This window comes from Microchirus variegatus, assembly GCF_963457635.1.
Source record: "Microchirus variegatus genome assembly, chromosome: 2".
Taxonomy (NCBI): Eukaryota; Metazoa; Chordata; class Actinopteri; order Pleuronectiformes; family Soleidae; genus Microchirus; species Microchirus variegatus.
This window is the reverse complement of record NC_139803.1, coordinates 10369407-10431511: the sequence shown is the minus strand read 5'-3', so window position 1 is coordinate 10431511 and position 62105 is coordinate 10369407. Positions and strand designations below refer to the sequence as shown.

The 62105-nt window shown below is 40.8% G+C and overlaps 3 protein-coding genes across 8 annotated transcripts; all 3 read right to left on the bottom strand.

Moving 5' to 3' along the window:
- Nucleotides 1-9381: 9381 nt before the first annotated feature.
- LOC310944718 (synaptotagmin-like protein 2) lies at nt 9382-23825 on the bottom strand. Its single transcript, XM_083910526.1, has 19 exons — nt 23793-23825; nt 21357-21637; nt 20712-20869; nt 19819-19930; nt 18262-18328; nt 17919-17994; nt 15993-16553; nt 15089-15163; nt 12763-12861; nt 12587-12643; nt 12132-12211; nt 11939-12043; nt 11347-11516; nt 11163-11265; nt 10616-10777; nt 10420-10516; nt 10217-10322; nt 9945-10150; nt 9382-9827 (listed from the first exon to the last, which is right to left on the bottom strand). The coding sequence occupies exons 2-19, from the start codon at nt 21455-21457 to the stop codon at nt 9691-9693; spliced, it is 2472 nt and encodes an 823-aa protein (XP_083766652.1). The 5' UTR covers nt 21458-21637; nt 23793-23825; the 3' UTR covers nt 9382-9690.
- LOC310944532 (uncharacterized protein) lies at nt 13449-15383 on the bottom strand (the record flags this gene model as incomplete). Its single annotated transcript, XM_083910332.1, has 1 exon — nt 13449-15383. Exon 1 carries the CDS (start codon nt 14943-14945, stop codon nt 13449-13451), a length of 1497 nt encoding a protein of 498 aa, XP_083766458.1. The 5' UTR covers nt 14946-15383.
- Nucleotides 23826-26924: 3099 nt separating the features above from the next.
- Nucleotides 26925-53991, bottom strand: picalma (phosphatidylinositol binding clathrin assembly protein a). Of its 6 annotated transcripts, none has more exons than XM_083909783.1 (24): nt 53917-53991; nt 53450-53696; nt 44240-44382; nt 43416-43491; nt 43215-43317; nt 42515-42608; nt 42287-42398; nt 42085-42195; nt 41939-41976; nt 40720-40805; nt 40394-40517; nt 39825-39958; nt 39418-39503; nt 38118-38279; nt 37538-37621; nt 36989-37063; nt 35915-36031; nt 34381-34509; nt 34259-34289; nt 34076-34175; nt 31444-31503; nt 30378-30479; nt 30077-30180; nt 26925-28389 (listed from the first exon to the last, which is right to left on the bottom strand). In XM_083909783.1, the coding sequence occupies exons 2-23, from the start codon at nt 53577-53579 to the stop codon at nt 30088-30090; spliced, it is 2190 nt and encodes a 729-aa protein (XP_083765909.1). In that variant the 5' UTR covers nt 53580-53696; nt 53917-53991; the 3' UTR covers nt 26925-28389; nt 30077-30087. The 6 variants fall into 6 exon arrangements, with proteins under 6 accessions (XP_083765909.1, XP_083765911.1, XP_083765912.1 ...); XM_083909785.1 differs by having other exon boundaries at nt 34381-34500; XM_083909786.1 differs by having other exon boundaries at nt 34381-34479.
- Between the last annotated feature and the right edge of the window lie 8114 nt (nt 53992-62105).

Sequence of the window (62105 nt, the reverse complement as noted above, 5' to 3'; positions counted from 1 at the left end):
TTTGTGTCTGTGAATTTCTCCTACAAACACTTTACCGACTGATTATAGTGATTACTAATGGAAGATGATAATAATCGCCAATCACAGTACTTCAGGCCAATACTGAAAATCAGGGTTTCTGGCTGTAGACATGGTCTACTGCTACTTATTTTATACATTTGTGTTACTTAGGCAAATATCCATCACCTTCAATACTAACGTTTTGGCACAGAGGGTTGACGTCGCCCATAGAACTCAAGATCTGAAGTGTTGCCAACAGAACTTCACAGGCGTTACATGAAAACAGGCTACAATTGGATTATTTCAGCTGTCAATCACACTGGTGTCCACATGTGCAGTGCTTTATCATCCTTTTTTTTTTTTTTTTTTTTTTTTTTTAAATACACAGTCTAAGGTCCGGAGCCTCTTCCTCCAGATTAGCACTGACAGGAAACACTCACATGTGACAGATGATCTGAGGCAATCTGTCCATCTCGGAAACGTTCCGCTCATATCGGCATGTGTTTTTTCCTGTATTTATTTATTGATAGTGGCTGCTTTGCAGAGTCAGCAGTTGTTACCAATGCATGAAGAGCATCCTTTCCACCGAAAGGGGCCATGTGCACATAATATCTGCTTAGTAAAACAGCAAAGCAGTTCTGTTAGTCAATTTCTCCCATCATAGGCCAGATGTTGGTGGATCTGCTCAGGAGAAGACCATTGTCTACACTTACCCTGGTATTTTAGTCCTGGAAACAGAGACGTTCAAAATGCTGCGGTATCCCTTTTTGTTTGGAACTCTGGGGCTGCAAAAATTGAGACCGTTGGAAATGATGACTGTACTGTAGTTATCAACTTTCACCTTATGAACGGTTCCCATCAGTGGACAGCAAGGGAAGCCCAGCTTCCTCTAATTTCAATACTGAACGTGCGCTAGTTCATTCAGAATCAGCTGTTTATGCATTTTCACGTGGACAGGATTATCTTTAAAAACAGAGGAAGAAATCCTACAGAACAGCTTCAAAGACCATTTACAACAATATAAGTGGAGAAATAGGAAACAGCACAGTAATTTCTACTAAAATAAAAGTTCTACCCTCTAACAAAGACAAACTCCTCGTTGCCTTAGCCCTAAAAGCCAACACATTCAATCATTTTCTAATAAATATGACACAGCAGAAGTGTTAATCGCATAAACTGTGTTTTCATATTAATCTCACCACAGAGCAAACCTCAAGCGCGGCTTTGTGTTATCAAGCATACGCACAGATCTCAGCGTCTCAGTGACATCACTGAAGATTTTATTTGACTAGAAGGAGAGTTAAGTGACATCAAAATCGTCTCTCTTCTGATGAAGTTAGCAACTCCTTCCATTCCATTCCAATTTAGCTCTATCTTGAATTGAGACAACACTCCATCCCCATACAGACGTGAAACAAAAATTCTTAGTCCCACCCTCCTGGCTCCATATGTTTAACTAAGTAGGCTCTCAGTCCATCCACAACACAAGAGGGCTGCAATTATGGCCATGTTTGTTTCAGGTTCTCGTGAGACAATGGACAAAGGAAGTCCAGGAAGTACAGTTTAAAGCGATCGATCCACGACTTTAGACTGAGAAGTGCCTTTGGCACGGCAGCTGCCTCGAGATAATGCTGTCTGTAGAATGCCAGTGAGGTCAATTCAAGCACGCCGAGGAACACTCTGGTTTGTTTGAGTCGGTTCAACGGTCACTCCGGGATAACCAAAGTAAAGGATACGGGGACACATCTGCCTCAAGCATGAAAAGAGAACAATCGGTTCCCATGTCGAACAAACAGTGTTGAAATAAATTCAATTGAATATTGAAGAATATTTAAGGGAAATAAACATTGATAAATATTAGCCTCAGCTGTCATTTCCACATGAACAAGTACGTCTTTCAACTTTCAACAGTCCAGATGAGTGAGTGAGGAGTAGTGGGGATGATGAATGGGTTAATCCACACACATAGATCCACTCAGCAGTGATGGGGTTTAGCTTGGGCACCCATGCCACTGGACAGATTAGACAGCAGCACCTAATGCTTTGTAAGATGATTACATCTATTTCAGGGAGGCATTTGTAACCGTGTTTCGCCGCATTCTGCAAACCTACTGTCCCGCCATGTCACGGCCAAATGACACAGAGAGAAGTTTCTGGTCCATCTTTGTTGACGAGAAACAAAAGATGACAACACACTGAAGAAAAAGCCTGACAGTGATTCATCAAACGCGTCACCGCATTACGTCACTGATGGTGTCTGATCAATACGAGGTATTTTGTTAACGAAGTGGTCGACGATAAACGATGATCAATGCTCCTTTGAGATGACAGCTTGTGGTCAAGAGGGGGGTGGAAGTACATTTTTTATGCACAGCATCAGAGTGCAAGATACAAGAGTGAACATCTGCTACAGGAGGACGTTACGCAAGCATTCGAGCCGTACTGAAAGATTAGACATTACAATGTAATCCACACATTAAAAAAGAAAATCTAGACCTAATGGGAGTTTGTCCACATGATGGCACATGAGAAAATAGTGACTTTGAACTATTATGCTACTTTAAAATAACGAAACGGGGCAGGAAGAGGAAGCAACGCAGACAACATGCCATAAAAACTATTCCCGAGAATATGGGAAAATATCAGAAATAATAAGTGTTATATCCTCTTAAAGCCAACTACAACTTGTATACTTGGTTTGGACATCAGTGTCAAAACCCCTTTCAGAGGAAATGGTCAGGGCTTTTAAGCAGTGGGGAGATCATGAGGTCAACACAGCCTGACCACTGCACTTCCAGTACACTCTAAAGTCAGGCTTGTAACACAACAGCAGCACTAATGTGAAAACAGGGAAAGTTGTCATGGTCTAAAATGTGAGCGGGACTCCTGAAGACTGATCCAACAAAGTGAATTAACAGAAGTATGTCGACAAAGACACAAACAGAGAGGAGAAAAGAAGAAGAACGCCTGGCTGTAACTTTCATCGTCCAAATTGAGTGGTTCCTTTATGCATCACTCATCCACAAAATCTAATAAATATAATCTCAGTACTTTTCCAAGTAATCCTAACAACAGCAACAAGAAACAAGTTTTTACTTAAAGGTGCATAATGTAATAAATCTAGTGCAACTGGCCATAAAATCCTCCTAATTTGTCACAGAGACTCATGAATAATGTTCATATAACAAACTGAACTCATCAACAACAACAGTACAGCCAAAATATTTGCATTAAAAAAAATATTTTGCAAACTGTAAATCATGTTTATGTTTTGAAATCATGTATTGGCATGTGGCGCCACCTACCACCGTCTACCAATCATTGCACTCAGTAGAGTCTCAGCTGCTGAGCAACCACGGGTTGCAAGTTACGTCAAAAACTAAACCTAAAAGACCTCGGTACACATTCTTACACATGGCACCTTTAACCCTTTAACACCGACCGTGTCGCAGATGACACGTTGCATCATGTTGCATCACCGCAATTTCGCGACATTTTGTGCTATCCATAACTTCCTGCGGTTTCTGAAAGCAGAGAAGTTGCACGTCAAAGCCAACGTGTGGTTATTACGGTAATTTTCCTCGCACTGAAGCAGGGAGTGCGTGTGTTATACTGACCATATTTCAAATTGAACATGTAAAATCTGGTGTTTGTGTATAACTACAGTGTTTTTCTTCATTTTAAATCATTAATACACTATTTTAAGATGCAGTAAATTGTAAATAAGTGCCAGATATTCTGCAAAAAATGGGCAAAAGCACTTACTCACAGGACATTTTCTGGCCCTTTTATGGCTATTTTGAGGCTTAGGTGTGAAAGGTTAAGTAACACATCACTTAAAAAAACAACAACATGGTAGTTTTTCTTCTGCAAAGGATTGTGTATTTCCACCACAAGCAGAAATGTAGGTGTTTCTATGTGTTACTGAAAAATAAATAAACTCACTCCTTATAAACGGAAGTTTAACAATCAGAATCTGACGCCACTGTAACTTACTTTAACGTCGTAGTTCCACTACTGTGCGGTGATTACTTACACGACCGTTTGTGTATGTCTCACTGATCAGGATTAGTTTACAGCAGATATAGTGGAGGTTTAAAGTTTAGAGGTTAAGCACAGTATTAATTTAATGATATTTGAGGGGATTTCACTGATCCCTTAAAAAGAAAGCAGGGCCAGCCAAAGCTCGCACACGGACATCATGGCAGAGGGGAATGATTCCGACCATGCATGTGATGCAGGGGGGGGAAGGAAAAAAAAATAGGAAGGTGCTTTATTTAGAAATTATTCAACGTCAAGTCAGGTCACGTCAAAATTTATTTATGAAGCACATTTTATGCAAGCGAGTGCTGTGCGTCCATCATCGCATGAATAAAACAGCACAGACAAAAAAAAAACAATACAGTCGAGGCTCAACCGGCAATTCAGGTGTAATTCTGGTCTGTCTGTTCAGTTGATAATTAAAAATAGATTTCTGCTCCTTTCAATTGTGTTATTTTAACTTCTTTACGAGCAGAAAACCCCAGTTATTTCTGAAAATACAAAATATACAACTCTTATATCTATCTTTACATAGATTGATGTCATAGACTGCTCTGATAGCGCTTTTATTTTGATGAATGAGTCAGGGTAATCAGAGACGACTGACGTGGTGCAGGACTCTCTGTCTCCTCCCATTCATCACTACAGTTTTGTCTAAAAACAAAAAAAGGTGCACAGACTTACCCAGAAGAGCTTCAAACAGGTTGCTTTTGAAAACGCCCATCACTCTCTGAATGGCAGTTTTGAGCTGCTGCTCCTCTGGCTTCCTCAGTTTAGTGCAGTACTCCTCCAAAAGCCCCAAGGCTCGAGCAGTGTCTGTACACAAGGGGGCGTTATAACAGGCGTTAGTTGGTTTTCGTCATACAATAAGATTTATTCTTTCAAAACACCAATTTGCATGAGTTTGGACAGCAGGAGGTTGAACCCATTGTTGCAGTGAGGTTTATGTGAGATTCTGCAAACCTGGCTGCAGGGGTTTGCTCTGTGCAGACACAAAAGCATCAGTAAAGTTTACTCATGGAGCTGGAAGGGTTGAGGTCGGGGCTTTGTGCAGGTAAGGTAGAGTCAGGAAGTTGGGAGGAACACTGCCTTTTACAGGTCTATGGAATTAGATTTGTGTCAATATTTTCAAGCAACACTTTATGGAGCAAACAGAAATGAACATCAAAATCAAAATACGCATCCTAGGATGCTGCCTGCTGATTGTCTACTAAGGTTTGGAGCAGGCCCCACAGTGGGTATTAGCTGACCTGACCAGGATCTGAACCCCAGCCCTCCACACCAAGGTCTGTGGACTATACCACTGAGCTATACCAGTTCCTTGATACTGAGACACGTCATATTCTTACAGTTATTTAACCAAATTACCACTGACACAGTAAATCACAGCAAATCACAGTAGATCAACAAAAGACAAAACAAATTTAACAATAGATATCTGCGGTGGTCTAGCTCAGGGGTTGAGACTGGTACCCCCTGTGCAGTGAACTCGACCACTGGCACATTGTACTCTCAATTCCCTTGTATGTTGCTTTGGATGAAAGCGTCAGCTCAATGTTATGTATCTGGAGTAGAAAAATAGTATTTCACATTATAATTAGAGTTTAATAATGTCCAATTTTCACAAGGATTTTTTCATCCAGCAGGCCGTATTGGACTCTCTGGTGGGCAGATGGGCCTTACGTTTGACATCCCTTTATTAAAGGGTTAAAATAAATACTATAAGATATATGGATACAAATGTATGCATAAAAAGATGACGAAAGAGCTCTACATAAAACAATGGTGAATTATGAAACACACAGTTGAAATGTGCAGTGTGTGCAGCTTTATGAGGGCGCAGCGATTTGCATGTTAACTCAGTGTTTTCACAGGATCAGGTGACACCTGCAGGGGGTGAAAACAAACACCCCACGTGGCTCTGAACAGTGACTCACCTTTTTTTGAGATAGGCATGGCTGACTCAGCAAACATTTGACTCCCGCTAAGGCTTCCAGATGACTTCTCAGTCAGTGCATGGCCAAAAAAAAGTTATTTCTCAGCGAAAACAGAAAACAAACGGAGAGGGGGGGGGGGGGGTGGCAGGCTGTGAGTGTGTGTGTGTGGTTTGTCTGTGTCCCAGATTACCAACTGTAATCCAAGGGATTCTCAGGTGAGTTTAACCCAAAGTGCACATGAGGATGAGCGTGGTCCACTTCACAAACACGTCCACCGGCTGCAGAGATGATGCCAGACCACGGAAGTGCCTCGTCATGATTGACCCGGTGCTGGTCCAAACACAGCTGGACGGACGGACGGACGGACGCAGAGCCCCGTTTCCGGTCCTCACGAGTCCGAGTGTTGTGTGCGTTAATGCTCCGTGTTCCGTCCACAGTGACAAACGGCTGGTGTGGAAAGACTATCCTGGGCTGGTCCTCTGTCTGAGAAGCTCCACATCACCTCACACAAAGTTTCTAACGTTACATGACACAGTTTTTAAAAAGATAACTGTCCATTTTCCTCTTCACGATTTAATAAACGTTATCAAAACATGTCACAGACAGTCTCGTCAGAGTTTGAGTGGAAGTTGGAAGTGATGGAGGAATGTGTGTATAGCGGAAATTCAAAGGCCCCCTTTTATAACGCTGCGTGTTGATGTAAATATTTCACGCACACGTAGAAAAAGGGAATATAAACACGCGTGTAGCTGTCCAGACTTGTCCGCGCGACACCAGCAACACCGGTGCTGCCAAGTTTAACGATGCCTCCTCCTTCTTCCCCCCCACCCGCCCAGTGCGACGCCGCCTCCTACCTTGGCTGTAGGCTGACAAATACCTGCCTGCTGCTGCTGCCAACTGTGGGAGAAAACGCATGGCTCTCAAACGACTCCATGGATGTTCATGGTGTTCCGCGCGGAGGTGAGAGCGCTATCGCAGGAAACGTCACCCGACACCAGAGCTCTGTCCACGGGCTGCCACATCTTCTTTACCGTCTCGCCAGGTGCCGCTGCTGGATCCTCTTCTGCTGCCGCTGCTGCGCTGTAGCGTTAGCCATAAATGAACTGACGGCCTCACCAACAGTTTGAAGCGCCGCCAACAAGCTGGACACGACGAGCCCCGGCACTTCCGTTTACACCCGTCAAAATAAGACTCACTCCAACTTTATTTATAAAACACTTTAAGAACAACACCACATGTACGTGAGAAATGAACAAACAGAATGAGAATATTTTATTAATCCCAGAGAGAAAACGTAAGTCACCACAGCTGCAAAAGCAGATAAGAATACAGAAATCAGTTTAAGGATTCAAAATCAAAGAAACTAGAAATAAAGATAACCAATTGAATTGCAAAACTAATAAACCAAAATAATGTAGATATTACAAACACAAATAGGCCTAGTCATTAAATAAATACAAATTTGAATTATTTATTATTTTTAGTAAGTAAAAGGTCTCATACTGGTTTATGTAGTTGTCAGGTCTGAAACTCACATGTGGCACATCACATAATACCAAGATTAATTTCTGGATTTTTTTGTATTTATAGATTCATTTTGCATCAAATTTTATTGTGAACCATTTTATTTTGAAATTCTATGAAATCATTGTAAATAGGACATTTTCACCAAAAATTGGGCTTTTATTCACTTGACCGTCTCGCTACTGAACAAACTGGACACTCCGTAGGTCCCCAGGTTATTTGCATTTTGTCCGTTTTAAATAAATAACGTCATCTTGTTGGAAGCACAGGTTCAGAGTCCATGCTCTTATTTTGAAAGCTCGTTTCCCTTGGCCACCAAGTCAAATGTGGTGAAATTGACGCAGCTGTTAAACTTACCTTAGCAACGCAGAGGCTGCGAGCTGGTTAGCTGGATTCAGTCTCAACTGACGGGCCGTGTTAGCCAATCACAGAGCGGGATCGCATGTCGCATCCGGACACATCAGCCAATGAGGGAGGAGCAGACCTGTGCGAAGGTGAGAGGTGAGGAGGGATGCTGCTGCATTGAATGTAATGTGGGAAATATGAAAATGACTGTTTATGCTTAGTGTGTGTGGTGACAGACTGATGAATACAGTTTAAAATAATTAACATAAGCCTTAGAACTATATGCATCCAAAACACAGTGAGCTCAGTATAGTCTGACAGGAAGCCCTGTGACAAAACTTTAACAGCACTTTATCCAATCAGGAGCCAGAATTTCATTTATTTTTTTAAACTCTTCTGTGATTTACCAAAAGCATAACCTAATAAAATGTGTTAAACGGCCTTTTTCCATCAGAAAAGTTGAGTCTGTGTCACTTAGGGCTCTACTTTGAACCAAAAATCAATTAAATTTAAGTTTGTTTAACCAACTTAGTGATAAAAGGCAGCAGGGCACCAACAATTCCTGTTTGCTGAGATATAAAATGACTTATTTTCACAATGGGCTTTGGTATGGGAGAGTTACGGTGGCCTGGAAGTACAAAAAATATGACAAAATGTGAAACACTTTTACAAGGCTTTGAGACAAATTTACAAAAGCCAGAGTCCATATGTAAAGCGAACATACCAAATGTTTGTATGTTAAATATTATGTCAAAAAACACACAAACTGCCAATACTAAGCTTGTGGAATGACATTAAAAATGTTTGATAGAAGAAGTAGTAAAAAAAGACAAAGAGTACATTTGTTTTTTGTCTCAAGAGTTGTAATAATGGTTTGCCCTTCCAGGCCATCGTAGAGAGTAAGTGGTTTACAAATTGAACCGTGAAATAAAGTGCAAATAAATGAGGTTAGGGAACAAAGGACTCACCGTTTCCACACGCTTTCCGATGTTTGTGGCTAAAACTGGGTGTTTTTCATTTGCAGACGAAGCACAACTCGAACTAAACTTTCTCCTTTAGCGTCATTCTAACACGAGGGTTTGATTTGCAGCGGCTGAATCGCTCTAAAGTAAGAATAAACAGATATTTTTCACGAGCAGCATTTAAATGTAGTCCACATAAAGCCGACTCCTGGTCACATATCACAGTTTCCCTGCTCCAACACACCTGACTCTAATGAACAGCTCGTTAGAGCAGAGACTGATAACGAGCTGCTCATTTGAATCAGGTGTGTTGTCACACACACTGACTTACACTAAAGTGCTTTTAATTTTATATTTTATTTACCTTTATTTCTATCTTCTATTTAAATTAAAATTTGTAGCACAATAGGGGCGTGTCGCAATTTTAATTTCACAGAAATATATCTTGTATAATCTCACTGAGTTTTTTGGTCATGGGAAAACACTCATAATAAACTATATTAATCATACAGTTCATACATTTAAATGACAGCTTTAATATTCCATTTATTTGAGATATAAATGCTGGACGCAGTGATCACACAGAAGGACAGGACTATATACAAATCACAAGTGCTCATATACACTAAATTATCTTTAGATCAAAACAGCGTGTTCTATAACCTAAGATTGTGTGTCCTCTTCCCTATTGTGTGTAATTTCTTTAAAATGGAACAAATTTAACAAGTGGGTTTGCACTACAACAACTAAGGTGTCGTCATTATTTGTCATACAGTGAAATCAATAGTTGTACAGACGCATTACACAGTGCTCAGTATTAAGGCTGCTGCTTCCACTCACAGTGAAGCTCCTCACACACTCGCACACACGCACACACTCTCTCACTTGGCCATCAGAAACATTCTCAGAGGCAGAACATCCTCCACCCATTCACTGTCTGACTCTAACATCCTCTTCCATAAATGAGCCTCAGCTGTCGTCGAGTCCATCCAAAGAACTTCCACCCCATAACTCTTCCCTGTATGGGGGGGAAAAACACAGGAGTTTATTTTCAAACTCTCTGTGTCTCTGATTGTGTGTGAGGACATTCTGTCACCCCCTTAAAATGGCTTTTTTTAAGAGTTACGAGTCTCACCTGTGCCGAGACCGAGCCGCAGGCCGCCGATGAAGTGGCTGTTGAGTCGGTCGTGATCCCACACAGTGATTTCCACGCACGCCTCCCTGAGGTCCTCCACTCGGAAGCCGTCGTACACCATGGTGTGGTTGAACATGGGGTTCGCCGTCCTCTTCACCACCCGCGTCTTCTGTCGGCTTTTCCTGCTCGTGTCGGGCAGCACGGTGCTGGGGAGGATTTAACACTTTTAGCTTGTGGAGAGCTAAAGTCGGCTGACGACGTGCACGTCTTACCATTTCACAAACGGGTCGATAATCACTCCTCGGACTGAGGGGAGACTCTTGCAGTCCTTCACCCAAATCTGCACCTCGCCGGTCTCCATCCTCGATGTCCTGCTGCCTGTGGAGTCAGTCGACACAGCCCACAATAACTCATAATAATAATAATAATGATTTAAATTAAATAAGCGATAGAAAATGAAGCACGATGAGCTCACTGTGTGACGTCTGAGGCAGGAACCTGAGGGCCACTCTCATCTGTCCTCTGCCGTCCATGTGACGTGAAGGAGACACTGCTGGGGTTTGTGCCGACACCTGAGGTGAGCAAATGTCATGGTAAATACAGTAAAAATCACACACACACACACACACATACACATACACACACTCTAAGCACAGAAATTAAGCATTTACCCTGGCTTTTAACGTGTACTCATTGATCTGCGTGTTGCTGAAGTCCCACTCGGACAAATCCAGGTCCACCTCGCCCAGGAAATTATTCCGCCCAAAGACGTCGTTGTGCCAAACCGAGACGTTTAAATTGTGAGTCCTTAACAACTCCTTGAAGATTTTGAACTGTGAAGAGAGGAGAGGGGAAAAGGAGCAAAAAAAAGTGCCTCAGAGAGCAGTGAAAGTGTAAGTCAAGTTAAGTTTAACTGAAGCTGAAACTAAAGATGGGTTGTTTTAGCTTGTTAATTATAGGAAAAACAGGACCTGAACTATGGAGATATTATAGTATCTTGTACACATATTTACATATTTCTACATATTTATTACAGTTTTCTATGTTTCAAATCTACGTGTGTATAAATAAAGTATCTTTTACCTTGACCCCCATAATCACCCCTGATAGGAAACTGACCATCAAGGTCACAAAATCAGTTTTTTTATGAATAGTTCTTTTAACCAGGTTTTATTGTATTTATAATAAAGGTCAAGCCAAAAATAATATGTATCTTACCCGTAGAATTTCATTGTAGTTGGGGTTCAAAGTCTTCTTTTTTACCGTGGTTTTTCTCTTCCCCAACTTTGTTTTGTCAGGGAGGAGATAACATTTTACATAACTGTAAAAGAAAAGGTAAATAAAATCACAAATATTACACACAACATATAATTTATCCCGTGTCTTTCCAGCTGTTACGCACGGGTCAGAGCGTTGCTTCTTGGTGTCGGCCACAGCCAGGTCCCTGCAGTGCACCACAAAGATGTGAAACTCTCCCAGTTTCTGGATGTAGTTCATGGCAAACTGGATGTTTCCCTGGACCTCAACGTTACCGTAGTCTGCGTGGAAAATACTGCTTATGCTGCCGCTCACCTGCTCAGAGACAAAAAAAAAAACTCTCACCATTTAATCTCATTTGTATATATATATATATATGACATGTATAACATACAGGATACATACTGTACATGAGCCTTTAATTCTATTATCCCCTCATGTCTAAAGCTTGCTGCCAAAAGCTTTGTAAGTCCAGAGAAAGAGCAGGCGATAGGGCAAGATAAAAGTAAGTTTATGTAACACTGAAGGAAAAAGAGAAAGCACTCAGAGAGCATAAACTTCCACCAAGGCAACTCCAACTCCCCTGTCTCACAAAGTTAAAAATTCCAGATCCGAGTCAGGATCACCACCAAAATCTGGGGCCAATTCCCCAGAATTTCCCTAAAACTCCTCTGCATCCTACATATACATTGTATTTGCTTTATATCATAAGCATTCACTAAATGATGTTGACATACAGACGACATGGACGCCATTCCCGAGGACAGACTTATGTTAGACGTGGAGCTGCCTGTGTTTCTTCTCCGGGACAAGGTTGCGTCGAAGGTGCCGTCACTGTCCGTCTGATGAAAAAAGCAGAAAAGACTCTAAGATTAAGTTAAAAAAAAAAGACAAAAATCACTTAGGGTGTGGGGGTCAAAGGTGATTTACCTCATCCTGCTGGAGAATGGGCACCGACACGCTGGCTTTCAGCTGCTTCGAGTAGGAGGCGGACGGTGAAAGCGAGGACACTGGAAGAAAAATAGAACTTTGGCAACAGGCTGTTGTGGTTCCATGTTTGACCAGCAGGTGTCAGTATTTACACTGTACATGTGTAAAAGTGTAGGGTTTTGCCAAAGCTAACAAGTTTCATATTTACAGGAATCATTGATAGTGTATAGTTATTTTGATAAGAAGTAAGTGACTCAATAAACTTTAGATTTGGGTTGTGGGAATTGTGAGATACAAAACGGAAAGAGAATCTTCCTGGTTTTTCAACACGTTAAAATCACTCACCATTATTCTATTCTTCTATTATTCAAAATGGTCTACATGGCAAAATAACACAACTGAATTCACACATCCAATTATTCTGCATAGTGAATAAGAGCGGGCTACATATTTACCATCATCCACACTTCGATTCATTTGCTCTCCTGAGCCATATTTGGACCTCGCTTCACCTGAGAGACAACGAGACAGCGCTAATGACAAAATGACATTGTTTGTTTACATTTAAAAGTTACACACTACAGCTTTAACTGTATAAAAGTCACCCAGGTTCTGCAAAGAGTTGTGTTACTTGGTTGTGAAGTGAGGTCTTCCAGACTTCTGGACGCCCTCATCCTTGTGGATATTCTCTTCAGAGCGGCCATGATGGAGTTCGGACTGTCATCGTAACCTGCCACAAACGAAACACAGCTCAGCTCTGGGAAAGCAGACTCAACATAGACACCGAGTTGATTCACTAAGCAACCACCTACAGCTACCATGCAATATAGAAATCATGGTTAATTTTATAACTCATAATCAGCACTGCAGTCAGGATTCTGATTATGTGACGTATACGTCCTTGACTTCTCACCATCTCAGCTACTGTGACACGTTTAAAACCTGGATAAGATGTGACTTTGATGATTCTCATTCATCCAAGTCCTTGTTATCAAAAACAACTTAGAATTAATGGAATTGTAGATTTCTTAGAATATAGCATCTTCCACTGGAGTATTCCGGGTATCAAAATCTGAGATTACGATCTGATCCAGGTTTTAAACCCATAAAATCAATGTAAAACAAAACACGCTGAGAGAAATCAAGTTTAGAGGAGAATCAAATCACAGCAGATTGGTACGAACACACACACACATTTTGAATTTCAGGATTTCGTGGCAAGCGAAAGTCAAATCAGACTCACTGTGATGTTAATGTGTTAACCTCGTGTGATTTCTCTTAAAGAAAGAAACGTGACGGTCAGTTTCCATTGATCGATCAATCGTGATATTGAGGAGAGCAAGAGAGAGAATTCAAAAGCTCACTGCTTGAACTTGCCCGAGACAGGGACCGGGCCCTGGTTGTTGCTGTTTCTTGGCCGGAGTTCACATCTTTCTTTTGCACAGTCCAAGAACTGATTAAAGGACTCTGGTCCACATAGTCTCTAAGGTCATTTTCTGCACTTTTCTCTTGGTGAAAAGGAGGCACATACTCCTTCTCCTGTGGCCCGAGGTAGTGCTGATAATCCTGAGGGATGAAAGACCTGGCGAGGCGTGTCAAGCTCCCAACTCTCTTCTCTGAAGCTTGTTTGGATTTTGGTGAAGTCGAGGGTGTGTGCAAATGGTCACAGTCCTCTGGATGCTTTGCTCCACGTGAGGGACTCCTCATCTGTCTTGGCTTCTCTTGCTGCTCTTCGACCAAATTATGTTGAGGGTCGATGTTGATTGAAAAGGTTTTCAAGGGAGAACCATCCAGCCTGGATCTCTTAGGACTGGAAGACTCTGTAGGCAGGACCCTCGGGTGGCAGGTCTTAGACGGACTCATTCGGGCGTCATCGTCGTGGTTTTTTGATTTACTCGGGCTGAGGGGGCGTCGTTGAGGCTTTGCATCAGCCTCGACTTCACCAGCACCTCCAGAGTTCATCGTCCGTGTCCTCTCTGGACTCTGAATGACAAAACCTTTGTCTGTCACATTCAGTGATTTTAGAAACTTGTCAGAATTTTCTCTGTTGTCTGTGGATGTTCTACGGTCAGGCTGGGGCGAAACAACTCTGTTGTCTTCCTTGAATCTTGCAGGGATTACTCGAGGGCCAGTGGTTTCTTTTTCCCAGAAATGCCTAAGCTCACTGATCTTGGCTGGTGTTTCCTCTGAAGGACTGGAACGAGAGCCCTCCAGCTTCCTCTGGGCATCAAAGGCTTCAGACTCTAACACTGTTAAAGAGTCGTCTGTCTCTTCATATATAAGAACTGGATTAGCTCTGTATGTGCCATCTTCTTTTGAGACATCTACTAAAAGTTTAAATTCAGTTTGTGGTGACATCTCTTCGTTTAAGCTCTCCACAAACGTCTGAAGACCATGTGAGGCTCCTGAGATGTCTTCTTCATTTGTCTCCTTTCTGGAAAACATGATTCTGGGACTAGTGTTTGCCGTCTCCCAGAAAGCTCTCAGGTTGGATAGTTTCTCTGGAACCCAAACAGCTTTGTCTTCTGTTACATCCTGCCAAGTATCTGCATCTACTGTGGCCACTGTTTCTTTAAATGTGGTGTTCTGGAGTGCAGCTAGTGCTAGTGTTCTGACCTCTTTAGATTCATGTTTTACACTTCTGTGCCCTTCTGCAGCACCTGGGGAGAGAATCTGTGCATTTCTTGGTTTTTCCTCCTGTGTCTTCGCCTCTTCTCTCTGTGGACTCTGCACCTCAGCGCTTTTCTCTTTATGTCTTCTAAAAATTCCAAGCAGTCTTTGTCTAAGCCGTGGCGAAACCGCGGACTGCTTCATATCTGACCTAGCCTCTAGAGAAACGTCAGCGCTTTGTCCGGGAAGGTTTTGTCGATGACTGTCGTGTGGGGTCGGCCCCTCTTTGGCCTTAGCCTGAGAGTGACAGTCCTCTTCAGACTCTGTCTTCTGGTGAACAAGCTTACCTGGATCCTGCTCAGCAGCAACAAGGCTGGAACCTGCGGGGCTTCGGCGCTTCGAATGCCAGTGGTCAGAAACATCTGCAAAGACAGTGATTGTCCGTTGTAGGTTAAATCGAGCAAACACAGTGTAACAAAGTGAAAAAGCTTGATTTTATCTTGTTGTATTACTGTCAGATGAAGTGGGTTACAAATTTGTAGAATAAAAAACGCCAACCAAAATTAGATTTTTGAAGAAATAGTCCATAAAAATACTGCATTCACAACTTCAAAATGCTGCTAGACCCACCCATTGGTTGGATCATTCATTGCTCACGAATCAGAGAATATAAAAATGTCCCATCTGTTTGAAGGAGCCTTTAAAATCTTATCGTAAAACCTCCAAATTTTATGGCCACAGGGTCGCTGGAGCAAATCTCAGCTCAACATAACTCTTTTATTCACACCTACAGTCAATTTCGAGTGTCCAATTCACCTCTGCATGTTTTTTTGGACAGTGGAAGGAAACCAGAGGACCTTAAAAACATGCAAAATTCACACAGAAGTATCCCGAACCCTGAGTCTTTTTGCTACAAGGCAACAGCCCCACTTGTTCCACTTCATCCCACAGTAATGTATATATACTGTATATGAAGCAGTGAAAAACACCTGGCATTACAAAACATATCACACAGATGAATAATGTTGTGACATATTGCACATAGTGCAAAAGTAAGGTGCAGTAAAGCCCCAAAATGTGTTTTCTTGCCGTCTTACGCTCATGCAGTACATGCAGTAATGTATATATTTTACTTCATGATTGTACTGTACATGCAAAAGCAGGGTGAATAAGAATGTTAGTATTCACATGTAACCCTATTATATTTATAGATGCGTTGACTAATTGGTTGGTTTGTTTTGAAAGCCTTACCACCAACAACCCGGTGTCGTCCAGCTTTGTGTCCCCACAGCTTCTCCTCGTTTTTGCCACCTTCATGTGAATCTTCTCGACTCTGGTCGAGTACTGGTCTTTGTGTTCCAGCACTGGTCTTGCCAAGACTCTCAAGGTCATAGTTATTCAGACCGTTATCGTCCATCTCGGAGGGAGCACTGGAGTCATTGTCCAGCAAACTGTGCTCTCCCAGCTCCTTCCCTTCCTGCCACTCCTCACTGTTCTGACTCACCATAGAGTTGAATCTCACCTGCTTCGTGTCTATCCAGGCGTCATTGGAAGGATCCACAGTAACTGGATTCTGCAAGTCCAGGTCAGAGACTGTAGTATCTGCGGAGCTAGAACTGGACAGGTGCTTGAGGATGCCCCGCGGGCCAGAAGAGTTAGTCTGTCTGCCTTCTGCTCCGTCTGTGTCAGCAAAAGAGTCGTTTGAGCTTGTGCTGACTGCTCTGTTTTTAGATGCATTCTGGGATGCCAGACTAGCATCTTGTGTAAGGTTATTCGCAGAAGGAATGGAGCAGTCAAATGATGGCAAAGCGTCTGGAAAAAAACAACAAATGGACACTATTTTATACCAACAATGCAAAACCTTTTAGTAATAAGATGTAAAACTTTAGGTCTCCTCTACTGTGCTTGATCTCTTAAAAGTCTATGTGATGTTTGCAGAGATACAGGATCTCGCATGACATGATTTCCTTCCCTAATCCGGTCACTGACGTGTGGCTAATTGCCCCAAAATGGCAATTAGCCACGTCAGTGCAACCTCACAATTGGCCACGTCAGTGCAAAGTGTGGAATATTTCCAAGTGACCTTGGAAGCTAGGATCAAACTTGTAATGACTCAAGGCCAAACCAGCCACAGAGAGATGATGTTGTGATGGCAGATCAAACCTGAACAAGAGCAATTTATCTGCGAGAAGAAGAAAAACATGACACATTTTTCTTGTGTCGTCAACCTGTGGACATGAAACCAAACTAAATTTAATTTGGTTCAATGTGGTTTCAGCATTTTTACATCTCCAAAAGTGGCTCCTGCTGGATCAACAGAAACAAGACGCTGGTGTTGACACAAGTAGTTTTCCCTCAGAGCTATTGTTGTGTTGCACTCCTGAGTGAAAAAAAAACACCACAGGCACCAGGTGAAGGCTCCTCTATTCTATTGTTCCAAATACAAAATGAAGCAGCTCCTTTGTGGCCTAAATCAACTCGTCATTTTACCGCAAGAACACCATCTCACTGGCAACAATCATCACAATTACACCGTGTAATTTCTGTGTTTTAACATCATAATCACAAGTTTAACAACGTATTTAAAAGTGCACATCTTAACTAACAACAGTCTTGCAGGATCAGTGTTTTTCTTCCCGTCATGTCGTTTCACCCACAAAACATTGTTTTCATCATTCCTGTGAATTATATCCAGCAGCCACGAGTCACACAGGACAGATTAAGGCTTAGGAATGTATTTCTGTGTAATCCTCTGGCTAGTCTGTCGTCTATAGACGTCCATTCACTCTGAAAACCTGTGAGAAAAGCGTGGTTTCCAGGTCGCTGGCTCATTTTGTCACTTTTCTGCTACTTTCTCCACATGAAAAAAACAAAAACGGAATGACCTCATGTTAAAAAAATGTTAGAAATTAGAAGCCAGTGCCGTGCAACCACTGGTCATGCCGTCATGCTGTTCAAAAGCAAAAGCTTGAAGCAGCTGAAGCTGAAGGACCCATTCACCCGGGATATCAAACACATCACTAAAACCACACTTACATAGGTTTGGGTTTCACGACCTTTGCGACAAACGCCACTCAGTTCAAAATATAGCACACGAAATATCGTTAGACCACAACGGAAAAAAAGTATGCACACAAATATCACAGCTTATATGTAACACATTAAAAATGAATGTACCTTCTGTCTGTTCTGGGGTTTGATCCTCCTCTAACGCTTGATGAGCACCGAGTTCACTGTTGAAGGGATTTTTCCTCTGCTTCGACACAAGAAAAACACTCTTAAGATCGCTTTAATGTGACATTATGTTGATGCATGAACTCAAGTGGTGACATGTATCTGTGAGCAAGTAAAACAGGCCAATGTTCATAGAGACACAGTCAAATTTACTTACACTGTTTTTAATACAAAATTGATATGGTGCACATGTGATCGGTCAAAACTGGGCAATACTTACTGGTCAAAAAACAGACAAAACTCAAGAAATATCAGGTTTTAAGTTGTAAAAAAGACAGAATCCTACCTTTGTGGGTGACTGTACTTGTTTAAATGTACCAGATTCTGAGTCATAGGGGTCCTGGTTTTGGGACCTGTTGACACAAACAAAGAGTGTGTTATTTGTTTTCTAGGAAGTGATTAGAAATATGTATGCTGATGGTAACACAACATCTGTTCTCTGGTTCCAGTCCAGCTATAATTTACTGCACTTGTGAGTCCTCACAAGTGCAGTGAAGGCAGAAGTGCAGAACGTGTGTGATATTCATTATTGTGGAAAAACAGAAACATGTGAGCACTGACCCTGTAAGAAGATTATTTCGAGAGCTGTGGGACCAGTTACTAAGTATCCGTTTGGAATGAGCGCAACATTCATTCACACAGAAATAATCCCCTCGTCCTGTGCGGCATGTGATTTTTCATATGTTTGTGTTTACATTACGCTGAGCTAAGCATGTGTGTGAGGTTTAAGATTATTTAAAGATAGTATTTAAATTCTTTTAAATACTTAAATACTAGTGTTTTTCTATTGTAATTGTAATTTCTAATTGTTCACTGTGTAAGATAACCATTTCTGGCTGGAAACTGAAGGACTTGTACTGAAACCTGTGTTTTAAAACCTGGAGCTGCTGCTGCTTTGTTTCATAAGTTTGTGTCACTTACTGTAGGATTTTAAAGTCACAATATAAGACATTTGAAATTACTGATGTAGGCAGCAATGGATAGACTTCTCTGTGCACTGATGTAGAAATGTGGATTTTCTCTATGGACTTGGGCGTAAGCGAGTTTGCAGAGCAACACAAACTGCAGTTCCTGGGTGGAAAATGTTGTTTTTTATCAAGAGTCTATCAGGTGAGTCATCTGTTAAGTGGCTTACATCTGTTTTCATCCGTGTCTGGGGCTGGTGTCAGTGGATACAGCTGAGTTTAAGAAAAATCCACGTCTCCTTTCTGTTTCAAAATCAATACGACCTTCCACTGCAGACCCACAAACACGGTCCAGAAATACAGACCAGAACCAAAATATCTGTTTGATTTTGGTCCAATCTCAGCTGACATATGGTGAAAGGCAGTGTGCACTCTGCTGGACAGGTCTCCAGTCCCATCACAGAGACACACATAGAAACAAAACAACCATACACTCTCACACTGACGCCTTTGGTCAAGTTAGAGTGTCCAATTTGCCTAATCCCCAAAATCTGCATGTTTTTGGACTGTGGGAGAAAACCCACGCACACACATACACACCCATGTGGCCGCCTTTCCCTCTAACAATAAGTAAAACACACACTTTAATAGCGTCCCAATATCAATAAACAAACATTATTTTGCTGCTGAAACCTCGAAATATTGATTTGTTCGTATGTTTTGAACACTTTTTAATCTCAGGGGCTCTACGGTTTGTACAATTCAAGCCCTCAAGGAAACTTCCTGCTTTGCATAACTCTGCTTGTTACGCCCCTGCTTCAAGTAAACACAGAGCAGCATTAATTATTTTAGCTCCAGTATCAGGAGAAAAGTATGCGTCTGGTCAAAAGAAAAGGCTTTACTTTGTTGTTGTTGTTGTTGTGCGTATACGTACTCACCTGTCAGTGTCGTTCTCCTGGAGGAGTCCACAGAGAACAGGCGGGACAAACACTTCTTTATTTTCACTGCCAACAAAACTGGACTCCTCGGGCAAGATCTGCGAGAGCTCCACTGCGGCACACAACACACATGAAACACACGTATCTCAGTGGACTGATGAGATTAAAGCCACTCTCGAGGTCTGTTCATTTACAATTATTTATCATGCAGCACGAGCACAATCCAGTCATTTACTGAGTGAAGGTTAACACAAATGGACAAAAATATAGAGCATAATTCAAACCAAGCATAATTACCATATTAAATCTTTCATTAAAGCAAACTTATTATGAAATCAGAGGTTTTTGGAGCAGGAATAATTTCCCTCGCCCCTTGAATTTGGAAACAGTTTGTGTGAATGAAGTGAATTTGAGAATGAGTCACACTTTCTTCAGTATTTAACTCTATTATGCTTAATTTAGAACGCCTTTAGTGAATGAAAATGTCTTTTTAAAAGCCATAAATGTTCAGGTGTGTCGATGACGACAGAGTGGAATGTTTGCTTAATTTAAAGGACTACTTAGATACTACAACTTACTACTTATGTGTCTGAAAATAAGCCTGCTAAGAATGCCAGAAATGTTTATTACTATAGACTATTATTTGCAATTTCTAAAGGTCCTGGTGTGTATTTTTAAATAATAGTGCCAGTCAGATCACAGCTTTCATGAAGGTTTGAGAGGCTTAAAACAATCTGCATTTAACAATTATGATTAACATCAATGTGTTCGGATGAAACCTCCCCTGGTTCAGCAAGTTCAGCAGGCTGAGATGATTGAGAATTGAGATGATTGGAATTCTGCCCAGGATCAGCTTGGAGTGAATGCTTAAACGCAGGATGTAGCAGACTCACGTATCGTTAGAGGCTTCTGTGTACCGTGCCTCATGGAGGACATGATGATGTCCGAGCCATGGATGCGATCCCGATGACGGAGCTGCTTCGTCTCGTAGAACCAGTCTCCAGTCAGGTACCTGAGGTGGTCTCTGTTGCTCAGAGACTGATAGAGCTTCCTGCGTGCAGACAATAGACAGCTCCAACACATGCTAACATGCTAAGCTGCATTCTCACCTGCACCTGCACTTCAGGTAAGTGAGGCAGCAGAGAAACATGCTCTGAACAGTTTCTCAACCCTTATTTGAGATAAAAAATCTCTTTCATGAGGGAGAGCTGATTGAAACAGCTCAGTGTTACAGCTCAGGTGAAATCAATGATGGGACAATACAGGATATCATCTCTCATCTCATCATAAAATGTGTTCCTGGTTGTTTTAATTCCCTCAAAATAAGCCCTTTATGTGTAAATTAGACATGTTGAGGGGATTTAGACTATATAAATGAATAAAAATTACTCAATTCGCATAAACCTGAGGCTGCAGGACATTGCACTGCATGCACACTGGACATTTCACTTTATCATCAGCAGATTTACACAATACTGTCTCTTAGCGGGTCAAATTTGAAGAGCAAGACATCAGTTATGAAATCGGAGGGTACTCACTGCACGCGCAGCTCCTCAGACTTCTTCAGCTCAGTGTCCCTCTTCAGCACAGAGATGATCTTCTCCTGCTCCTCCTCCGTCAGGAAGCTCAGGTCAATCATGGTGCCTACTCTGCTTATGACTCTGCTGATGAATCTACTGGCCGATCATGGCCTCTTCATACACTTCTTCTTCTTCTTGAAGCTGTTGTTCTTCTAATCCTCCAGGTGTAGCGTGATCATGTCGAGGTTCTGCCTTCACTCGGCTGGAGCTTTGCTGGTTTGGAGCATGTTCGGCTTCAGCTGAGATGAAACAATACGATCAGTATGATATTATCACAGAAGTACTCAGTGTTAATTACAGCATTATTGCATGAGTACTAAGTAGTAATAACTGTATTAGAAAATGTTGCAGTGAAAAGTTCTTGGACAAAGTAGTATTTGTGTAGGATTACACTTTGAAACTTTAAGTATCCTTTAAAAGTACTAAGACAAAGCAGTATTTGTGTGGAATTACATTTTTTAAATTTTAAGTGTTCTTTAAAAGTACTTAGAAAAAGTAGTATCTATGTAGAACCACCCTTTAAAACTTTAAATATTTAGACTATTATTAATTTGTTAGTGAGTAATTAAATTAGTACCGAGTAGTTTGCAATTGTTCTGAGTAGTATAGATCATTATATGAATACTTGTAGTACATTATTTCAGGATCACTCAGTAGTGATTATATTTAATTACATGATTACATGTGTACTTTGCATCATTATATGTCTATTAATATATCTATATATAACTATAATCATTATATGAGTATTAGTAGTAATTACTGATTCATTACAGTAGATGTATACATGTGGTCAGTACTTAGTAGTAATTATGATTACATTACTATATTATAACACAAGCAAAAAGCATTTAATTGCAAAGTTTTGTGACAGACAGACCAGCTGAAATACTCAAAACTACTTAACATAATAAAAAAACAATAAAATGTACTGTGACGCCTCCTGACTCAAGTCCAGATCAACAAGTTTTGACCTGACACCCGAGCCACTGCATCAGTTTGATAAAAACATGAACAGGTCCTTTGCCTTGACATGTAATTCCAAAACACTCATTTCTTACTCACAGACAAACCTTTCAGGAGGAATGTCTGCAAGTTCTAACAATAGCTGCATTCATTCACATCAAAAACAAACCACCAGTACACGCTGGACATGTAACTTTGAAAAAGTCAAGGTAAAAAAATACTTCCTTGTCAGTATAAGGCAGCAACATCGTAAAAAAAAAAAATGGTCGACCCAGTTATGGTGATGTGACTGGTTTTGAATGGGTTGTGGTTTCGCTGCCGTAGGCTGTAATTGTTTATTCATCACCAGAGTGAGGAGAGAGTTGTATTTTCACCTCGCAACATTTCAAAAAGGAGCAGGAAGAGGGGGGGAAAAAAGCTGTGGAAAAGTATATTTTAGTTCCTTACAAAGTAGAATGTTGTTGTGTCAAGACTCATGGTGTTGAAGCTGTAACTTTATCACTTCATCACCAGACTTCCCCACATCGACAGACAGATAGAAGGATAAAACGATAGCTTGATAGACAATAGATCCAAAGAACGATAGATAGAATGGTAGATAGAACCATAGATAGAACCATAGATAGAATGATGTAATGATTGATAGACCAATAAAATGATAGGTAGGTAGGTAGGTAGGTAGATAGATCGATCGGACGATAAATCGATTGAACGATCGACCAATAGCTAGAACAATAAATAGAAGGATATATAGAATGTTGGGTAGAACAATAGAAAGGTAGATAGACCCATAGAACTATAGAAGGATAGATAGAATGACAGATCAATATATAGAGCGATCTAACGATAGGTGGATAGATATAACAATATAATGATAGATAGACCAATAGATACAACAGTAGATAGAACGATAGATTTCTTCTTTTTGTGAGAACAATATTTGTTCCACAGTTGGAGAATTATGTCTTTGAAATGACAAACGTGTCGTTAACAGCTTCAAACGTTCACAAATGGTCTAAAATGGCCGTATTGGACTAATATCGGTATCAGTAAATGCACAAGTAACCACAAGAAAAAAAAAATCAACACCTCATTGTTCCTCAATAAAACTAACTGTAAACTCTTACTGTTTGTCATATTATTCTAACATCTCCCACCTTCAGCAGCAACAGCAGCGAAGTCTCAACGTAAAACCGCTCTAGTGAACTTCACTGTCCATTTGCATGAGAAAGTCAAGTTTTCTCCAGTTTCCTGCTTTTTGTTTTCATTTTCAACAGGCTTTCAAAACCAAACTGCACAGACAGTCCACAACAAGAACAACCAGAAAGAAAGCCACAGTTCAGTTTGTTTTTTCACCACAAAAAAAACAAACCACACACACTATCAACACTTTGATCTGAGTGAAAAGTTACAAAGCACTTAGCTCACCTCTCCTCCGCTCGCTCCTTCCTGAGAAACAACAACCACACCACGAACAGCAGATTCCTGAGCAGCTGCTGCTGCAGGAGGGAGGAGCTGCACACACTCAGCAGCAGGGGGCAGCAGCTGGAGGAGCTGATGGACACAGTGAAAAAAGTGTTATAAGCATCCACTCTTGATACAAATACATGACAAACTAAATGAACATTATGACTTTTTATCTCATAATTATGACTTTTTTAAAATCTCATAATTTCGATTTTTTATTTCATTATTATGAATTGTTATGTTTTTTTTCATAATGTGTGTTCATATTTTGTTTGATTTTATGTAAATACAGGGGAGCTCAGTGTCAGTGAGGCGTGCTGCCCTCTGCAGGACGGACATGTTCCTAACAGAGGGAGTGGTCAGCTGCTGCTGTGACCCCTGACTGACATGATGACATCATATGCCCCTGACCTGGGGTCAGGCCTACGAGGAACAGTGACTTAAGGGTACAATTTTAATCTACTTATATAGTAAAATAAAGTAATTTCACGACTAAAATGTGACAATTTAGGATTGAATGACTAATTTGAATCATACAAATGGGGAGGTAGTATTCCAAACGGATACTTAGTAACTGGTCCAAATGGAGGTGGAGGAAATGGGCTGAATTGTAACTTTGAACTTAACTTAACAACAATTAAAATCTAAAACTAGTTCCTCAGAAATTAAGTTAGGACTAGGTTTTGGCCTCTGTGAGGACTATTGGTCCTGACAAGGTCAGTGTTTATGTCCCTAAGATGTTACAAAAGACCAGAATTACTTTACCTGTAGCTAGAATTTTCGCCCACAAGGTGGCAGACGAGCTCCATCTTTTAACACTGCATGCTGGCTCAAGTGGGCATGAGAAATTTTACTTGAATTAAACGGCAGCTTCCATTATTTGCCAACTTAATTATTCTAAATATCCTGAATATAAAAATATGTGATGTAACGCAGGGTTTCTCACTGCTGGTCCTGTATGTTTTAGATTTAGATTTCCCTGCTCAAACTCACCTGATTCAATTGATCAGCTCGTCAGTGAGCTCTGCTGAAGCCTGATAACGACTCATTTATTTGAATCAGGTGAGTTGGAGCAGGGAAACCTGCAGGACAGTGGCTCTCCAAGAACAGGAGTGAGAAACCCTGATGTAATTCATGCCAGACAAAGACCTGGAACGACTACATTTTCAATATAATTTGTTCATATTACAGGAATTTTGACGTTTGTGTTCCCTGATGAGTTTCCCGTCTGCTGGTTGCTGAGATGTGAGCACAGGAGTCACCCCTCACGATCAAATAAATGAATTAAAATACATTAGAAAGATTTACAACTTAACCTAGAGAATAACTGACAAAAAAATAAACACTTCTTAAAAATCTATATAGAGTGTAAAACCCAGGGAATTAAACAAGGCTGGGGCAAGGCCATGGAGAGCTTTGTCTGCTCGTTACAGCTGAATAAATCTCACCTGGAGAACACATGTTGACCTTCAGTTAGCAGCAAAACTCCAAAGATGTTCCGTTTGTCCGCTGAGGGTTCGAGCAGAGTCCGTAAAGCCGACCTGGCTCGTGATATAAATGTAAAAGATTCAAACTTGGGTTAATGCAAAAAAAAACCCCAAAAAAAACATACAATCAGGTGCAACTTTATCATCTCCAATTTTGGCTAAACACAAATACACACACAGTGGACCTTTAAAGGGAAGATTTTGAGGTCAGTTCTGAGTTTAATGAGGGATTAAGGACTCGTATTTGAGGCTTTGGCTGCAGAAGACTCACACTCGCACACACACACGACAGTCTCACAGTGGACAGCCCTAAGCCCTCACTGACCGACCATGAACATGCTTCAAAGTCTGTGAGTGTGTGAGGTTGGACGCTGAGAACTGACCTTCATCCCTGCACCTGAGCACCTCCAGGTGCTGCCTGGCAGGAATGAGAAGGAGATCAACATCACAACAACTCACAATTCAAAGAAATATGATATTTATAGATGGATCGACACCTGCAAAAAAGAAATTCAAGCTCTTTAAATCAAAGTATTTAACCACCACACTCATTTTTAGAAAAGAAGGATAAGTCAAGTAAGGTTAATGATGAGGAGACCAGAGCAGAACGCCCTCACATCAACAGGAAGGCTGTTGTTTACGTGCCAGTTACTTCTATCATTAAGTCAGTGTCTCACACAAACACACCCTCATCTCTGCTGCTGCTGAATCCAAACTGAGGGGAAGTAGCTGAGCAACAAAGACGCCGCTCAGTGCTCGTGGAGACGCTTTGCCAAGCAGGATGTACCTTCTATACAAGGTCCTAGTGTGTGTGTGTGTGTGTGCGCTGCACCTGTGGGTTTTCTTCCAGAGTGATGAACTCTTGCATCCTCCTCACCATTTCATCACCCGACAGCCTCCACAACTGCACTACTGTTTCATTCAGTGTTTTCTGTTCAACAAAACAACACAGTGAGAAATGTGTTTTCTAAAATATAAGGTCCTCTTTCGGTTACAGCAAGAAGGTGAGAATCATTTATCCCGTCAATGCTGCTTAATAAATATATATTTTTTAGACGAGTAGAATTCACTTTCAACCCGTTTGTGGCCATCTGACTTTACTCGCGCAATGTTGCGGTTGTGCCCATGTGCATTGATATGATCACTTCCTGTCATGTGACGGTGACATGAGTGGAGTTGATAGAGTTGGCAAATTTTAACTACTTCAATGGAAGTGAAAGGTTAAACTACAGCAACTACTGACTAGTGTCACTTGTGTCAGTTATACAGACAATTAAACGGAACATTTTTGTAAAGATCAACACTTCTTCACCGGAGCCATTGGATGTAAAGCAGATATCACAGTTTGGCCACAACGACCTGAAACAAACGGAAAACACAAAAGTATCTTCAGCACAAGTTGTCTCGTCTATTCCAGGTGAAGCACAGACTTACATGAGACTTCATTGATGCCAAACAAGTGGACAATCATTTCAAAGTTCTGACGTCCTCGTCTCCATCTGCTCTCTGACCTATGACGACGAAGGTACAGGAAACATTAAAGGACGGAAAAATTCTCATGAACACATTAAAACAACAAATACAGAGGCAGTGTTTAAGTGTGGAAGCTTGCACTTTATTGGAAAAAGGAAAAAAAACAAAAAAAATATATAATCTGAAGGGACGATGCAACAGATATGCTCAGTTCATGGATTAAGGGGCACTTTCATGTTCAGGTCATCTTTCATAGCTCACAGCTGTCCCTCTTCCTGTGACGGGCAGGATCAGTTTTATGTACACAAAGCACCGATCAACAGTGCTCCATTCTCCTGCCCGGCTAGACCTCACAGGCTCCGCCCACCCCATCCCCAGTGTCCCGAAACACACCCTGTGAAAACATGATCCAAGCATGAAAACGACCCCGCACATCGAGGTTGGGGAAGGGGGCTTCGTTAAACGGAATAATAAATGGCATGCCCAAAGCATCGTGAAAGCAGAAATGGCGATTCTTTTCCAGATCTCAGTCAGAGAGTGTAGTGCTTTTTTTTTGCCAAATTCATAGAAAACGACCTCATGGATTTTTTTTTTTGACGGCGATACGGAATAATTACACAATCCTCGGTGTGACTCCTTCAAGTCGCACACACACACAACTGTACAAGGCTTCATGCAGAGTACAGAGAATATTTAGTGGCCCAGCAGCAAAACGTGTCATCTCTTTAAACTTTATATTAACTTTCTTTTTTTTTGTTCTTTTAAAAATATTCTCAATCACTCCAAAAAAAAAATCCAAATTCTACCATCAATCAATCAATCATACCAATGAATAAACCTGAAGAGCTTCCATGTGAGGGGAAGTCTGTGACTAGTTACATTTAAATTTTTTTTATTTATTTTTTGTAATAATAATAATAATAATAATAATAATAATAATAATAATAATAATGTCATCCTCTCTATAGGTAATCATAAATAAATACAAACATACACAAGGAATGTCTACTGCAAACAATAACATAAAAAAGAAAAGAATGCGTGGTATAAAGTTGGAGTTTATAATCGTTGCCTTTGATTTGAGGGCGATTTTTAAGAAGGAAATCGGGGAAGGTGACTCTCTCGGACTCACCTGGAGAGAAGAGCACTAACAAAACAACTCAAAAGTGGTGTGTGTGTGTGTGTCGTGTGTGTGAGAGTGAGACAACCCACTTTGTTTCTTCTTTTCTTTTTTTTCCTCCATATACACAAGCATTAATGTCAGAAATCTTTCTTAGGCCAGGATACAGTGGTGGGCTGGTCCCCGTCCACAGAAAACTGTACATACATAATCTCCTTTGTCTTCTTCTCTTCTGGTGCTGCTATGACGTTAGACATGACTGGATGGGTCCACAATGTCCACTGAGATGGCCAGAGCTGCTCGGAGTCACCGTAATTTCATTCAAAAGTCTCAATTTTGGGCCTTTCGCTCTCAGAGAGGTAAGTTCATTAACAAGCAAACTGCGGGTTTGCGCTGATCGTTGACTTTGTTGTTGGTGAATCCTCTTCAGATGGGAAAGACTCCCTCCGCTTCTCTCACCACATTACATGAACTGCATCTGTAAGATAAAACAACATTAACTCTACTCTCTTTCTCTTTTTGGAAACACTTAGTGATGCTGCGAAGCCTTGCCTGAAAATCCTCCAAATGGCAAATAAAATGGTGTGAGAAGCTTGTAAAAAAAATAATAGCTGAAGTCCTATTCACAGGAGACGTGGTTCACTTAGGTCATTTTCAGATAATTTTCCAATTTCCAAATCACTGTCCCTGCTCAGACCTGGTACTAACACCTGTCCCGGGAGAGCGAATCACAGGAGGACACAGCGTACATAACGAATACATTATTTTCAAAGAAGACGTGTGTAAAAATGAGAGTTTGGATAAACATCATGTTGTTTTTAAATCACCAAACTGCTGGTTCTCATTCCTGCCAGTACGTCGGGGCTAAATCCCATAAAACACATAATACGAAACATTTAGGGGTTATTTTCCTGTATATGATATATGAACAGCCCTTAATAATTCAACAACTCCCACAAAATGATTCATTGTTCGTTCTCGGAGCGGTGGCCAGGCTGTAATGAGGAAAGATAACATTCATCATTCTTAAATTCACTCGGACGGGTCACGCGGGGGCTGGAGCGAGGCGAGCAGTCCATGGAGCGGTGATTTAAACTGGATAATTGTGAAGAATCCTCGGCATTTCAATTATTTACAGTCACCTAAAATAGTCATTATTATTTTAGCCATGCTTACAGTCTGAAAAGCGGCAGATTGGTCACCATAACGACCACCATCGTCTGTGACGTCACCGCTGACAAAGCCGACTGTTTAAATGATTATTTGGCATATACACAGTATGTGTGTGTGTGTGTGTGTGTGAAAAGGTCTCGTTATTATAAGAAAAGTTCAGTTTTTTCCCACCAACGTATTAAATTTTGAGTCCATCCAAGTAGGTCAAACAGGTCTTTGGCTACTATAAAATAAGCTGCTCTAATGTGAGCAGCATCTCATGAGAGCAGCTGTGATTGAATCCAACTTCCCTGTGTTGGATTCAAATACGCATCACTTCTGTTCAGAGACCAAATTGTGTTTTTAAGTCCCCTGACTGTATAGATGCATCTAAATCCGTTTGATAAATGTGTCGATGCATAATTCAGTTCCCTGTGAAACGACGTCAGCAGAGGGTTCAGCAGACGCCGGCTGAGGAAGTGGTTTTAACCGGCGTCAAAAGAAAAGTTTCCGTTCACACGCGTCTCTGACCGGCTCTGAACAGTAAGAGTAGTGACTCAGGGTGTATATGTTAATACCAGGTCTGAAACAGGGGGCCACACTGTGACTGCAACACTAAAATTAGCCTGTGATCTCATCTGATGAGTCACATCAGCGCAGGTCATTGTTTGCGTTCCAGGAAATTAATCAGACATTCTGGTTTTCGCATTGCTACTGACCAGGCACATGTGCCGGAAATGACAAACACTCCCACATTCTTTAAACCATCAGCGTCTCTCCTGAATAAATAGAGCTTCAGGGTCTTAAAGAAAACGTAAAACTGACCAGATCAACCCTTTCGTTCAACAGAAGACAAGATGTGTGAACACAGTGCAAAGCAGCGAGCGAGCGGAGGAGTCAATTGTGGCGACATCTCACAGGAAGAAAAAATAAATAAAAATCAGCCAGTTCTGCTCAAACCAGGCAGGGTCAAACATGCAGTCTGGGAAAAAAAAACAGGAGACGAGCTGTACCTAAAGACGCTCTATAAAAAATTCTGTAGAAAGAGATGTGCAAAGGGATCCTTCCCTGGCGCTCTGAGAGGGCTGAGACTGGATGGACTAGAAATAGTGGGTGACTTGAGGAGGACAGAGGAGGGGTGAAAGAAACAACAAGAGCCAGAGATAAGAGAAAAAAAGTGATTCTACAGAGCATCTAAGCAGGAAATAAAGCGTATTATTCAGGAACACAGCAATGATTTCTGGAAGCAGATCTGAGGAACAGCATCACACATCTTGTAGTCAAATCAGTCTTTGCTCGGTCGCTCTCATTTACCTGTGCACCTGGATTGGGGCCGAAGGGGTTGGGTGGCCTCATCACAGGCTGAGTGTACATCACAGTGGGCTGAGTCATCATCATGGAGCCCATGTGGGGAGGCTGAGGAGAGAGAAAAGTGATGATGGATGATGAATTATGCCATCTCCTCCTAATATACATTTGGCAGTTGGCTACAGCAGCGTGCGCCATTAGCTGCCCTGTGCTTCACAGCTACATGGATATTAGGGGAATATAATGAGGATACTCTGGCTGGTACTTACGCCATTAAATAGCTGTTAAGACTGTAAAAAGGTTAGGGATAGAGGCCAAGAAAGGCTTGACGGCTCACGGTGTGAGTTAAATGCAACTGTGATGATCTACTACTATAGGGATAGCACGATACCACTGGTCTGATACTGCTATCAAACTCCAGAATATACCGATATCAGTAATTTTAGACCTTTTAGACTGTGAAGCTGAGAACACAATTGCATTAGCTGATTATTTACATTTTAACAGTCTGTGCATTGTCCAATATAGATAGGAAACCTCTTGTATTGTATGATTTAAAGCAAAAAAAAAAAACTCCCCAAAAAAACAAGAATCTTACATAAGATAATAAAAAATACGAGGTCCTACTGGAATACCTGTGAGATTTTAAAAAGAATCACTCATATGTTCTCCATTTATTAATTAACAATGGAATTTAATCTTGTGAAAGCTTCTCATTATGATGCATAATAAAAAAACTAAAATCATCCAATCCCTACTCACAGCTACAGAAAGACCAACCTATAAAAGAATGTGTGCATAATCAACTTACATTTCAGTGCAAATGTGTGCAAAAGTGTTGTGTGGTTTTGAGGTCAAATTTTGGTCCGATGCCATCTTTAGTTCAGACCTTGACTTTCACATCGCAGTCTCAGGTGTAAAACTTGTCTGAAGCCATTTGTGACAGTCAGACTAAAGGGAATGTGTTCCACGAATTACTGCACTCAAAGAAATGGAACGACCAACATGTGAGAGCGTGTTTGCTGTGTACGTGTGTGTGTGTGTGTTGAGCATTCAGTCCCAGCTGACTTACCATTCCATATGTCATCATGCCTGTCGGTGTGGTTGCAGGGAAGGCCATGACAGATGGAGCCTGAAGTGACACAGAAACTTCAGTTGACTCCCACAGAATCAGGACACAGTGATCAGGGCACACATTTTCTTCTCTTGTTTCATACAGAAAGGAACTTAAAACATCTTCAGGAATATGCCACAATCAAAAGTAACAATAATAAAGTAGTAAAACTTTTACTAGTTTACGAGTTTATTTGCTCTCTATGGCACTTTCCCTTTGTCCATTGCACTGCCGCTGTGCTAAATTGGTAGTTTATATTTGTGAGGCTGAAAAACGAGCAACCAATGAAAGAAAATGGAATAGCCAAAGTGCACAAATTGCAAAATGAAAGGCGTCAATCACCTTTCACTGAGTTAATAAAAGCCACATATACCTGCAAATTGTGGTGTAAAAAAAGCTCCAAGAGTAAATCAACAATGCAGCTTGAAGGAGATTGAACAGAAAAATTACTGCAGAGAATTTGTGGAAAAACACAAAAAAGGCCCAAAACATTCAGTCATTTAAGTGTAAAAAAGCTGAGATGACAAGTGAAGTTTCCAAAAGAAGTCATTAAATCAGACTTAAGGATTTCTGATCATAGTTTGATCATCGTTTTTAAATCAGCTCCAAATCTGTTTTCTATTTGACCCAGTGACAGAAACACAGGGTGTATGTTGTGTCCTGGAGGTAGATGTTGGCTCGTCTCAGGTGCTGCACTCCTCGAGGAAAGAGATTAGAAAGGGGAAAAGCCGGGATAGTGTTTCCCCAACCGTTGATAGTGACAACAGCCTCGGCGGTGATGACAAACCCAGATCTGTCTCACGCCTGGTCCTCTCTCGGGGAAGGATACGTTTCATTAGCTATTCAGTCATTGGGGAGGGTCGCACAAGTGAGTCAGATGTGACACTACTGCCAAAACTGACACTTTTATCACAGACTGTGTTTGTTTCGTTGCACAGAGAGAGAGATCCTTCAGAATTCCTCCACACTTACAATGTTTGGTTTGTTCAGGGACGCTCGCTCAGCATGACCCAGACGCTCAGTAAAGACACGATGAGGCTGCTGAATCGTGAATGATGGCTGCTAGTGTGCTGTAAATCACCAAGTCTTCCTCAGATGCTTCCAACAGAAATAATAATTTATCCAACATTTGGTCACATTGTCAGACTTCATGTGTCCTTTCTGCATTATAACGAGCGCAGTGACTAACAGACTGATGGATTACAGTCAGACGCTCTTCCCAGGAGGTGTGATAAATGTCATACAAGCTATGTTTACGCATGATGAGATCAGAGCTGATCGTCCACACACACACACAACACTGACAACTTTTGCTGTCGTCGTTTGACATGTTTCTGCGATAAGGTTAGAGGAGGTAGGTGTGAACAAGATTTAGCTTCAGCCTACACTCTTCAGAAGTTATATTGTACATGTTCTTATAAAGCCAAGCATCGAGGTTAACTCACAGTAAACCATTTTGAGCCCACTTTGCCAGTCACAAAGTGGGCAACGTGGACCTCATCAATCGCTCCAGCATGTTTGTGGAACATTAAATATGTGCAAAATCAAACTTTCATTTCCAACTGGCATCCTCTGATGCAAGTAACAAGTAATTAGTTGATTAATTTGTTTGTTTTGGCCCATAAAATGTCTTTAAATGTGTAAAAACAGTGAAAATATGATGTTTTGAAATGTCTCACTTGTCTACAAACCAAAAAAAAGCAAACAAAAATAACTAAAACATTAATTAATTAATTTAGTAACTGATTCATCATCAAAAATTTGTCGGGCCTAACTGGTATTTCTCTAAAATCTGAAACACTGAGTTTTAAAAACAAAAAAACAACCAAGAGTCGGGGAGGCAAACACTTTGCAGTCTCCACTCAATCAGCAGTCATGGACAGGAGCCAAAAATTTGTTCTAACACACTCAACCTGTCCAGTCAATAACCTATTCAAAAGAACACTGCAGGCAAACACACAAGAGGTTGTGACTGTTGTGACATCAGTTAAAGAGAGAAAAAAGGCCACGTGGGAGCCGAGCGAGCACAGTATAAACAAACAATCGGGGACAAACTGGAGGCCGTCCAAGCAGCCTTTAGTACCACAGTCATCCAATACCTTTCATTTTAAATCAGCAAGAAGAAATGGCTGGAATTGTTATAAGGAGCCAGACAATAGACTCAATCTTAAATAAGTGCCAAATAAACATGATTCAGCATTAGGCCCAAATTGCAGCTATCGACGGCAAGCTAGTGGCATGGGGTCTCCAAGTTTGTTTCCAACTATATTGTTGATGCAGCCTCCTGTACATCACTAATAATAGAATTTCGCAAGTTCTAATGACTACTTAAATAGTAACCACTCTATATTCTAATGTAAGGATTAGCATTCAAAGATATAAACTGCTGCAAAAATGTACTGTACGCATAATTTCATAAATAAAATCACAGTTATTTGCAGGGGAAAATTGTGGGAAGCTTGGTTTTGTAGATGGGTTTCTTTCTGTGACTTTAAGTGAATCACTGGTGCAAATATTACCGATATTTTGGCTGTTTTCCGTTGGGAGGATAAAAGTAGAGATGACACATTGAGGTTGCAGATAGATTTACCATAGTCGCAGGGTTCCAGGTGGTGGAAGGTGCCGTCTTGGGCTGCCAGTTGTTTCCACCCGTCAGCTTCTTCTCACCAGGCTGACTCCAGTGAAGATCACTACAGGAAAGGGAGTTTTGAAGTGTAAAGTAATGTTCGGTATGTTAGGCACAGGGAGTTAAATATTACTCAAGTGCACTCACTTCTTTGCTGTGCCGTTGCCCATTCCCAGATCTAAAGAGGACAAAGGGAAAGCACTTAGCACATATCTCATCTACTCGACTCAAATGTCATTTTTAGAGTCATGGCCACAACAAGAACTTACTGCCGACAAGATTGGCCAGTGAAGAGTCCAGGTCATGTGACACGAGTCTGTTGGGCTGTTGACCGTTCAGGGTCATGCACTGATTGGGTGAGGATGCCACTGTAGGTTTAAGGATGCCACCTAAAACATCTTAATCAAAGGGGGGGCGGACAAAGGGAAAGGAAGAGGGAGGAAGGAAGGGGTTGGGGGGGGCGCCCAGAAGAAGTGAAGACAAAATACGACAGACGATAACGCAACAAAAACAAAACATGGGATGACAAACACACAGAAAATGCACACGCACACACACACAAAAAGAGAGGGTGTTCAGCGTGGATGAGGCAGTAAAGCAGCGCTCACAGAAATAAAAACAATACACATTAAGCCAAGACTGAGTGAGAGGAATGTGTGTGGAGTCAACTCACCCAGTCATGCATATGCCATGCAAAAAGCCAAGACCCCAGGGAGTGTGTGTAACCCCAGGACCAGGGGAAGGAGAAAAAAAATATAGATTATGAGATCGTGAGCAGCTAAGAAACCAGTGAGCGTGAACAAAAGAGTGAGTGAAAGATTCAAGGGGCTCTGTGAGGCTTTTACTACGTTAAATGTGCCACATTGGTATCAATATACTAGGGCAAAGGGTTAAACAACTGTGTTAAAGGCAACGCAGAGCTGACTGCAAGCTGCTGGTGTGTCCAGTAATGGATTTATTTGTTAGAAAATATAATATCAAATAAACTATCATTTTATGTTGAAATGTTTGATGAAACGTGATCAATATCGCCTCACAAAAGCCTTGACAGGTTTATGAAAGGGTGGTCAGAGTCTGACCCATGAGTGTTGAGCACTCTTCATTATTTTAGCAATGACAACCAAGTAATCAATAGACAATAAATACATGGGATGATATCAATGGCCACAGAAAGCATAGATCATATACATAACATCACACCTGCACTTGTGCATGCTACAAAACGTTCGAATAAGACAGCACACGGAACATGAGTACAAATACTATATTGTGATTATGCAGGGAGAAGATGAACAATCCTGTCAAATCACTGCATCACTGAATTTTCCAAATACGCGTCCAATCGGAAAGATTTATTCTACCACACTTCATTCTGTATAGGACAATTCATTACCGATTGAAAAACTGGCCGGGGTAATTAAGTGCAACAGCGCAAACGCAGCTCCCAATTATGTGTTGACGCTTGACGTTTCTTTATACGTGCGTGTCTATATGACAAAAGCCTAATGAAGAGCCACTTGCAACCAAGCAGCTGGCAGAAGCCTCCAGGAAACAATATCATTTTGTCACATTACGAAAAAAGCCACTTCAACTCGCTGACGATGTCTGAATGCTTGATTTGGAATAAGATCAGAACATTCAGTCCACATACACACACATACACACACCAAAGCTAACAAACTAAGTCAAAGTCCAGGACTATTATTTGACTTTTGTCATCTCAAATTGATCCAGTGAAGCACAGGAATGGAAGCCACTGCAAAAAAAGAAATGAGTTGAAACAGTGTCAGAGCGTGTGTTTACCTGTGGCATCCAGGTTGTTGGCATTAGCGTTGTTGCCAAATACGGAGTCAAAATCGACATTAAGGCCTCGAGAGTCCTGTGGAGGCTGCTGCTGCGTGGGGGAGGCTGTGAACCCTGCTGAGGTCAAAACAAAATCATTGGTCAGATACAGAGACCACAAAGAGCCTGTTCCTCCTGAGCCAACCACAAGCAGAAAGAACAAATGTCAATGCTTACACATTTGATATTGTATGAATGCTACAAACTTGGTAGTTGCCATTAAAAATTATGGTTGACCATTGTCCTTTAAAGAAACATTCATCAATTAAAGGCTGTGAACTTCCTGTCAGTTGTTGACATTAGAATTCCCCTCTCTCCTTCATACATGAACACAGTTGGTGAGAGGGCACATTTATTTATAGACAAACAGCCTACATCATGAGCAGAGAAGGCCGCCTTTGGGACAACAACCACCAGTTGAAGATGACATGTCAGAGCAGCAAACAATGTGCCATTGTTTATATTCCCACACACACAAACACACACTGTCCTGCTTCCCAGCATCTGCACCGTCCAACAAAAGTTGAAGTCTCTTTGTAGCTTTAACTCAATATGAACATTTGAACAATGACCAAATGCTACATACTTGTGTGTTGCATTTTATACACACACAGATAATGTAATATGTGGGTGTGGTGAAGGGTTGAACTTCCTTTTCTTCCTTACCCAATTCCCTTGTGTGAACATAAACTACCACATACTGGTTTGTTCAAAATAAAGGCAACTGTATACAGAGGGGTCTATTTAACAGTGTCTCTGCTACATTGCTAAATGTATTATTTGTTGGCAAGTCACAGAAACACTGATTCTGATTAGTTGGAAAAACTCATAGTATTTGATTCACTGGTTCAATCAGACATGATCTGGCTTTCATGCTGCCAGCAGCATCAAAAATCTGAATGTTCTTAAAGACAGATCATCTCCCATCTTTATCCCTGAAAACATATCCCCAAATTTAATTTTCTACAGCACAAAACTTAAGAAATAATCTCCATTTAGGATTTCTGAACACTGACAGACCTTGGGCGTACCTACCTCTGAATAGACCGGCTACAGCAGGGGGCTCTGATTGGAAGAGGGTGGTGTAAGGGCTTGGCCCACAGAAGGAGTCTGACACACAGAAACAACGGCAGGCAGGCAGGCAAAGAACCAGGCAGCAAGAGAGGAAGAAAGGGAGAAGATTACGTAGATATGAGATCAGAAAAAAAAAAAAAAAAACAGCAGCGAAAGAGCAGCAAGGAAGCCAAGCAACTGTGGGAACGGCCATTTTTACTGACAGAAAACAAAGATCGGGATTTGCTGGACAAAAGCGGAGGAAGCCAGCACTCATCACATGGCTCTACTAAATACAGGGTAAAAAATTAAGGCCAGCACACAACGACAAAACAACGCAGGCTCACACCCTCAGACTTCTAGGAAGCAGGGAGGAAGGCAGGCGGTATGTTCAGAAGCAAAGCTCTGTAAAAAAGATCCAAGACAAACTGTCCCCACTGAAGTCATTACTATCCCCAAATGCTTCACAACATTATTAGGACTCGCATGTCAGCAGCAATCCATCATCTACACAGTTATCCACCTCAGTACCTGTGATAAATGTCTCTATCTGTGCACCAGTGTCATGATCAGATGCCAGGAAAGAGCTGGAGTCACAAAAGCGAGTGTAATAGTCTGGAAAAATACAAGAACAAAAAGAAAAAAAAAAGAGCTGCTGATGAAGATGGACATTCATGCAACAAAGAGTTTTTAAACTCTTTCTGGAAGAGAGAGAGACAGAAAGAAAATGCGAGATGAAACAGCCTCAGTCAAACGATGTTAAGAGAGGAGATATATACATGAGGAGTTGAGCCTGATTGCAGAAGGAAGCAAATATTTGGAGCAGGGCGGCATGCCAGGTCTTTGAATGTGACGAGTGTCATGAAACACAGAGTTCTGGCCAAATGACCCTAAACCACTTCAAGCATTTCCTGTTTAATTCCCTTCTTCTCTTGAACTCCATACCCCACATGTATTTCCATTCACACACACTGAAGTCACCTACATGAAATCATTAACCAGGATGATTTTATGAGTAACTTACACGGGCGACACATGACAATGTTAAACACACAAACACAAAATTAAACTTGGACTGTGAAAGCAAAGAGATGCAGTAAAACATTCCCACCGAACACTTCTTGGTTAGGTGTCCTAGAGGACAGACCGTTAGCGTCCGAGGACGCCACGGACAGCTGGACAGCATCGACAACGGGTGGTGGTGGTGGTGTGATGAAAGGGTTTGAGTTTGGAGTGGATTCCTCCACAGCTTCTGCAGCATAGGTAAAAGGATCTGAGTGGGCAGAGGGGAAGAAGAGGAGGACGAGAAAAAAAAAAGGAACAGAGAAAGAGATTATGATGGAGAGGTGTGAGAATGGTTAAAAAAAATGCATGCAAAAAGACGTGCAGGAGGAAATGCCAGTGATGTAATTGAGGAGGATTAATACAGTGTTAAACATAAAGTGACAGGCTGATATTATGTAATATTCTTATGGACCCAAATCTAAGCTTTATCAAGGTTCATAGAGCAATCTGCAGGTCAAAGGGTTTCCATTATCTGAAAGCTCAGGGTCCAACATGGGCTGACATCTATGCTTCCAAGAAAACAGCTGTGCATTGTGTTTGTGTTTAGAATGAGCGTCAACTCAGGGGTTGCTTGCAAAACCTGACTTGTGACAATAAACGAGGCGACCATAAAAGGTAACACCTGAGGCCAATTCAGAGTTTCCATATCTGCTGAAGTCCATGAAAACTATGTGTGGAACAAGCCCAAGAACTGATTCTTTTTCATGACACTCAACCTAACACAAGTTACCAGACACGAATGAGCATGTATTCTTACCAATATCTTAAGATTACAGACAAACACTGCTGTAATAGGCGTCAACTTCATTATATACACAATTTTTGATAAGAAACTTGAGTGAAAAGCACACATTATGAAGAGATAATGCAGTTTGCTGCCTCCACTTCTAACTGGTGCTTCACCTTTGGGTGGGTGGGGGTATCTTCACACTATGAAGTAGATGTAGGAATGATGGCTAGCGTACTGTGACAGGTTGTGGATACTACTCTTGTAGACCATGTCCGTAACCTCCATCTTTTTAAAGAACATTTGACATGCAAATGTTGGTATAATGCTAATTTCAGCTCATGCTAATATTGACAAACCTAATGGCTTAGCACACCAAACAAAATACAAGATATAAATATTATCTATGGGTATTTCAATTACTTATTGTCCCTGATAAATATTGACTCAACAATGTTTGGAGCCAGAGTTTGTAAAATGTCTGACTTCCTCCACCTGCCAGGAAAACCACACTGCTGTCATTTGAATGAAGAATAATTATTGGAGGTTGTGAAACCACACTGTATGTGCGCATGCTTGTAAAAAGGTGGACTGAAGTGGAGAAGAGTGCAGCTCTGACCTCCCCATGAGTTGGCAGTGGAGAGAGGCAGCGCCTGCTGGAAAGCTGGCTGCAGGTCCAAAAGGTCATTGGCTGCTTTGGATGCACTGGACGGAGAGAGCAAAAAATAAGGGTATAGAGTATGATTTAGTCACTCATTTACAGTACACAACCTTCTCACCTCTGTTCTGAGAAACCGTGACAAAAACAATCGGTTTTCAGAAACACGGGATAATCTAAGAATAGCATGTTTACATGTTGTTCTGAGGAGTTTTATCAGTTCTGCTACAGCAGCATCATCGTTGCTGTCAAGGATCAAAGTTTCTTCTGAGTTTAACATTGATTTTAACGTTGAAATGTTCAAGTGTAATGTTGTGAAACAGCTCTGAGAGAAGCCATGACTCTGAACTGGGATCTGTGGTTCTCACCTGTTGGTAGAGCTCGGGGTGGAGAAGAGGTCAATGGCAGCAGTTGAGTTGATGGTTCCACCCACTGTGGAGACGGGGGAGGAGTCTGTAGTTGCAAGAGCAGGATTCTTCTGGAGCTCCATAACACGCTGCTCCTACAATAATAATAAAAAAAATGAGGCAGGTGTTAGCAGCATAGGTTGAAGGTGTCTTTATTATCCCTGAGTGACAATTTGGGTTACAGCCAGAATTTATATAGAAACAAATAACAGAATAAACACGGAATCACATCCATTAAGATCCACACATGGCTTGTTTGGTTGCTGTTTTGCGTTAGTAATTTTACCAATGAAGGGCTGCAAATGTCACAGAAAGGCAAAATGGAGAAGCTACACGAGAAGCTGCTCAACTCAGCAAATTAAATCGCTAACAGGAACTGCAAAAGCAGGAAAAGAAAAAGAAGGAATTTGTATTTTTGCTTTATTTGTCAATCGGTATAATAATATAGTCATAATAATCAGTTATTCATTAATTGTACAACTCCATTCCTAATTTGAAAAAAAAGATGTAGGTGAATGAAGAAAATGTACTTTGAGTGACTTTAGACGAGTCTGCTCTTCCTCCAGCGCTGCCTGTTTTTCCCTCTCGTCCACTTTGGTGAAAGATATGCCGGTGTTGGCCAGAGAAGACACTGCATTGGAGAGGGTGCTGGCCCTGATTCAAGAGACAGACACGGAAATCATCAATGCTTCGAAATACCTTTTAGTGCATTCTGTTACTATTTTGCAGACATAAAACACAACTAACTCTACATTGGTTCAATACTATCAAGTTGCTGAATCTAATACGATCCTCTTTGTTCTGAACCTGAACGGTGAACAGCCAGATCAAGTAGACGGAGATAAAGCAGACGTACCTGCTGGCTGCCGTCGAGTCTTTGACTTTCTTTCCCTCTAAAGAGGCCAAGTGTTGTTCCAGGGCGTCTAGCAGGCTGCTGGGGGCCTAGCATGAACATCACTGACACGTATTATAAAAGCCTAACAAGATTCTTTTATCTCTGAAAAATATCAAATACACTGAGGCATGCCAAGTTAAAGCCAAAAGTAAACAAGAGTTACTTTCACATACAGAGACAGAGAGAGAGAAAAGGTTCAGATACTTACACACACTGTAAACTGAAAATAGAGGGATAGAAGGAAGGGAAAATACAGAAAATAAAGGTGGTAACGTCAAGAATTCATAATGAAACCTTTTGGGAGAAAGCCAACCTAATTCTGGTTCATCTGCTACAACTACAAGGATATAACACGTCGACAACAGAGCATGTGATTAAATAAATTGTATACAGAATGAAACACCAACGCAGGCTGCTGGTCTATGGAAGACGGGTCGCACCCTTTATTCACACCTTTATTTGCTGTATGACGACGTGCAAGGTCAGAAGTAAATTTGGACTGCAAGGTGTGTGGAGGTGCAATCATGAGCTCATGCAAAGTCCGATTAAAAAAAACAAAACGTGTTAGGCTTGAAGCTGCAGGGAGGTTAGCTGAGGTGAAAAAAGGACATTAACAGCCAAACTTTGGATGATACATGAAGAAGGTCCCTCAACCAATTAGAGCTCACATAATAACCTCAAGCAAATACCATGGAAGCATTAGCATATGTCTCATTACACTTACAATAAATGCAGCTTTGCAGTATATGTGATAAAATAACAAGAGTTTCTTACCATGATAGAAACAAATATAATTTATTTTTATTATAAAGTCCACTTTAGATTCTGTGATGGGACTCGTCACCACTTTCCATCTTGGCTGGAAGTGTGACTGTGATACTAGATTAAAATAACCACATGTTTCACCACCACTGCAAATCACTGCTTACAACAGGAAGAAGCTAGAGGTCAGTGAATCAAAGTATAAGGCAATCAATGGTCCTGGTACTAACAGCCATCCTGAGTTAACTTGTGCATCTGCCACACACTTCTCACATAGAAGTGAATATATTAAGTGATGTCAAACATCATAATTGCCCCAAAATTTTACCAATCTCTGCTTTTTTTAGTTGAAGAAACTCAGCAAAGAGTTATAAAGGTGTCAGGTTAGTGTATTAAGTCATTGCAAAGATGGCCTTACCTGAGACAGATCTGGGATGTCACCTCGATCAATCCCCACTTGCTGCAAAAAAAAGAGAAAAAGGATTGTTTTTAGATGAAAACTTGACCAATTTAAACGACTCCAGGCTCATCTTCATCCCTGATTGGTAAATGCAGGGTCCTGACTTGCCTCTGCAACTTTAAGGAACTCCGAGATTCTTGTCATTCGCGTGAGGAATTTCTTGTAGATATCCAGTCCGTCCTTGCACTGCACTTTCTTCATGTCAAAGTATTTCTCTGTTAAAATACACAATAAAAATAACTATGGATACTAATACAAACAACATAACCACATAAAATGCAACAACAACACCAAACTTGTTTTTACCCAGGAGATTGATTATGCCTTCATTGTAGGCTGCAAACAGCCGGATGGCATCTTTGAACAGAAGCATGAAGGCTGCATTGATAACACCATTAGTCAGTTCATTGGCGTTGACCTGGAATCAGAGAGGACCATTTTAAAACCCACTGTGAAAACTGCATGCAACATATAAAAGAAGAGTCAGCAAGTCATTTGGATGCAAACCAGTTCAGTCTACACTGAACTACTCACATTGAAATCAAGTAACACATCCATCTGATTTTGGATAATAGGGATGGTCTTGAGGAGCTTTTCAGTGTTCATGGTTCTCATCAATCCATCAGATCTGTGGTCAGAGATAAAAATACAATTATGTAACAAACACACAGATTAGTATCTTCATGTGAATTATGATCTTTAGTTTAATGCATCCACACAAAAGGCAGATGAATTAACCGTTGCATTCGGCGTCTGCATGGATGCAATTACCTTAAGATCATAATGCCTCCACAACAAACGAATGTATCTCCTTGTTGTGTGACACTTCTGGATTTAAAAATGAGGTCCTGAAACTGGAACTCTTTTTTTCCCTCAAATAAGGCAGCAGAAGTTGAAAGCCGCACACATCAGATGACCTTATGCAACGTTTAACAAATATGTCACAATACATTTGGGAGGAGATACATTCATTCCATCTTGTCTGTTCACTTCCCATGAGTGTCAAAACATATCCAGAATTCTGCACACAGGCTCCAATGTCTCCACAACACTTTTCATGGGTGATATCAGACTAATTTAGTCTTTTTATCCCCATTTAAATAAATAAATTGCAGCTTAAAATCAGTCCAAATGTGTTTAGTGAATCATTTAACAGATATTTCAATTTTACAGACTGTACTGAGTATCTGACCAGTTCACTCCTAGCAATAACAAGGAAATAAAATCTCCTTACCCTCTTTTCACTTTAGTAAAGTCAAAAGCGACTTGTCTGTAGGACACCGCCTTCTCATTCAGGTAGCGGCTATACCTCCTTATGAACGTTGACATGTCGTAGCCTAGATTGCAAACACAAGTAGTAAGGGGGTGAAGATAAATGTCATGTCATTGTCAGGTGTACATATAATCTGAAGGCTTATTTCACTGTAAAATATACCTTGTAAGCCACTTTTGTCCAAAAAATTGCTGAGGTTGAATAGTGTGTTCCTTGAAGCCAGATACTGTATAAACCTCTGCAAGAAAAACAAAGGATGAGGAACTGCATGTGCTTGCACAAGTGGAGTTGTGCAATGGACAGCATTATTTTTGGTCTTGTACAATTTGGCGCAAGTAGTTCCTAAATTGTAGCAGGCCAGGACTAGGGCTGCAACAACTAATTGATGAATCAATATTGTTGGGCATCAACAACAGTTTTGGAGAACAGTGAAGAAGGCCCTGGAGTCTGTAATGAGTCAAGTAGAAGGACTTTATTTGAATATAAAGTCTGATACTACCTCTACTCCTGAAAATCAGTCCTCAACATGACACATCAGTGATGACATATGTATTTCATTAGAATCAGAAAGACACAAACCCTCTCTAGAATAATCTGCTCTCGGCTCATTCATAATCTATGTTTGGGTTGGACAATCATGCAAATTAACAAAAGTCATCAGCCTTGTGAATTACTTATGTCCCACATGGCTCTTTTGGCAAGCGCCAGATTAACAGTTGCACAGCAACACAGAAAGAAATTGTCATGTGTGCATAAAGGAAATCTTAGCTAGTTCAAATCAATATCCTCCAGAGATATTTATAGTTTATGCCACAGTTATTTTAAGGTTTAAGGGCTCTTTCATTGCTCTCCTACTAGATGATACCTATGCATCCAATACACAATTAAATACAATACACACTGGCAATGCAATCGTTATCAGATTTAAAAGAAAATCTTGGTTTTATCTCCACCCACAGGTGGAGAACAGATGTTAAAGTCCTGACCTCATTGCCATAGACCATCAGATGGTGTGTGGTGGTGAGGGACTTGAAGACAACCACCCAGCTGGTGTTGGCGGTCCTCTCAAACAGTGTGTCAGCCAGCTGAGGGATGTTCACGTTCATCTCATTCGTGCACTGAATTAAGTCTAAAGAGAGAAAGAGAGGACAGGATGGGGGAGGGGGGAGAATCGATAAGTCAACCGGGTATAGAGACAATCAATGCACAGCATTTCAGAGGAAGTACACAAGTTTGCTCACCATGCCGCTTGCCCCTGTTATTTATTTGTGTCTGTTCCTTTTCATAAGACCAAACTAAGCGAAATCAATATCATACCAGAGGGCAGTGGTAGGCTGGTGAGTCAGAGTTCAGGTAAACACACTCTCTCAGGACAAACAGTTCCAGAAAGCTGTGATACAGGATTGACCGACATTTTCATCATCATATCATGACCCCTGATCAGGTGACTGTTACTTCAAAAGGAAAAAGCAAATACTCAAAAAGGGATTTACGGTTTTGTGAGGCCAAAGTCAACTCTCGTCTTTTTAAGTCACAACCAGTGTAGAATAGGGTACATACATATTAAGCAACCAAAAGAGGCATTCCACCATTATGTACAATTGCTAGCATGAGGTAGCAGTTGATCCTGAAATACGAGAGCAGTTGAAGGAAAAGTAGTTTCACCATAACGCCAGGCTTCAGTCTTTGGTGAAACTCTGACATGGGTGAAGACAGAGCTGTGGAAACTGGAGTAGCACTATCAAAGCGGCAACAGTCGCTTGTGTATCGTTTTCGTCTTTTAACATCTGCAGCTGAGTAACACCCTGGAGTCAGGGTTGCGGTGTCTGCCTCTGATGTTCGTCTGCTGTGAATGGTGTGGGGTCTGTGTGACAGATGCACATCTATGGAGACAGAAATTAAAATCGCCCTATGCAACAAATTTAATTATGCTCGATTCCTCCTTCACTTATTTATTACTGGAATTAATTCACTGATTCCAATGACGGTGTACCAAAGTCTTTAATGCAGACCAGACACTTTTGTTCACAACAACTAAAACAATGACTACCAGACCACCCTCCCAGTGTTCTTAGTGATCAGATGTCCTCTCACCTTCCACCTGTGACCACATCACTCGTGTTGAATCTTAATACCAGGTCTGAATAACATCCTTCTTTACTCTTTACACTCATACCCATCAGCCACTGAGTTATGGACTGATGGGGCACACACACTCAGCCTGGCTGCCATGGCTGGGCGCCACCACCATCTGGCCTGAAGTGAAAGCAAATGCCTCAGGGTTCATCTTTCCAGCAAGGCCATGGGACTGATCAATGATGCCAGACCTCATTAGACACCCCATACATCTTCAAAGATTCAGAGAGCACCACTCTCGCTGCTCCGTGTCCATTCTGAACTGCATGTCTCGCACCTGACCTTAATAGTATCCTGCAGAGCCATAACCGGGACCATCTTTTTTTTTTTACATTGTAGCTTTTATACTTAAAGAAACTGGAGAGGGGGAACTCTGCTAAGTAAAACAAATGAAATAATATGAATTGTGCAGAACTGATTGTGAGCTTTACAAAAATGCTCACAGGAGTAACATTTATATTACAATCAAAAACAAAACAGAGGAGACACGTCTTTGCATTTCTATCTTTGTGATAAATGTGAAAGATCTTGAGCAGTTGAGTCTGACAGATACAGAACATCATCTGATTTATCGTCCCAAGAAATGGAATCAGATGTTATTCAAGCTTGAGGAGGTGGCAAAAAAATGTCTTGATTCCTTTCTTCAAAAAGAAAATGTATAGATGACAGACTTACTGTTATCTATGATCCTAGTTATTTAATATTTATACCCCCCGGAGCCAAAGAGAAACTTGGCAGCCAGTGTAAATTAATATTTAACTGCATTTTATGATTTGATTGAGATGAAGGATTTAACGTATGAATTAATTGAAAACAAAGCAAGTGAAAAATATTGTGCAACTTAACTACATTAACTGTTGCATGGGATGTGGCAGAGCTACCCAGAGAGACCTTTTCACATGGGTGGTCCATGAATCCTCCTCAGTGTTTGCTGAAAACCACACAAAAGGCTTTATGCCCTTTACATACACAATAGGCCACCCATGTGACAACAAAAGGCTTTTCAGATGCAACTGAAATGACAGTTGTGAACACAAACACACCACCAACTTTCTCCACGGGTCTTCCTCAGGCTTTTGCATATGGACCAATTATAAACAACCGTTAGTGTTGTACTGTAATCTCCAGGAAACAATTCATCAGCATCATATGCCATTTTCAGCCAAATGTACATATATATATATATATAGTTTAAGTATAGAGACATTTAACAAAAAAGCAGTATGAAAATAAATCAACATTTGACACAAAGATATGCAAAATGACCAGATAAACTTTTTTTCAGATTCAGATTGACTGTTGGTTGTATCTTATACTGGCCTTGGTGCAAAATGTCACTCTAACTCACTTCCCTTAACTCTGTTGTTATTGAAACAGAACTGGAATTGTCAAGAACTAAAGCAAAAATATATTTCCCTCAACACCTATGTACAAATTTAAATCCACCGACAACACTGACCGTATAAGCGCCACACAAAAACACACTGCAACAAGGAACCCACACAAAGTCTGTGGGTTTGACAGGCTTGCATATGTTTTAGCCAGAACACAAGTGTGTGCAACGCAGAAGACATTTACAGAGAACCATGACTGGCTGAAGAGAGGGCTTAAAACTGCAAACATCCACAATCACTTCCCGCGCATCAGGTATTTGAGACAAACACATCAAAAATGTGTTTTGTGAGGACAAACAGTGACCTTTAACCATCAAATCAGCACATCCTTGGGTCCAAGTGACAGTGGAACATTTAAAGAAAATCCCTCAAAAAATGTTTTATGAGAGACCACATTCATGAGACTGGAATGCCTGAATGGATTAGCATTTACCTTGAAGACAACACATCGTCAAACTTTGGACAACTATCCATGCCATACCAAGCATGCAGGACTTTAGAAATACACATTTGGTCAGGTCAAGTCAATGTTTAAAAAGTTAATAAGGCTACATATCTCCTAAATACAGTGTCTTGTGGTCGAATAAAAAAAGCTCTTACTTAGTGGTTGCTTTTCCCTCAATTGTCCCCTGCTAAAGGTGTTTTAGGGGCATTTCCTGATTTGAAACAAATGTTGGATGGATAAATGGATAGATTAGTGGTATTCTGTACAAAGAGTAAAGTTCTGTGATGAGAACTGGATTTTTTTTAGATATCGAGTTACATCGATACACACGAAAGACCAAGACATAGAGGAAAGATATGTGGTTTCCTGATTTAAGACCAAAGGAGTAATACAACAGGCTGGGGGAATTTAAGTTGCTCAGTCAGGATGGCTGCTTCACCAGATAAAGCTGACAGAAGACCAAGATCAGGCAGGAAGTTATGAGTAAACTCTTTTGTCAAGAGGAAGTAATGGGTTAGGTGCTTCTGTGGCAATGGATTCACAGCAATCGCAGGGTGAGGTCAGCGCACAGGAAAAGCCCTATTTGTAAGAGATTAACTTGTAAACCATTCTGCCTTCAAAAGACACTTTGATTTGACTGTTGCATCTCTGATCTAAGGCAGTGCGATGTGAGAATGAGGCTCCAATAAACCTGCACTGCCGTTAAAAAAATAATAATAATAATTTATATGTGGCTGAGAAAAACAGCAGATGTTACATCTTCATTTCAATTTAAATATATGAGTTAAGAGAGACCGAATAAGCCGTGTTAGGCCTCAAGAGAATCAGAGCCCACGTGCCATTAAATGTCTGAGAAACATTGCTGCACACAAACCACTACAGAGAAGAGACCGTACAAGGACCAAGTGACATTTAATTAGTCATCTGTGGGACAAACTGCAGCTTTATAACACAATAATTGGCACTTTAATCTTTCACTTCAGAGTGTTTGTACTTCCTTCCTTATAATGCCCAAGAAGTTGTGAATTAAGCTGTGTGGTATTAATTATCCAGACAGTGGAACCCAGCGTAGTTTCATACGTCCCATCAGTTTCATCATAACCTCTAACCTAGTGTTTTCATGCATTGCTGCTCTATAGATCCATGTGCACGTTATTAACAGCGATGTTTGCTTCGTGCTTGCTTACACACAGCTCTTTGTGTCGATCCAAAGTCGTCCTTTATGCTACTGTACTTGTGCACGTCATTTGACATCTATTGCACTGCATTCATGTAGATCATGCTCTCGCAACAGACTGCATTATTCCTGTGGTAAATACTGATTTAGACGCATCCCAGTTTGAAAACCATGGTATAGATAGCATGTAGCAGATGTAAGGTTAGCTATGATGACTCATCTTTGGATTTGGATCAAATTTGAAACAAGGTCCTTTCATTTTGAATCAGTCTGTGGTAGATCTCCACACAATTTGTTCAAAAAAACATTTCCTGGTTACAGAAATGTGGACCAAGATTTTATTTTCCTTGGCAAATGCAGAATAGCCATGAGCTCGTTTTTAGCCCCAAGTGTGCAAAATAGTTGCTGTTCCATACACACATGGACTGTCAGAAGCAGATGAGTCAAGCAAGAACAAACATCCACTTTAACAATCACACCGATTGCTGCTCTATAAATTAATCGGCAGCATTTGTGTTGACATCAGCAGACAGTTGTTGGCATCCTGAATACAGTAGAATTCACAAACTGGTGAGTTCACTTCCACGGCCTTATTTCTTGTACCCACTGATAATATATCTTCAGCAAACAAAAAAGATAAAAGATCAGTGTGCAAAGTCTATTTCCAGTCCATCCCTCTTGCAAAAGTGGTCATCACAGAGTCGGTGTCTTCACTGTAAATATTGAGGGTACTGTTTGAGAGACAAACTTTTCAAATAACAGTTTTGAGCTTGTGGCAATATCTAAATAGGAATTTGCAGGTTTTAAGGCCTGTTGTTATGTTAGCCAACACTGCAACATGCTTTGCAACCTTTTGGAAAAGCTTGAAAAAATGCAACTGAACCACATACAAGTAAAAACAGATGTAATATTTACAAAGAAGTATTCTTTTTCCTCCGGCCCAGAGTAGCATGTCCAGGATGTTGAAAGAATTCCAGTGACCAGTCAGGATGCCAGACTAATTTACGGGAAATGTACAAGTACAGTGTAACAGCGAATCTCATATTTGATCATCTCAGATCTCCTGAGCTCTAGGAATGGCTTGGGATATGAAATGACTTCCTGTTGGCTGTTTACTCATTCCAGGACATACTTTAGGCACAAGAGGGAAAACTTCCTGCTTCACATCTATTACAATCTAGCTTCTATGAACATGATGTGGGCTAAAGTGCAAACAGTATAAAGAACTAGCAGGAGACAAAGTAGCAATATTTATGATAGTTAAGGGTCAAGGGATTGGCTTGCCTCTCAGATTTGTGTGTGTGTGATGGAGCAGTGTGCATTAGGAGAATAGCTTAATAAATTATACTTGGACAACGGAACTCTACTGATTGTGATGGCTGTAGTAAAGCTAAATAATGGGCATCTATAGTTATTATTTTGAGGACATAGCATATACAAATTGGGTGTGATGGAACACTAGGTTTAGGGTAAACATTTTAAGCTCAGCTTGGATATAGTTATTGCGATGATTAATGTTCTGCTTGCTTTATTACAACCTTCATTATTGTTTTTTGCCTGTGTTTGTCTGTCAAGAAGAAATTAGATTTTGGTATTTTAGATGAAAACTGAGCAGACTTGGTAGAGGTTTGCTGCCTCTAAATAAAGAAGAGCTGATTGTTTCATTGATCAAGTGAAACAGGTTTTCTAAACAAAAACTTGGCGACAGACAGGTGCCACTTCTTGACAAAGACCTTTCTCCCGCTACAGAAGCAAGCACAATCATAGATACCGTTTAATCTCATGGCCTGTCAGAGACACAGAGCACTCCATTCAGCACAGCTGGTGGACAGGACATCAGCACTCTTTTTAAGGGCTGTCACTTGATGCCACTGCGGTCACATGCTATGAGCACAGCACTGCATTCTGTGCTAGGAGGGTGAAACCATGTCGGGACTCCAAGAGGGTGCAAAGGTACAGATTTATATTAGTGCATTTGTCCTTCTGACTCAGATGAATCATGTACAGATAGACAAGGCTGTCAGACAAGCAAAGCCCATGCATTATCAGACATCAGAGGATATGAGGAGCATTTTTCATTAAATGGCATTATGTTCTCCAATACTGACTTAATATTGGGATTTAACAATGAAAAAGATTCTGCACTAGCAGAAAATGCACAAACCACTGCTGCAGGTGGACTCATTCAACAGTGTAGAAAACATTGTTACATAATATTTTTGATGTCTACCATTGATGCATGTTCCAAAAAATAAAAACAAACTGAGATAAGTTGAAGTAGCCTCTTCTCTGAGTCTGACTGCAACAAACATGATAGTCTGATTTAGGGCAATTTCAGTATCAAAGGTCAAGAGCCACTGCTCACTTTATGTATTCATTACATCATGAGACCTTTGAGCAGTTAAACAGCAGTGTATAATCAACTTCAAATAATGGCAATTACCTGGGGCAGTAAAGGAGTGCTGCCATGCACACAGGCTGCCCACTCTTAATGGCAACTCTCAGTGGAGGAAATACCATCCATTACAGAACTGGAGCTACAAAAAGCACAAGCCCAAAGTCTAATGTTTGCCGTTTCATAGCCTGCGCTAGGGTGTAAACTTAAGTGAACCAACTCCATGCAAATTTGCCCAAAGATCATTTCACACAGCTAAATACTCTTAAGCAGACAGCAGAGGTTAATTTGCTCACCCTTTTCTTGTCCCCATCTGCTAACTGCAGAGTCTCTTTTAAGTTACATGACTGAGTTTAGCTAGCATGTCAGTGTTAAAGAATGTGAACTGTGCTCAGCACATAATGCAACATAGACAGTGTAGAGGGCCATATCTCACCTGCAATCCAGACTGCAGGAACACAGGGGGCTATGTGCGGCTGGCCAGGAAACTCCAAACACATACTCGTACAAGTACTCCCTTCAGCAATCTTTAAATAACTCTAACCTAAGTGAGATTCTTGCCAAGCTGTGGGTCTCTACATAGATTGCCAAGGAGAAGCTTCAGTTCTGCAGCTCCACAGAAGAGCCATAGAGCCATATATAACCTGGTTGTCTAGAATCAGAAAGGTCACAGGGGCACCAGGAGCTGAAAGTTGTGGATATTCAGAAACCCACATGTTAAAAAGCCAAATACAGTAGTAGTACTCCATGGTCAATCCAGACCTGAAAGTAGATGGTAAACAGAAGCAGACTCCACATTGTACCAGGGGATTGCCTGCAGTCAGTGGTACACTAGGTTTTCCAAGCAAGTGTATACAACAGAAACAAAGCAGGGTGAAGAGGAAACACCTATTTGCCCGTTTCCTGCAATAATCATGCTGAAAATATGTTTTACTCACTGTACCACTGTTCAAATTCCAAAACAAACTACCACCATTTATGTGGAACAGAGATTACAAAAGACTGACTGATGGATGGCTACTATTCAAATTAAAATGTGATGACCGATTTGCAAAATAGGTAGACTGCATGTCTGCTGTTTGTGGACCTAAATGCTGCCAAACATGGGAGCCTGCTGTGCCAGGTTGTACTTACAATGCAGACAGAAGTAGGCCAAAATATAACATAGTTTAGTCCTTAAGAGGAACAACTGAAGGGGAAAAAGAAGAGTGACATTATTTATAGATGACAAACTCAAACTCTTTGGAAATAAATTTGCCCTCCGTCCTTCCATCTTGAAAGTATCATATCCTTTTTTATACCATTTCAAAATAGTTACTGTGGTTTTCCACAGAAAAACAAGATTAATATTATCAATATGACCATGCTCAACTTGAGTTTGCATTGGTTTGTGCTGGTTCAGAAATTGAGGACGACATATTAATACCTAATGAAAATGTATAATTTAAAAGGCCTTTGTGCATCAACAGCGACAGGTTTGAACCAAGCACGGCTCCATGTTGAGAATAAGTGTGAGAAGAACGATGATGATATCTAAGATGCATCTTAAAAGTTAAAAACCTAAAGTGAGTGTGAACATCAGAAAGTCGTTTTCAGTAAATAAAAGTTAGCGGTGATTTCTAATGCTTCAACGCATAAACTGAGCTGAAACAAAAAGCTTAAACACAAATGGGACAATATTGTATCGGAAGTCGTCCCTACATTTGCATGTTTTGACGTGCAAAAGCTAAATGGGGAAATGTATGCAATGCATATGGCCTGTTTGACTTGGAAGCCTGATAGCACCATGGGTGTCTCAGAAAACATAGAAACTCAGTCATGTGTCATGACCTTAAAGTTAGGAAACACAGAAGCTGTGTCAACCTGCAGTTAAACCCCTGCAGCACTAAAAAGACAGCGACTGTTGAAGGATTCCTTATAGTTCAATATAAACACCAAATCGCTATGAAAGATGGTCAAGATATCTTGGGACAACCCTGCTGAATATACACGGCCACTTCAATAAGAAGAGGAGCTAGAATTTCAGATAACACATGTGATATTGGTGATTTTCTGTTGTAGCAGAATAATAAGTGGGACTTTCTATAGAGTGAAATACAACTTTAGTGCTAACATAAAACAAGTCTCACATTCAAGTGTGAGTGAAAGCATTTCAGCTGTAAATATTGTTTTATGGGCTATATACACACACATATTAGTCTCTAACTCATAATAGCTCATTTTAACTGGTTTTGTGACTGGTGTTTGTCTTGGTTTCTATGGCTAGCACGTCAACACTTGTGTAGTACACACAGGTTAATATGATAGCTGGTGCTAAAGGAGAAGTGTTGAAGGCTTCAAGTTGCAATTTGAAAGCATGAACAATGTTGAGCTACTATTGATGACGCACACTGGTTACCTACTAGTCATGTCAACGGGTTAACCTCATTTCTAAGACAAGTGGGGCCATTTCTACGTGTGTACGTCTGTGGAAACTCCATCCTGCATTGCTTTAAACAGACCACTATCACAGTGTTGCTAAGTTATCATTACATGTAGCCTATGTGCAGGCCTCACAGCCATAGACATTCACAAACCCCCCCGACCTGACGTTATCTAGAACGGGGAACTCTCCAGCTACGGGTGATAAGCAACAGACAGGATACTTACAATCCAAGTGTTTCTTTTTTGGTCCCATTATTTCATGAGTGGTCGCCTTGCACACCGTTTTGGTTATCGCCGAGCCGGTGACACTGTGCTGTGCGGCGGTTATCCTGTCTGTAATGCTCTGTCCAGACATCCTGTAACAGGTCGAAGCAACGATAGCCGCTAGAGAAGGGTCTTCAGAGCCAGCGGAAAAGCCGGAGTTTGAGAAAAACGGTGCAAGTCTTCAAACGTTCTGTGCCACCTGACAACACTGGAGATGAGAGAGAGAAGGGGAGAGAGAGAGTATGAGTGAGTGTGGGAGAGAGAGAGAGAGAGAGAGAGAGAGAGTGGGAACACGCAGGCGTTCCATTACGCGTGTGAGCTAGCTGGTTAGCGAGCAAGCTAACCAAGGAGATAATTGACTTTAATCAAACGCACAGATTGATTCTGCAATGAGAGCCGTCTATATTCAAAGACTATAAGATACATACCCAGTCTTTCAATCGCTCCCTCAAGTCTAAGGTGCCTTCTTCTCCCCTTCCCGTACAAGTCTTTCTCACATACCGTAACCAGACAGAATAAAAATAGATGCTATTTCCGGACTCAGTATTTCCACAATAAAAGCCCATGTTACGAAGCCAAAAAAAAGGCCGCGAAAAAGGACACTTTTTTGAGTGAAATCATCATTATTTGCTTTATATATTGATTATTTGTTATTTGATTTATCACTCTGGGTACTGCAACAACAAAAATACTCATTGGGCCCAAAAAGCAATTTTCTTTTTGTAAAAGAGACGCCTTTAAAAGTGTCCACAGGACACCCGAGATATGGACATAGGCGTGTATAGATCATTATATGCTATATTTTTAATTCATATTTGTAAAACCGTCCTAAAGGCCATAAAAAATCCAGAAAAAATATAATTTCCCAGAGTGACGTCACAGCTGTGTATGAACACAGCAAAGCGCGGTCATGTGGCGTCTCGGGAACGGCGCTACTGTCAGGGAACCAGGGTCAGGGTACAATATGAACACTTTATGAGAAATGTGAATAAATTAAGGGAATACGGGGTTGCGACAAAGCATGTGCTAGTTATTCATGAGTCCTGACTTTATTTTAAAATTTTATGATTATTATATTCACCATAATAGTAATTATAACCATAAGTTATTTTTAAGTTTATTTGTACCTTTATTTATCACCTCTCCAAAAACAGTTCCAAATTTGAACTTTGAAATTTAAACCAAAATACAAAGCATAGCAATGAGACCAAAAAATCCTATTCATGGTTAATATTCGATGGAATTGTGTTTTTAATCATCATAAAAGTACTTAAATACATAAACGTATGCTGTCATTATTTTCTTGAACAATAATATATGAAATCCCTCTGTGACAGCCACATTTTTGATTTACTGCATACAGTATATCAGTGAATGGAAAATCAACATTTGATTTGATATATCAAATCAAATGCTGATTTTCCATTAAGGGAAATGTAAGGGAAATTAGGCAAAACCAACATGATTTCTGTCACAACACATATAAACTAATAGCCACGGTCAATTAAATAAACCAATACATTTATCATTTTAACCTTTATGACGTCATTATACTTTTTCATCTTACTGTATTCACTATCGGTTGGTTTTACCATTTATTTATTATTAGTTTGAATTACATAGATTAATTCTTTATGGAGTGTTCCGGATAGACATTTCTATGGTGGCCCTAGAAATGTCTATTAGTGATTAAATGTCTATTAGTGATTTAATCACTAATATAGGAAGAAAACACCAACAAATAACAAACAAAACATAAACGCAAATAACAATAGGTGCTCGCACTTGTGTGCTCGGGTCCTAATCAAACGCAACTGCAAAATCAAAAAAACACAAAAAATGAGGAAAAGTGGACCCCTGGCTTAGTGCGGTCCACACACTCCCCTCTCGATAAATCTAATTGGAATCATCCACTTCCTGTTTGGCAGTCCGGCCTTCCACGCACGTGTAAGCAGGAGGAGCTGGACCAAGAGCAGCGAGAACAAATATGTGGTAACTGCTTAAAAATGATCCACACATTTCTTAGATGTTCTATTGACGCTCTGTTCTCACCTGTTGTTAACACCCGAGTGATCCGATCACAGTTGTTGCTCCGGTTAGCACCTGCTGCTGCTAATGTGACGTCAATGCGCCACAGTAAACGCAAACGTTTCATTTAATTTCACATACAAATTATGCTGTTTTCTGTTTGATTCAGAAAGACAAATACAGGAAATGTTAATGTTATTAATTTCTTTGTTTGGTCCCCAACATTTTTGAAAAATGTTTATCAGTGTTTCTCAAACCTGGAAATATTTTTTTTATCCACAAACAGTAGTTTTTATTATTACTGGAACAAAGAAACCAGAAAACATTTAATTGATTATAAAAGTATTTGACAATTAACTTGTAATGGTTTGATAATGCAGTAATCGTTGCATCCCTACTTGTTTTATTATTTAAAAATAAATAAATAATATTTTATTATTTATTATTTAAAAAAAAAAAAAAAAAATCAGAGACACAATGATACGATTCATCACGATATTTGCAAAATCATATATTGTTACACTGACAGCACTCGTGAAAGTGAGCATTTGGCACCATCTAGTGGACTAAAATGTTAATTTATTTTGTTATTTTTTAGATGCTAATCCACAAAAAAATTTGATGTTTATTTGTAACATCGGTTAAAAAAAAATTAATACTTGGTGTCTCAAAAGCGGTATAATATTGTCACACGCACTCTTGTCCCACCACTACGACTAATAATCCACTCAAACAGCGTCACATCCTGTGTGCATCCATAGCAACCACAACAACATGAGCTGTACGTAAAGTTGCACTATTGTATAGATGCAGTTTTGTCGCCGCTTTCACGTTAGACGCATCGGAGACTCGTTGCATTTACACTTCTGTTCAATGTTGTCACAATGTGTCTCCGACCACCTTCTGTAGTGGTTTGACAAATCGAATAACAATCTGTCCTTGGGGCTCATTTACACCTGTACTTGCAAGTGATCATGTGCTATCCCATTACAGAAAATTTATTTTTAGGGATGCACGATATTGGACTTTTTGCCCATATCCAATATGCCGATATGAGTGCTTGTGCCGATAGCAATACCTATATATATGTCTTTCCTTTTGCCCAACTGCAGAGGTCATTAAGTCTCTTCTGTAGTGAAATTAACATACTATTTATGTACTATTTTCATACTTATGTCACAGTAAGTAACAATATCTTTATTGTGCAAAATAAATAAACATAAAAAAGGAGGTAGAAGCTTCATAGCTCCATAAAAACAAAGAAATCATTCAAACTCAATCATTTTTGGTTTGTGAACAAAACGTTTGGGGTACAAGCCCAGCCCCAGTCTCCCACCACCAGGGAGTAATCTCTTGGGACAGTGAGGTGAAATCAAACCAGCCACCACCGGACTGGCACAACTTTTGCGGTTGCGAACAAATCCACGACGCCACACATCCCTGTCAGATTTGGGCGCTCTTGGTGCTTTTCAGTGTTCACTTTGAATGTGGAACCTTAAATCTTGAAGTATAAAGGAATTGAACTCACAACATCAGGACTTGGGGATTATAATGCCTGCTCTTTACCCAGCTGAGCTATATCCACACTGTCTTTATTTCTTTATTTTTCGAACACCTATTTCCTCTTTTTGGTTGAATATTGTGCTTAAAAAGTCACTCCATCTAAGATTTGAACCCTTGCCCACAGGAACCTCAGGAACTGGAGTCATTCTCTTAGTCCCATGGGCTATTTGTGTGCTTTTTCTTAAAATTTGGAAGCCTTTCAATGATAGAACCCATGACTTCAGGGTATTGAAATATTTAAGAATGTCAGTCCAACATCGACAGCCAAACAGTTGGTGTAATGGTTTAGATGCTTGTCTTTGGAGCAGGAGACCAGAGTCCCTGTTGGAACAAGTACCTTTATGCGTGCATTTTTTTTTACAATCATCTGAAGTTCCTACAACTTTAGAACTTAAGACCAAAATAAGACTTTAAAAATACCAGCAACATGTTGTTTGCAGGCCAGGAAGAATAGCTTGTGCTGAAAGAAACGGACTTGTGTGTCTGAGGTTGTGAGTTTGAATCTTATGGTGAGCTCTTTGAGTGCAATGTTCAAAGTAAACAGTCAAAAGCTCTCAGAGAACCCAAAGAACCGCAGGAGCAGCTAGCGCAGTGGGTAAAACAGCTGCTCTGAACTTTGCAGGTCATAGGTTCAGTTCTTGTGAGGAACAGGACATTTTTAAAGTTCAACATCCAAAGTGAAGATTGAAATAAGAACACCAAGAAATTCAGATTGAGGGGGCAGCGGTGGCTCAGTTTGTAAAGCACCTGCCCCATATACTGAGGCTGTAGTCTTGCTGCAGGCGACCCTGGTTCGATTCCTGCACCAAGCGGTCTTGGTCTTTCCTGCGTGTCATTCCCCATCTCTCTGCCTCCCGTTTCCTGTCTCTCTATACTATGCTATCATTAAAGGCAAAAAGGCCCAAAAAATACATTTAAAAAAGAAATTCAGATTGTGATCACAAAGACAAATAGGTCACACTGTCGGCCGTAGACTCGGATCACTGAGGTTGTGAGTTCAAACCTTATGGCAAGCTGTTTGAGTGCAATGGTCAAAGTCAACAGTCAGAAGCTCGAAGAGAAGCAGATGAAGACAAGTTTCAGATAGCTCACTGGACAAGAACGCTGCTGTGAAGTTGGTGATGGTGTAGGTTCAGTTCCTGTCAGGACCAGGACATTTTAAAGCACATCTTCCAAAGTGAAGATTGAAAGGAGACAAAAAGATCTAGACAAAGGTGAGCTTGGTGGCTTGGAGGCTATGTTCCTGACCAGAAAGTTGTGTTAGAACAGCAGGTGGCAGGTTCAGTTCCAACACTCTGTGTTTGTTCACTGGAACTGAACCTAACATCACACTAAATAGGTGTTTGAAAACTGAAGAGAGAGTGTGGAGTTAAATCAGCTGGTTGAAGAGCAGGCTTCACAATATTCAAGTCCCGAGGTTGAGAGTTCAATTCCCTTATACTGCAACATTTAAGGTCCCAAATCCAAAGTGAACACTGAAAAGCACCAATAGCTCCCAAACCTTAAAGGTTGAGCAGCCGTGAATGACGTAATATCACGTTTGTCCACAGGAGGGCAGTTTCAACAGTTGAGCAACCATGAATGTAATACCACATTTGTCCACTGGAGGGCAGTTTCAACAGCAGCCATGAATGTAATATCACCTTCGTCCACAGGAGGGCAGTTTCAACAGTTGCGCAGCCATGAATCAAATCTTCCTCTACATGTAATATCATGTGTCCCCACCGGAGGGCAGTTTAGATAAATCCATTTGGAATCATCCACTTCCTGTTTGCCATTCAGAAGTTCCACACATGAGGAGCCAGCAGGAGGAGACACCCGGGAGGAGGACGAGGAGCAGCGGGGACAAACATTTGGTAACTGCTGCTTAAAAATGATCCTCACATTTCTTAGATGTTCTATTGACGCTCTGTTTACAACTGTTGTTAACATCCGACGTGAGTGATCTGATCACAGGTGTTCACATGCCACCGGCTGCTGCTGCTGCTGCTAATGCTAATGTGACGTCACTGCTCCACAGTAAACAAACACCTTTCATTTCATTTGTCTTCACATACAAATGATGTTGTTTTCTGTTTGTCACAGAAAGACAAAGAATCCAGGAAATGTTTGAAAAATGTTCATCAATTTTTCTCAAACCTGGAATTGATGATTCTCAAATGTCTTCTCTTTTTTTTTTTATCCACAAGCCAGTTTTAATTATTTCTTTGTTATAAGGAACAAAGAAAGCAGAACATGTTCAACATGTGTAATAAAATAAAACAATTACAGAACCAACAACAATTAATTGATTATTAAAGTAATTGCCAATTAATTTAGTAATGGTTTAATAATGCAGTAATCATTGCATCCCTACTTGTTTTATATATTTTTAAAAATCATAAGAGACACCATAATACGATTTATCACGGCATTTGAAAATCTTATATTGTGTTATACTGACAGTGCTAGTTAAAGTGAGCACCATCTAGTGGACTGAACTATTAATTTATTTTGTTCGTTTTTAATGCCAATCCACAAATAAAAAAACATTTCACGTTAGACACTGGAGACGAATCGGAGAGTTGCATTTACACTTCTGTTCAATATTGTCACAGTGTCTCCAACCACCTCCTGTCGTGGTTTGGCAAATCGTTAACAATCTGGTTTCTTGGTTTGTGGACAAAACAAGACATTTTAGAACATCATCATTTTCCAGGTTTAAAAAAAACCTGATCAACGTTTTATGGACCAAACCATGAATCCAGTATTTGTTTATGGAGCAGTAAAGTAGGATTCACCTGTGATTTCATCACCTCAGACGGACGTTAACTTGTCAACAGAGCCTCTGTTTAATGTGTCTGCATTGATTTCCATTGTTAACAGGAGACTTTAGTGAAAACCACATTCACCTGTTTGCTGCTTTTTCAGGCTGAAGCCAGTCCAAGTCAACTGCAGCTTTAGAGCTCTTCAGTGTTGGGATGTTAACACAGAAACTTGATCAACACTATTATTTATCCAAAATGAGGGTTGATCAAGTTTCTGTGTGAACATCCCAACACTGAAGAGCTCCAAACAGCTGCAGTTGACTTGGACTGGCTTCAGCATGAAAAAGCAGCAAACAGGTGAATGTGGTTTTCACTAAAGTCTCCTGTTAACCATGTAAAAATGATGTGCACACATTAATCACATAGAAGTCTAATTAATGTACGGATCATTTTTAAGCAGCAGTTACTGGACACCTGGACCCCAACTGTCTGGTGGACTTTCCAGGGAGTGAACCCCTGTCATTTTTTTATGTTTTTTTTAAAATGAATTTTGGGGAAAAATGTGTGAAATAAAATGCCATAACCCCCCTCCTCTCATGTCTGTGGAAGTCCGGGGGGACACAAGCCCAGCCCCGTTCTCCTACCACCACACCACCACCAGTGAGTAATCTCTTGGGACTGCGAGGTGGAATCGAACTAGCCACCACCGGACTGGTACAACCTTACGGTTGTGACTGAAACCACTACGCCACACATCCCTGAGAGATTTAGGGGCTCTTGGTGCTTTTCAGTGTTCACTTTGGACATGGAACCTTAAATGTTAAGAGTATAAGGGAATTGAACCCATAACCTCAAGATCCTGATGACTGCTCCTTAACCAGTTGAGCTAACTCCACACTTTTTAATTTGTTTTTCGAACTCCTATTTACTGTTTGTGGTTGAATATTGTATTCAAAATTCAGTTCATGCAAGATTCAAACCCATGCTCACAGGAACCAATGGTTGAACCCATAATCACAGCATTCTGACGACTGCTCCTTAACCAGTTGAGCTAACTCCACTCTAATTCTAATTTTTCGAACTCCTATTTACTCTTTTTGCTTGAACTTTGTATTTAAAAATCAGTTCATGCAAGATTTGAACCCATGCTCACAGGAACCTCAGGAGCTTAAGTCATTCTCTTAGTCCCATGAGCTATTTATCCTTGAGTGCCTTTTCTCAAAATTTGGAAGCACTTGTCTTCGGAGCAGGAGACATGGGTTCGATTCCCACTCAGAACAAGAACCTTTATGCATGCAATTTTTCTCCCCATGTGATTGACACACACACACTGAAGTCTGGTTGTGTGACCATCAACACTAACTTTGCTTACACTCACACTGATTAACTGTGGGGGAGTGTGTGTGTGTGTGGGGTGAGTGGGGGCAGTGTGGGGGCCGGAGTGGGGTGTGGGGGGCTAATACACAAACACAGGGAGAACATGCAAAACTGCATGCAGGTAAGCCTATGTTCCAACTGGGATTCGAACCCTGGTCCAAAGGCAAGATTGCAACACTCACACAAGAGCGTTCAACAAGGTGAGCTCTTTGTACTTGCGTGCTTGTTTCCAAAATGTGGAAGTCTTTCAATAATAGAACCCATGACTTCAACTTGAACTATTTTATTATGTCCATCTGGCACAGAAAGCCAAACAGTTAGTGTAATGGTTTGCACACTTGTCTTTGGTGCTGGAGACCTGGGTTCAATTCCCACTTGGAACAAGTACCTTTTCTGCATGCAGTTTTTCTCCCCATGTGATTGACACACACATTGAAGTCTGGTTGTATGACCATCAACACTAACTTTGCTGACACACACACACACACACACACTGATTAACTGTGAGGGGTGGAGTGTGTGTGTGTGTGTGTGTAGGGGGGGACTGGTAGTCTGGGGGGTGGCGTGGTAGTTGGGGGTGTAATACACAAACTCAATGCAAAACTCCATGCAGCACAGTCCTTATTGCAAGCGAGAATTGAACCCAGGTCTCCTGCTCCAAAGACAAGTGTGTAAACCATTACACTAACTGTATGTCCAACCATTCCGGACGGACGTTGTTAAATAGTTAAAATATAGTGAAGTCATGTTCTATTATTGAAAGGCTTCCAAACTTTGGGAATAAACACATAAGTACAAATAGCTCACCTGGTTGAGCACACTTATGTGCAGTGTTGCAACCTTGCCTTTGGACCAGGGTTCGCATCCCTGTTGGAACATGGGCTTACCTGCATGTTCTCTCT

Coding starts and splice junctions, on each gene's coding strand:
- LOC310944718 (XM_083910526.1), bottom strand. CDS start 21,457: ATGATTGACCTGAGCTTCCTGACGGAGGAGGAGCAGGAGAAGATCATC. Junction 16,554..17,918: donor AACCCCAGAACAGACAGAAG/GTACATTCATTT, acceptor GTTTTTTTCCAG/ACGCTTTGCCATCATTTGAC. Junction 12,644..12,762: donor AGACCTCACTTCACAACCAA/GTAACACAACTC, acceptor GTTGTCTCTCAG/GTGAAGCGAGGTCCAAATAT.
- picalma (XM_083909783.1), bottom strand. CDS start 53,579: ATGTCTGGACAGAGCATTACAGACAGGATAACCGCCGCACAGCACAGT. Junction 43,318..43,415: donor GGACAAAAGTGGCTTACAAG/GTATATTTTACA, acceptor TTTGCAATCTAG/GCTACGACATGTCAACGTTC. Junction 36,032..36,988: donor TGTAGCCGGTCTATTCAGAG/GTAGGTACGCCC, acceptor TTTTGACCTCAG/CAGGGTTCACAGCCTCCCCC.